This window comes from Haliotis cracherodii, unplaced genomic scaffold, assembly GCF_022045235.1.
Source record: "Haliotis cracherodii isolate W230 unplaced genomic scaffold, xgHalCrac1.p SCAF_13, whole genome shotgun sequence".
NCBI lineage: Eukaryota > Metazoa > Mollusca > Gastropoda > Lepetellida > Haliotidae > Haliotis > Haliotis cracherodii.
Genome location: NW_027266268.1, coordinates 28,674,369 through 28,736,098, shown reverse-complemented (window position 1 = coordinate 28,736,098; position 61,730 = coordinate 28,674,369). Strand labels below are relative to the sequence as shown.

The 61,730-nt window shown below is 39.5% G+C and overlaps 3 protein-coding genes across 3 annotated transcripts; 2 read left to right on the top strand and 1 right to left on the bottom strand.

Annotated features, from left to right (window-relative positions):
* The first annotated feature begins 4,511 nt into the window (after positions 1-4,511).
* On the top strand, positions 4,512-5,072 carry LOC139458596 (GTP-binding protein Di-Ras1-like). Its single transcript, XM_071240024.1, has one exon. It carries the CDS (start codon positions 4,512-4,514, stop codon positions 5,070-5,072), a length of 561 nt encoding a protein of 186 aa, XP_071096125.1.
* Positions 5,073-12,717: 7,645 nt separating this feature from the next.
* LOC139458595 (ras-related protein Ral-a-like) lies at positions 12,718-13,278 on the bottom strand. The gene has a single exon (XM_071240023.1). The coding sequence runs from the start codon at positions 13,276-13,278 to the stop codon at positions 12,718-12,720; it is 561 nt and encodes a 186-aa protein (XP_071096124.1).
* Positions 13,279-20,787: 7,509 nt separating this feature from the next.
* Positions 20,788-59,432, top strand: LOC139459145 (WD repeat-containing protein 38-like). The gene is made up of 8 exons (XM_071240597.1): positions 20,788-21,569; positions 46,742-46,862; positions 53,162-53,278; positions 54,248-54,345; positions 56,028-56,108; positions 56,531-56,842; positions 57,665-57,862; positions 58,731-59,432. Exons 1-8 carry the CDS (start codon positions 21,474-21,476, stop codon positions 58,899-58,901), a joined length of 1,194 nt encoding a protein of 397 aa, XP_071096698.1. The 5' UTR covers positions 20,788-21,473; the 3' UTR covers positions 58,902-59,432.
* Positions 59,433-61,730: the final 2,298 nt, after the last annotated feature.

Here is a 61,730-nt window from a genome sequence, read left to right as displayed (position 1 = left end):
GTTTACAGAAGGTTTAATAGTTGACATGTAGAGGACATTTCCAACGTTGGAGCATCAGTGACAAAAAATGATGTTGTATGCATTTTGTTCAGGTGAACAATTGACTTACCTTTGCATGTGTTTGTGAAGGGTCACCTTTTGGGCAGAATACCTGGCATCATCAATATTTGATATTGGTTCATAACCACCCGCTTATGATGGAGTCGGAATCGTATAATGGACTCTGCTTTTAGAAGATGCTTATTTATGATTATTGAAATGTCTTTTGTTGTTTTTATCAAGAAAATAAATGAATGCATTATTGCTTAACGCGACATGAGCAAGTCTGCAGCTATGTGCGGCCAAAACAAGGTAGTGAGGCAGAGGGGTACACAAAGTACGTGATCTAGACTACCAGTTGTCGGACTTTCATTTTGTGGAAACCTCTGTGGCTGAGTGGGTTAGATCGCTGACTTTGCTGGCGATTAGGTGCCTCACTCTTGAAAGTGTGGGTTCGAATCCCGGATTGGAGTCAACCCCCAAAGTACTAGAATTTGTACTTTATCAAGAAAGTATTATCCCAAATGTATAACATTTGTTACATTTGACTACTTTCTAAATGGCATTGTGTTCTCGCTTCCAAAATGTTAAAAAAAACCAGCTTTCATCTATTCAAATCAATACACAATTATATTACTACCCAAACAGTTTTTTACACCTCGATGGTAATTTGTTCACGCAGCCAACTACCACCATCTCGTCTTTTTTGTTGAATATCTCTGAATATATACATCACGCAATCCAAAAATCATTGATACGAACTCTAAAATAAACTCAGAAATCTAAAACATTTACACAATTGTGCTGGTATGAAATTATGGCATTTTCACACTGAAGGAACCTATTGTTCCAAATGGCATCAAAAGTAGACACTCTTTCTATTATTGACTGTCGTATATGAATACCATCACGATTCTGGTCCGAAAGCCTTTCGGTGCATGATATGTTAAGATTAGTTCAAAAATATTAAATAAAAGGGCTAAACACTGATATAAATCATGCTACATGTACTCTAGTGAAATTAAGCTTTTTACTGTCCAGCGAAAAAAAACGAAATTACTACTTACCAACTTCCGGTTTGGCTTGGACAGTGCTTACCCGCTATGGCTTATGACCTGCATAGGTTGCTGGAAGGACGACTTATAAGCCTGATTCTCCACAAAAAAATTGAATGACATTGATTAACACGATAGAATAGGCCTAAAATAAGTTAAGTCAAACATAACAAGAGATCCGTGAAGATTCCGGGGTAGAACAGGTCTTCAGCAACCCATACTTATGGTAAAAGGTGACTATGCTTGTCGTGAAAGGCGACTAACGGGATCGGGTGGTCAGGCTCGCTGACTTGGTTGATGCAAGTCATCGATCCCAATTGCGTGGATCGATGCTCATGATATTAATCACTGGATTGTCTGGTCCAAGCTCGATTATTTACAGACCGCCGTCATATAGCTGGAATATTGCTGAGTGCGGCGTTAAACAACAAACAAAAACAACAACATAATAAGATGATACATATTACAAATAAATACGGTACAAAATAATAATATTTATTTATATTGATATGTAATAATAAATAGATTTAGAACGGTGCACAGAGTGCTGGAATTCAGAAAATGACTTTATTCGGTATTTGGCACTATCACTAAATGAAATAAGTAATATAACTAGAGACGAGTGCAAAAGTCACCAACTTAAACATCACTCTACCGCTGAGACAATTTACAGATTGAAAGCAGCTGGCAGCTCACTTCTCACATTGCAGCATGAGGCACACCTAGTTGATAACAAACCTCTGTTGAGAGAAACTCTCACCCAAGTGTCTTTTGATATGAAACATATATATACAAGTTGATAAAAAACTTCAAGAGACTTCAAACCGATGATTTCACAATGGTCTGCAAAGCATTGTTTTGCTTGTTTTTGGATGATCAATAGACTTCTTGTCATTGTTGATGACACCCTCACTCTGGGTATTTTTATCCGTGCAGATGTTCCGCCTACACATAGAAGCTTATGATCTGTATACCTACCTGAAAATCGTTGACACGCCAATCCCAAAGCTAGCACCGTTTGACGTCATGGATGATGTTTTGGACACCCGCTCCTATGTGCGATAACGGTCGCCATGGCAACCGGAACACTGTAGTCCAGGCTATTAACCCGTTAAACAACACATATTTTAGCCGAAAAGACTCTACGCAGCATTGTGGAGATGTACAAATACTGTACCCATAAAGCATTGGCCGGAATTGAGATGTGTAATAACTGAGCAGATCGAGTAAAGGTGCAAACGAGAGTGAGTGAGTGAGTTAATATTTAAAGTCACAGCGGCAATATTTCAGCCATATAGTGACTAAATCAAGTTATATATTAATACATATAGACATTAAAATCTGTCGACAAAGGACATTAAAAACACTAGACTATCACAGATGTAGATTTAAAACTAGCATATCATAATGAAATTCATAACAATTCAGAACAGTACACAATAAAAATGGGCTATAGATCACCAATAACCAAAGGTAGGTCACCATACTAGGTACCGTGCAAACGAGAATCGTATAACCTACCAGTATTTCATATAACAACGGGGCCGCCTCCGTGATCTAGTGATAGAACGTCCGCTCGGAGAGCGGAAGGGCCGGGGGATTGGGTAAGACATTTAGGTATGAAGTAGGCATCGCCATGGGGCTCAAATGTGCCCCCGTCTTGCGGATCTGTTTCGTTATGTATAGGAATCAAAATTGCTGTTTGGATTGTCAAAACAAAGGTAATTTGGCCAAGAAGCTTTAAAGCTTCAGGTATATCGAGGATCTGATATCATTCAATAAATGTCAAATAGCCAATACATTTCCACTGATTTACCTACCTGAGCTAGAAATAAAAGAGACCCGCGAGACCTAATGTCTGTTTCATATTTAGATCTATGCATAACTATTCAGAGTGAGAAAACACTCTCCACAAGACTGTATGACAAGAGGGATGACTTCAACTTTCCAGTAGACAACTTTAGCAATATTCCAGTAGCTCCAGCCTTTGGTGTCTACATTTCACTACTTTTGGGTGCAATCGAGCGTATTGTTTCTACAATTATTTCCAAGAGCGGCATAAGACTCTCACACAAAGGTTGTTTGATGAGGGTTACAACATTCAAGGCCCCAGTAAAGCTTTCAAAACGTTTTATGGTAGATGTCAAGGACATTTCCAAATTTAACGTATCACTGACAAAACTGATGCAATTACCTATTTTGACTTGTTTCATATATTCCCATGTTTTTTTCAGATTAAGCAATGACTTGCCTTTGCACGTGTTTGTTGCCACCAATGGGGCAGGATAGTATCACCACTATTTAATAGTGATTCATAAAACCATGCTCATGATATAGGCTCTTAATCCTCTCGCGAGAGATGCTTGTATATTCTCCTTGGTGGTGGCAATTGAAGGTCTTCCTGGCCTTCGAGAATCTAAGAGGCTATCTTTTCTACTCCGCTGCCCAACTCGTAACAGTGTCAAAGGAAGGAACATCACCCCCTGAAGTTGACAGCATGATGGCTGTTGGAGTTAGCCCTTTCACATGGATATACTTGATGACAGCGCGGTAGCCAATGTAGCCATTTTCATTAACATAAAATACGTTGTCACTTTAACGTCTGCAGAAATATCCTGCCTGTTATTTGGTTCGAATGCAGCACGTTAGCATGTAATTGTACTTAATACATGTATGCAAACTGTTGAGGATATACTATCCTACGTAGTTAGGCTTAGAACCTTTCAGCCTAGTTTTCGAGTTTTCTCATAGTCTCCTCGAAAGCCCCTTGTACATGAAACCGTGGAAACAGCCCAATGCTACAATGAGCAGGACTTAAACTATGAACGATAACTCACTGGATGTGAAGACAATTCCTCAGCCAAAAAGCCTTGTATCATATTCCATGCCCAAACTAACAGAAACGCAACATCAAAAATATACAAGAAAACTAGAAATAGAAATTATCAGCAAATTAATTCGTTGTGTTTGTGTCCGTGGGTCTTTGATCTTATTGTAAAGGAAGGGTGCAAACGTCAGTTATTAACTTTTTATCAATCAAATTATCTCATCACGTTGTTCATCTAAGGCACCCTGCTTTGTGACAGAAATAGAAATATTTGCATGAGGTGTGTCATCTCAGAAGAGAAACTGACATCATCTGGAGTATGAGTCAACCTATGTGAGTCACCGATTGTATAAATACTCCCAGCTCGGCAGTCATTCAAGCAGACCTGAGACAACCATCAGTTGCAGCTGTTGAAGGAGACAAGACAATTGCAGTCGACAACGTTATAACTCTTCAGGGGAGAAGACAGGAACCTCGCCAGGACTGAACCGTTTCAAGAGGAGCTCAAAATATTCCATACAAAGCTACAACGCGAGACTAAAAGGCTTCTATATACTTCCTTCAACAAAAGGTGTCAGCAATTACTAGAGATGGCGACCAGATTCATCAATGTTATTCGCTCCTTCTCCATGTCTCTGACAGGGGTGAGGGAGCGTTCTGGTCCAGAGGGATGTCGTCTTCTAGCATGTGGACCAAGAGATATAACTCAGGCGCTCAAGCAGACCTTCGAGACACAAATCCAGAGAAAGTCGGCGTCTCTGGACACCCTCAGCATGAACAGACTTCAGGGCCTAGCAGCTGGTTTGAGCCGACTCACCGTCAGCATGAGTGACGCTTTCATCCTAGTCTTCTACATGGACGATGAAGAATGTTTCCAGACCATATCAGCGTTCAGAGAACGTATAATTGAGTTGAAGGGAGAGGACGTGCCATTGCTAGTTGTTGGCTACAACCGCGCTACATCTGCCCCGCGCATCATGGGCCCGGAGACCGCAGACTGCCTCGTCACTATCGAATGGGGAATGAACTACAAGGAGGCTTCCGATGGTCAACCTGGTGATCTAGAACAGGTGATTGAGGAGATGTTCAACATTGTCAGAGATAAGAAGTCATCGAAAACGGCAATTGACCGCAGAATGACAACGCTTTGATAACCTGAGAGATTAAGCTACTACAGAGACTTTTTCTCAATAATGTCAAGAGACAGGTTGTAATTTTAAACGAGTTGGTGACTTCTGTGGACCTATGGTGGAGGGAGGCGCAACTCATAGTGTACAGCTGCATCTTTTTGTTGTCAGGATCTGCATGTTGTTCATATGTACGGTGATCCATGTTCTGTAAGCTTCTGCTGTTTAAAGAGATGAACATCCAGGAACTCCGAGCACATTCTTTTCCAAAAAACACTTTGAGCTGGCACGCCATGTTATAACTGACATTCTCTGCAAAGCCGTGTTAATATCAACACGCTATCATATCACGATTCTATGGAAAGCAGGTAAAAAGCTGATTGCTATGTCAAGCTAAATTGGCTGGTCTGTTCTCAACTACTGAACCACCATGTACATAAACTATTTGTGGGCGAAAATGCTGGGATTGTTTTAACAACGTTTTAAATGTAAATAAAGCATGTACTGATACGTTTCTGTTTTTGATCTTTTACTGTACCAATGAAGGAGTTTCGCAGGTCTTAGTTTACTTACGAAACCTAGGAGTGTAGTCTCTGCAGATGGATGAAAGTGATGTAGGTTGGCAAGCTTCTTGTCAAAATCACACAACCTCCATGTACATAAACAGTAAAAGAATTGTGTTTAGAACTTAAAATGATTTAATATGATTTTTTTATCTCTGATTGTGTTCAGCAAGGGTAAAAGAACGTCAAAACTATGATAGGCTTATGTCGAGATGTGCGTGAAAATCGTGACCCATACGGATATCAGTAATACTATTGAATTGTGGAAAATGTTCATGTTGACAATCTAATGTAATTATTAGACAAAAAGAACAAGAGGTGAAAATGTCAATACCAATATATTTTTCACACGAAGCCTTTGTTCATAGGCCGGTTTATTCATTTGAAGTATAAAATGTTTTCGAAGAAGACGGTAATTTAAAATAGTGTCAGGTATAACCCTAGGTGAATCTTGAATAATCATTGGCCATCACGATTCATTATCCTTCTTTCAAGGTGTAAGTGACGTGGCGAATAAGAAAATGCACGGAAAGGGAACTGAATGTGAAATAGAGATTTCTTCGATCGTACACTTATAAAACAAAACATGTTGTTATATCCGCCTGCAGGAAAACTGACCTGTACGTTACCAATATAAACTAAGACATTCATGGCTGCCATCTGACGTCATGTATGAGGTGTTGGGCACCACTACCACATGCGATACATGTCGCAATGGCAATACACCTTGAACACTACAAGTACCCTCTATGCACCCATAATCATAAAACAGCACATACTGTCCTCCTGGTTATAATGCCACCTTTCGTCCAGTGGAAAATATGGCATTATAACCAGGGTGGCGTTAAAACTAGGGAGATCAAACTAGTCCTTACTGTTGTGATACGTGGAAGTTTCAAGAAGAACAGGTCCCTCCTCCAGTCCAAAGTTTGGTCTATTGCTGTAAGATTGGCCTGGACAACCACTAACTGTGACCTAACCGTGTAGGATATGGCTCCCCATACCATGACACTCCCTCCATCAAATCGGTCCACCTGTCGAACGCATTTCGGCGCAAAACCTTCATGTTAACGTCGTTATACACGTTGTCTTCCATCCCGTCGTTGAAGAATAAAACGTGACTCAAACGCGGCACCAGTTCCTGAGATCCCATGCACCACCGGACATGTCGTCGACGGTGTAGACATCGCAAGACAGGTCCAACTTTTGGTCGTCTTGCTCGAATTCCCACTTCCCTCAGACGATTTCTGATGGTTCGGAAATTCATCGCTTACCAGGCACTTGTCCTGCAGTGTCAGTTGCTGTAGCAAATCGATTCCGAAGGTGATGCAACCGGATGTACCGATCCTGAGCAGGGGTGGTCACTCTTGGTCTTCTACTTCTGGGATGATCTTGAGTCGAATAAGTGCGAGTATATCGACCCCATAGTCGAGATATGGTGCTTTGGTGAACGTTGAAGTGTCTTGCAACCGCAGATTGGGACTCCCCTGCTTGCAAACGTCCAATGGCGATATTTCGGTCAGGTTAATCTTGGCATTTTTCCATCTCCGTTGACGTAAAAAAATTCGTAATGAACTGATGAATTTTGTACGGTCTTTTATAGTCAGGGTCTTTTATAGTCAGTGTCTCTACTCTTGTTTCCAACACTTTGCACGTGCATTATGCTGAAAACTTTTTCTGAAAGCAATTTCCGTGCATCCTTTGCATTTTTGCTGATAAACGTTTGCCCCAAAAATATTTTTGAGATGTGTTTGCGCACAATGCACAACAAACATGACATGATTAAACATAAGAATTGTCTTTATGACGATTGCTGGGGAAAAAAAATCTATTTGGAATTCTCAAAACACCTATGTGTTTCTTTTTTTGAAGAGTGTAATTCAGTGTGGTTTGAGAACATCTTATTGAATGTATGCACCTGAAAAGTATTTAAGCACTACCAAAATCACATTGATTCATAACCATAAAGAAACAGATAGACAAGTACTGGAGCACTTCTTGTCTGAATGTCCTATCCACAGATTTAACATAGTTGATTTCTTGGTGTCTGGAAGTCTAGCATTTGCATATTTCAGATGACATTTTAAAAAGATCCTCCTGAATCTTTCAAAATAGAGATGTACGGGTACCTATATGTGTGGTCACCATGTTTGTTGATGCATTCGTCATGTTTTGCGTTACGTTTGTCATATGGGATAATGATGCACAAAGTTAAAAATCAATAATTTGGGCAGATACAGTATGAGTCATAATTATTGAGAAGTGAAAAATCTTTAAAATTGTAAATATGAAAATTTCATCCCAAAAAATAAAACATATTTTAAGTGATCACAAACATTCTTTAATCATATCACAGTAACATCAATATTTTATCAGACCACCATTTGCTTCCAAACACAGTTTTATACAATTGGGCATACTTCCTATGAGAGAGGTTAGAGTCTCGTGGGTGAGAGAGTCCCAATATCGCACCACCTCGCGCTTCATGTCATCAACTTTTGTCAATCCCTTTTGGTTCACCGACTCCTTCATGAGTCCCCACACATTTTCGATAGGATTTAAGTCCGGGCTGTAGCTAGGCCAAGTCCAAAACGGTCACATTGTTGTCTTCAAACCACTGCCGCGCATGTCTTGCGGTGTGTTTGGGGTCATTATCCTGTTGCAATATCCAAGTATTTCCATAAAAAAACATCTGCATTTGGGATCAGGTGAGCTTCCAAAATGTCTGTATACCTTTCACCGGTTAAATTACCCTCAAAAACACACTTGGGCGTCGTTCCAAATGAAGATATCCCTCCCCAAACATGAAACTTCGGACTGTACTTTGGTCTCTGGTACAATGGAACGGAATGACATTTTGTCCACATTTTAACATTGTTAGGATACACCCATACAGAGCTCTCATCTGTGAAAATAACACTGTTCCAGTCAAAGTTTTCATGCGCCAAACACCACTCTACACGTGTATCCTTGTGTTCTTGTTTCAAGAGCGGAGAGGCAATTCCTTTCTTTTTTTCCCATCCAAGTTCAATCAAATTTCTTCTTACTGTAGATTTGGATACATTTACTGTCCCTCTATTTACCATTTCATGTTTGATATTTGAAATACTCGCCCTTCTGTTTTTAGAAGCCAAAATACCCAGTCTCAAACGATCACCAAACACCAGTTTTCGAGGTCTCCCCGCTCCTTTTCTGTGCTCAATTCCTGAACCATTCTCAATATTCTTCTTAATTCTACACACTGTAGAAAGAGGAGTGTCTGTGCTCTTTGCTAATGTAGCAGCATCAGTGATGCCTTCAACATTGAGCTGTAGAATCAACCTTCTTTTCTCCTCTGCACTCATTTCTGACATATATCAGGAAAAGTCGTCTGCTCCATAATCAAGGGAGATAACTCTACTTTGCAACTTCTAAAATTGAAGAAGAGTTGCTTCCCTTTGACCAAACCTTAATTTTAAACACTTGTCAATATTGATATTTTATGTATGCTTCCTTGAATATGACATTTAAATTCCCAATAATTTTGAACCAGACTATATTTCACGGAATTGAACTTGCAGATGTCTGCCTTGTTTAACACATTGGGCTTATATGTGACATTATGTGATATGTCACCGATACAAAGTTGTTTAATTGAACGATTTATGTAGTGATGCTTATATAATGGTTATGTTTTTCGAGGCCTTCTCAGTTGACAGCCAGCGTTTGACATGTACGTATCACCTGGCCGCCACATTTGCACACTGTACACAGGTCTTGAAATAAATTAGCATTCAAGCGACTATGAACATATATGACAGAGGTGTGAAACAATGGCCTTCGTTATAATGTATTTTCTAGCGATAGTGCAGTAGTCGTTAATGCTGTGCACAAATGACACATATTGTAGTACCTTTGAAATCCCGTGTGACAATGTTGTGATTTATCCTATGTTCATATGTAAAAGACTCCTGAAGATCTGGTTTATAACAGGTCTTCATCAACCCATACTTGCCGTAAAAGGCGACAATGCTTGTCGTAAGAGGCGACTAACGGGATCGGATGGTCAGCCTCGCCGACTTGGTTGATTCATGACATCGATCCCAATTGCATGGATCGATGCTCCAGATGTCAATCACTGGATTGTCTGGTCCAGACTCGATTATTTACAGACCGCCGTCATATAGCTGGAATATTGCTGAGTGCGGCGTTTAACAACAAAGAAACAAAAAAATGATATGGAAGATTGCCATATAAGTATGTTTTGCAATGTCTCGGTAGTATGACTGCATTATATCGCTAGCGTGGGCTCCTTAGTGTGTGGAAACCACGTCAGTGGCGTCAGGAGGTAATTACTAACATATGCCGAGGAGATACACTTTGTTGTGCACTGACAGTTCCCACAGTCGAAATTTTCGCAATGCAAAATTCCCTGTTTTATGCCACCCTGGTGACAATGCCATGGTTATGTTTATCAGACCAACCCTTCAAATCCCCTGGTTACAATCATGCAAGTTCCAACACCATAAACTCCAGCTTAATCTTCTGATAGACCGTATTGACACTAAACTGCCCTCAATAAGGATGATGTAATAACCCTACCCCTACATGCAAACACTACATCACGGAGGTGATCAGGAGTTTTGAGGCACAGGCCAATCACCAAGGGAGGACTTTGGGGTAGGGCTTATACTTGATTGACGCACTGACATAATAATCAGCTGTCCCTAGACAATAAAAACTATTTCAAATTTGGTAGAATAAATTAACAACTGCAATTGCTAGTGGCTGCTAGGGTTGGGACGAGTCCAAATTTACTACACGGATACCTACCCCTTTTTACCCGACCCAGCCCGGGTACCCGCTGTAGGTCATAAGAGATAGGTCAGACATGTCCGATGGGGAATAGTTTGTAATCCTGTCCATATAAATTTAGATACACGTATAAACCGATACGATCATGCATGCACTGAAGTTGACTGCTGTTTTATCATTATGCAAAAATATAAAGTCAGAATGTGTGCAAAGTGACTCAGAAAGAAATGTGAACATTTATCACTTACAGTGTAACCATAGAGTTCTAGATCATTTTTGCCATTAAACAAATAATCACGTGACTAACAGCGGGTCCGGGTAGTCCTGTGGGTACCCGGGTCCTACTCAGTACCCACCTGACCCGGATACCCGAGTTACCCGTCCCAGCCCTAGTGGCTGTATCCTTGAAGGGGTTAAAGTACAGTAAAATTATTGTCCCCCAGAGAGGATACATAAGTTCCATTTCTTTCAAAGTAGATTTATAGCTATCACAATTTTAATCGCAGTATATTTGTTAGTTTTAACTGAAAGTTTATATTGACTACAATCGCCAGCGACTGAAGGGATGGTGTTAACCCTGCTGGGGAGCCGTGCAGATAGCAAAAGCTTCGTAAGTCCCCTCAGTCCCTAGTGTGGTGGCCTAACTTTGGTTGCTGGCGATCTATAACCCATTTTTTTATTTAGTTTTGTTGAATTGTAGTTTATTCTTTTATATACTCTCAAACTAGTTTAAACTAACATCTGTGATATTCTAGTTATCGTACTGTCCTTTGAGGACAGGTATTTTACAAATTGAAATTTCTTTGTAATCAAATGTTTGAGTTTATCTCGTTACGATATGGCTGTAATATTGCGATGTGACGTTAAATTTTAACTCACTCACTCACTGTCCCGAGACAAATTTATGTCAACGACTCTCTTAATAAAATTACAATTGTCTGCATTTGACCCCAGGGTTGGCAATATGTATGGATGCAGTCCTGTTTGAAAAAAGTAACTTGTATTGAAGGGATGTTTCTTGGATCTTCTTTAAACTTCCATATATCATGTCAGGAAAGTCTAGTTTTATCTCCCTAGTTTTAACGCCACCCTGGTTATAATGCCATGTTTTCCACTGGACGAAAGGTGGCATTATAACCAGGGAGGACAGTATGTGCTGTTTTATGATTATGGGTGCATAACGGGTACTTGTAGTGTTCAAGTTGTATTGCCATTGCGACATGTATCGCGTGTGGTAGTGGTGCCCAACACCTCATCCATGACGTCAGATGGCAGCTATGAACTTACACCTTGAGAGAACGATAACAAATGGTGATGGTTAAAGATTATTCAAGATTCACCTAGGGTTATACCTGACACTATTTTAAATTACCGTCTTCTTCGAAAACATTTTATACTGAATAAACCGTCCTATGAACAAAGGCTTCGTGTGAAAAATATATTGGTATTGACATTTTCACCTCTTGTTCTTTTTGTCATATAATTACATAAGATTGTCACGTGAACATTTTCCATTCAATAGAATTCCTTTTGTCCATATGGGTCACGATTTTCACGCATATCTCGACATAAGCCTATCATAGTTTTGACGTTCTTTTACCCTTGCTGAACACAATCAGAGATAAAAAAATCATATTAAATCATTTTAAGTTCTAAACACAATTCTTTTACTGTTTATGTACATGGAGGTTGTGTGATTTTGACAAGAAGCTTGCCAACCTACATCACTTTCATCCATCTGCAGAGACTACATTCCTAGGTTTCGTAAGTAAACTAAGACCTGCGAAACTCCTTCATTGGTACAGTAAAAGATCAAAAACACAAACGTATCAGTACATGCTTTATTTACATTTAAAACGTTGTTAAAACAATCCCAGCATTTTCGCCCACAAATAGTTTATGTACATGGTGGTTCAGTGGTTGAGAACAGACCAGCCAATTTAGCTTGACATAGCAGTCAGCTTTTTACCTGCTTTCCATAGAATCGTGATATGATAGCGTGTTGATGTTAACACGGCTTTGCAGAGAATGTCAGTTATAACATGGCGTGTCAGCTCAAAGTTTTTTTGGAAAAGAATGTGCTCGGAGTTCCTGGATGTTCATCTCTTTAAACAGCAGAAGCTTACAGAACATGGATCACAGTACATATGAACAACATGCAGATCCTGACAACAAAAAGATGCAGCTGTACACTATGAGTTGCGCCTCCCTCCACCATAGGTCCACAGAAGTCACCAACTCGTTTAAAATTACAACCTGTCTCTTGACATTATTGAGAAAAAGTCTCTGTAGTAGCTTAATCTCTCAGGTTATCAAAACGTTGTCATTCTGCGGTCAATTGCCGTTTTCGATGACTTCTTATCTCTGATAATGTTGAACATCTCCTCAATAACCTGTTCTAGATCTCCCGGTTGACCATCGGAAGCCTCCTTGTAGTTCATTCCCCATTCGATAGTGACGAGGCAGTCTGCGGTCTCCGGGCCCATGATGCGCGGAGCGGATGTGGCGCGGTTGTAGCCAACAACTAGCAATGGCACGTCCTCTCCCTTCAACTCAATTATACGTTCTCTGAACGCTGATATGGTCTGGAAACATTCTTCATCGTCCATGTAGAAGACTAGGATGAAAGCGTCACTCATGCTCACGGTGAATCGGCTAAAGCCAGCTGCTAGGCCCTGAAGTCTGTTCATGCTGAGGGTGTCCAGAGACGCCGACTTTCTCTGGATTTGTGTCTCGAAGGTCTGCTTGAGCGCCTGAGTTATATCTCTTGGTCCACATGCTAGAAGACGACAGCCCTGTGGACCAGAACGCTCCCTCCCCCCTGTCAGAGACATGGAGAAGGAGCGAAAAACGTTGATGAATCTGGTCGCCATCTCTAGTAATTGCTGACACCTTTTGTTGAAGGAAGTATATAGAAGCCTTTCAGTCTCGTGTTGTAGCTTTGTATGGAATATTTTGAGCTCCTCTTGAAACGGTTCAGTCCTGGCGAGGTACCTGTCTTCTTCCCTGAAGAGTTATAACGTTGTCGACTGCAATTGTCTTGTCTCCTTCAACAGCTGCAACTGATGGTTGTCTCAGGTCTGCTTGAATGACTGCCGATCTGGGAGTATTTATACAATCGGTGACTCACATAGGTTGACTCATACTCCAGATGATGACAGTTTCTCTTCTGAGATGACACGCCTCATGCAAATATTTCTATTTCTGTCACAAAGCAGGGTGCCTTAGATGAACTTCGAGATGAGATCAATTTGAGTGATAAACAGTTAATAATTAATAGTTGAGCCCTTCCTTTACAATACCAACAGACCAACGGACACAAACACAACGGTTTCGTTTACTAATAACCCTTTCCACGACGTTCTAGTTTACTTGTATATTTTTGATGTTGCGTTTCTGTTAGTTTGGGCATGGATGACGTCAACGGCTTTTGGGCTGAGGAATTGTCTTCACATCCAGTGAGTTCGTTATCATTCATCGTTTATGTCATTGCTCATTGTAGCATTGGGCTGTTGACTCCAACGGTTTCATATACAGGGGGCTTTCGAGGAGACTATGAGAAAACTTGAAAACTTGGCTGAAAAGTTCTGATAATGTCAACGAAAATGATCACAACTGCAGATAAATATATTTTAGCCTCTGTAGAAAAGAATTGGTAAATACGCTTTCAGACTGAACAAATTGATCATACACATTTCCAAAACCACTATCGAATAACACTTTTTTCACATTAGTTAACCCAATTAGTCTTTCCATTCGTATCGTTTATTATTATCATATTGTAACATTTCTTAGGGTATCTCGATGAATTCAAATTAAGGAGTTTCAGCCAGTACTTTATGAGTTTCAGCTGTGAATATACAAGTAGATGGAATCTACCACATTCTCCATAAACCTTTGTGCTAGATGTGTTGGGTTTTACACCAAGAAATGTTTTACAAGCAAATTTCAGCACCGTAATGTAAAAATGGGTTAATTGCATCATCAAAGATGTTAAAGAATGACTTGTAACTTATATCACCAAGGATATGTATATTGTTTGATGTACCAAATACAATCTTTTTGGCCTGAACTGATGCTTCTCTTACATGAATAGACCAATTTGGACTGTAACTGAAATAAACACCCACCCTGTGTATAGAATCAAATGCTTTTTAGATGTCAACAAATAATCCATGAAACTTTCCCCCTTTTTGCTGATATAGCGAGAGACATTCTCAACTGTTGAATATCCTTCCCTAAATCCAGCCTGCAATTTTATCCATGGCATTTGCCCAAGACACAAGTCTCTTGTAAATAATTAAAGTAAATATTTTACTGAAGATACACAAGAGAGTTATCCCTCTGTAGCTGTTGACATCATTAGAAGCAGCTCCTGTATGAAGCGGAATTAAAATACCAATAGAACATGTTTCAGGGAAGTATCCCTCGTCAAGCATCACATTAAATAACAATTCTAGTTATGGGACAAGTAGATAAGCCGAGTGTATAAATAATTAAAAAATGGTGTCATCTATTCCTGGAGATTTGTTACATTTTAAATGATGGATGCTGTTTAATATTTCGTCTTTTGTTATAGGCATATTGAGAATATCCTCTGCAATATCTTTAGTGACATCATCATTGGCACAGTCATCTTGTAAGATTCGCGGGAAGTCGTCAGGCACAGTTGATGTTTGCTCCCCAGCAAACATATCTCTAAAATGTGCAAAAAGTGAGCAATCGTAATACTATTTTGAACATAATTCTTACAATTCACTTTTTAATCACAGAACAGAAATTCTTTAAGTTCTTAATGTTATTCTCCATATATTGCATTTTCCTGCCTCTGATTCAATGTCAAGTCCTCATTGACACAGCTTGCATTTTGTCGTACCATTGCAGCATCTTCACGATAAGAGGTCGAGTTTTATTTGGGTTCTTCGTCCAAATACGATGTGCACGTTCTACATATATGCCATGGAATTGAGTGGGGGACATTTCTTCTCTACCTCTCTAGCACTATTCAGTACTTCCAGTACTTTCTCCATACACGCCACATACGATTCATGTTGTGATTCAGGCACTCCATATAATATTACATTATTTCTCCTGTTTCTGCGTTCTTTGCTTTCTATCTTGAATTCTAAATCATAAAAATAATTTTCCGTCAGCTCGCTTTTCTCAAACAGTGAATCAATGTCTAACGTGAGTATGCCATCACTGATATCTCTTTTCATGGATCTGATCTCATCCTTAATTGAACGTATATCTTTAGATAACCTGTCCTCTGATTCCTTGATTTGATAAATTATAGCGATCTTTAGGTCACCTAGTTCAGTGCCAGAGGGTCCAGGGTTTAGTTCAATGTCGCCGGAGCAACGTGGGTACAAACGGGTGAATCCGAGTCATGATTGGAGTGTCCTGTTTTCGACATGTAAACATTGTTTCTCGTCGATAATATAAGTCACAGATCTCACCTGATCGAAACAGCGTTGGTGGTGGAATTAATGATGGACGCAGATCTTGGATCCAAATTACTGTACGAGATCCTGTAATCACCACAAACGGAAGCACAGCACTGCATAGAATTAGCCTGTATCCTGTCGCCATCCCCGGCGTCCAATCACTCGTGTAGCTGTAGGGTTGAATCTTGTCCATTTGGGGTGCACAAAACACCCTATTCTCTCCATCCAAACTGCAGTTACCTCTGACCGTTCCTGCTCCTCGAGTTGCTTCAATATGTTGGTTATTTATGGACTTTTTTTTGTCAGAGTTGATGTGTGAACACCTCCACTGACCAAGGGAGCTAAGTTTAAAGGGGCACTGATCTAACGCAATTCCCCGGGACTGGTTGTTGCCTTTGTTATTGTTTTTTCCCAGTGAGTACCCGGATGTAGAGCAGAAATCTAGACTAGCTCGCGACCTCTGTTGCGCCATTCGTAAGCGCATTAGTCACTTTTATGGATACCGGTAGTAATAAGGGCATATGGTCACATTGATCAACAAAATGAAATACAGTTTTCGAGATAATAAGGAAATGTAGGTATCTTTGTGGGTAGCATCGGTAATGGTGACGAAGTTTTGATAAGTCACTTGCTTGGTAATTTTGCGATTTTCGTTTACACTATTTTGACTTGCAACACAAAGTAAATACTTCATCTGAGCATTGCTTTTTTTATAGTGTGTATATTTTTTTACTGTCAAAATGTGTAACATATTTATTAAACGCCTAAATATTCAGTTATTTTACAAAGTGACTGAAAAACATTTCCATCTGTATTATTATGATAACGAATTCCAAACATTTTGATGTTTAATGTCATCACCAAGAGACTGAAAATGTTACGTTGAAAAGTACATTTCTATATTGTTTGGCTTCTAATCCTACATAATAATCTGTTGTGATGTTTGTAGGCCCTTTTGATCTTCTTAATCAATCTGGACAGATTTTTTAGTCACAATGACTGAAATATTTACACATGTTATAAATTGCCTGAGAGAATCACATTTTACAAATTGACGGTAATCTATACACGCTTACAAAGGAAATGACCTGTGAAAACAACGTCTATCGCGCATTGAAGAATTTCCCAACCAAGACGTAGAGAAACAAGAACGAATCGGTTCAAATGAAGGAAAACCAAATGTAAATACCATAATTATAACTTACCAAATTTATGTGTATAAATAGGCAGCTTCCTTGTTCGAGGAATGTATCCGTGAATATCCACACAAAGGAATAATATCCCACTCATCTGCAGCTATACAAATATAACTTATTCGATGTCACGTGTCTCTGTAACTATCAAATATTCCAAAAGATATATATCGTTTCGGGATATTATAACCAGTGTTCGTTTCTCAACTGATCACTTGGATTGTTTCAGGTGTTTCACATTGGTGTCAAGTCTCAAGGGTTGGCTGAGAAAGGCCACGTGACAACTATTTTCATTACGTCCACGGTTCCTAAAAAATCCATTGAGTTTGATAACAATGAGCAACCAATCAACGTATTATCAGTTAACCCTTTGAACAAAGTATGTTGTTTTTACATCGGCACTTCACGCCATGATATGAGTGTATTCCCTTTGTTTTAGTAACCTAGACATGTAAACACTCACTTTTGACATATCCACTTTGCAAGATAACAGTGATTAATCAATCAACGTATTTTCTGTTAATCCTTTGATGACTAGGAACGATCCGTTGATTTACCAAAAAAAAGTAAATCAACTGATCATTCATCTCTTGCTGGGCTGCCACGTGCATATTACATAACGCACATTTCACCTCACTTCAAACCTGGATTTAGATTGAATAATTACCCGAGACACAATAAATGCCAAATGAGAACCTTTGTCAGGTAATCTAAGTGGTGCTACCACTAATTGTACCTGTAATAAATTCATTAACTGAGCATCAAGTGAATGACGACAAATACACAAGTGTAGGGTTATACCAGAAAACGTGGATGACAACAAGGGAGTAGTAATCGTATTATCGACGCAATCCGAAATCCGAAAATGCTTTCACTGCATGGATACTTTTTTTTTTATTAAACTATAACCATCTGGGGTATTTCCAAATGACGACTTCCGATGAGCTCCGCCGTTCTTTTGTCTGTTTGTTTAGGCTGAAGAAATTAATTAACATGCGCCCTTTGTCCAATCTTTGTAGATCACATTTAACCAATCAGTGTTTATTCAAAAATGCGTAAAACAAATATTGCCTCCAGCCTCCAAGTTTATTTAGCTGTCCTTGCAGACGGTAGCCCAGTCTCTGGTCACGCTCAGTTGCGTTGCGTATCATCCGGGTACTCACGGGGGAAAAAACAATAACAAAGGCAACAACCAGTCCGGGGAATGGCGTTAGGTCAGTGCCCCTTTAAGTACATGTAATCCCTCTTGTCATAAATTCATGTGGATAGATTTTGAACACTTTGAATCCTAACTGACTGATTGGCCCTCTGTAGCGCAGGTGGGTAAATATGGTGGCCAAAAGGCGACATTGCTTTCTCGCCTTCAATTACGGCCACGAGAAACACGAGACGAGAAAGCGATAACACGAGAAGATTTAAGCGATAGCTTTCCCGTCTCGTGTTATGGCTTTCTCGCTATATATTTCAACCTGATTTATTTAGAGCGAATTGCCATGACCCGCCACGCGCTGACGGCGTGAGATTGTGTTAAAATCTCATACGTCTGTACAGCTAAATTATGTTTAAGTACATAGTCAGAAAACCAGTGAAGATCCGGGGTAGAATAGGTCGTCAACAGCCCATGCTTGTCGTAAAAAGCGACTATGCTTGTCGTAAGAGGCTCCTAACGGGATCGGTTGGCCAGGCACGCTGACATGGTTGATACATGTCATTGTATCCCAATTGTGTGGATCGATGCTCAGGATGTCATCCACTGGATTGTCTGGTCCAGACTCGATTGTTTACAGACCTTCATCATATAGCTGGAATATTGCTGAGTGCGGCTCTAAACAACGAACAAAACAAACAAACAAAACATACTGAGTACATTTCAACATAACCTACATAGGCACAATTTAAAATGTGACTGGAAAAATCTCAGCTCTCCTTCATGAAAAAATCCCACCTCGAGCCTCCCCAAAATGAAGAAAACTACGGCATAAATAGTTGTGTGGATCAACATGTAAGAAAACGTCAATCCTCATATTCAACTGAATACTATTACAACCCTATAGGTTTCATTCCACGACTTTTCTTGAGTTTCTACAGAAATACATTGGATGGCGAGCTTTTATATTTCTACCAACATGAACAAACCTGACACTCACACAAAGTGTTCTTTCAATATATCCTTCTAGATCACAATTGAAAATGCAGTTGTCTGTACTGCTTCACTTACAATTAAGGGTCGTATTTAAAGAATGCCTGTGAATGTATTTAGTCCAGTTGACAATGGCATACGCGTCTTTGAAGCTACGGTTCAAGCAGTTTTATCATTTTGTAATACAAGACTGTGTGTTCAAATAATTTGACCTGAGCCTTATTCCCTCTATGTTACTTGTACCACATGTTCCTATGTTTGTTTCAGTAGAACAACTGACTTTGCATGTGCTTGTGACGGGTGCCACTTCACACACACACACTCACTCACTCACTCCATTTCCCCGAAAACAACATGCGAAGGGCATGAAGATTTTATTCCACATGTATTTCATGATGATTTCGAAAAATCCGTTTTAAATGTCAGTAAATTCCAAACGGTGCTTTTGGGCGATAAAATCCAACTATAAAGTAACATTTACGAAATAAGTAATTTTAACAAACATATTAGGCGAAATATGCAGAATGTTGCGTTTGTTTTGGAGGAGGATATATATTCCACACTTTTCATGAACATGTCTGCTGTTGAAATAAATAGATAAATAAATAAATAAATAAATATAACTTGATGTGGTCATAGTTCAGGGGACATGAAATGGACAAAGGAACCAAGATACCACAGTGGACGATTTTGTTGTGCCACATTTTGATAACCATGCACTTGCAACGCGCAGGCTCTTCACGGACGACAATGCCGACCTGCACGAGCTGTGACCGACAATCTCCAGATCAACATCATTGAGACTCTGCTTTGGCCTTCTCGAAGCCCATACCTGAATCTAATCGAGCATCTGTGAGATCATTTGTGACGTAGGGTGAGTGCCAGGGACCTTTCAGTACAGAATCTCCAAGAATTGACCCGACCCGTGAAGATTCCGGGGTAGAATAGGTCTGATTGTACCAAAGCACTCATACAATTCCAAACTCCTCACAGCGATAGCTCATTCGCGGAGCTCTCTATGCCATCGCGATGTTACTGAGAGTGTAACGAAGGTGTCACGCGCTAGGAATTTGCAGATTGATACGATATGAATCGAAATATATTTACATTTTTGACCGAACGGAGGACTGTTTCGTTGTCACGATAGAGTTTGGAGCCTCAAAATATACTAGACATTTCAACGACGCATACGTTTTGTTCATGGTTATATCCAACCTGTGTTTTATGTCCATAATTATATCTAAATATCATTGAATGAAATCGACAACATCTAAATTTTGACCAATCAGATGCTTCGTTTATATAATTACGAAAAGGAGAGATTGGTACGAGAAAAAAACTAAATGTAAAAATACATTTTATTTTTTTATATTAAGAGTTGTTGGCTCTATTATTGTTGTAATTTTGTAACAAGACGGGTTCAAAACGCAATCCTTAATGAGACTCTTTACATTAAGAGTGTGTTTTTTTTACATAAAAGGTGGTAATAGCGCTTGTTCATGCAAAGCAGTACGATATTAACCTCAATATCGCTTTAAGTTGATTTCTATTTTGACTGTAACCCAAACCGGAAGTGTTATTTGTATACGTTAGCAACACGTACGAGCGAACAAACCTACAGGTTCAGAGATATGGGATCTTTCTTACATGCATTAAGTGTTCACATGTGTGTCAGTAGTAGCAATAGGATCACGGGAAAAGCAATGTGAACAGGTGCCTGTCAAAAATAAAACTACGACTTTAGTTTTCCACAATGAAGTGCTTCTGTACTGTAGAACGCGACGGTGATAAAAAGGTGGTGGAGATTGTGTCGTCTCTGTTGTCGATATCACGTAGAATATAGTTAAAGTTTCACATTTGCGGCGTTTTAATTACTTGTCACAAAACATCAGGGCCCAAACATCAGCCGAGACACACTCATGAGTCACAGCTCGGATAAGGATATAGTGTACTTGCCCCGATTATGGCAGGAAAGCTTATATCGATCAAGCCAAGTCCGTTTTATTGTGTCGTGTGTTTTGGGTACACATTTGATTGAGAGGAATCTAGCCTGTAATGTTTTATGAGGTAATCAAATGTGGTGCTCAAGACGTTGGAGAGGCTTTTAAATATAGGAACATTAATAATTTATTCAGTTTAACAGAAAGTCTGCATACCCATGTGTATTGAATACGATTACAGCCTGATCAGACTTGTGGCTGTAGACAGGGAAGTGTCTGCTGTAAATTATGTATTGACTGCAGTAAGGATACTGATTGAACTTTAACGTCCTAATCATTTGGGTCACAATGCCTGTTAGACAGCAGAACAGAGCGGACATGTTTAAGGGACCGCAAGAACTACATAAACTGGATCTCAGGCAGTTTGGAGGTCACAAGGATGAGGTAAATATTGTTACTTTAAATAATTATGTTCACAGATATTAATATGTTTATAGATATAACAACATCCTATGTATTACAATATGTTGTTAGATATATAATATATTGATGCAGGTTACAACTGATTGATGGCTATTGCAATATGTTGGTATATATATATGTGTGTGTGTGTGTGTGTGTGGGGGGGGGGGGGGGTGGAAGGGGGGGGGGGGGGGTTGTTAGTGTGGGTGTGTGTATAACACACAACATGCATTGCTACAGTTTGTTGATTGATATGAGTTATGTGAAATGATATTACAATTAGATGATAAAGATACTGTGTTTTCAATGTAGCGCTAGGTAACCTGTAGATTTAACCATGCTAAATTGAATTTGGAACTGAACGCGCAGCTAAATTTAACATTTGAAACCTCACTCTATGTGTACGTTCCAAATTCAATTTAGAACAGTTAAAATCTACAGGTAACCTAGCTCTACATTGAAAACACAGTATGTTTATCTCCATTCTACTGTGAATAAATAAAGCGCAAACTCTTTGGTGTTAGCAATTAAATTGAGTGAAGTGGCATGGGTTGAGTCTAGTGGCTTGTCGATCTGAATTACAGAATCACCGACAACAGCCTGTAAACATAATTTGGCGCTGTATATGCTAAAGCAGTGTGTTTACACCATAATACTACACTAGAACATATGACAGGCATTGAAAGTATACCGTATTTCCTCTATTAGACGCCCGGGCTTCTATTTATTTCGGACAAGCCTTTGACCCGGCATCAATTAGAGGCCTGGCGTCTATTGGAGGTCGGCTTCTATTTTTTGCACTGAACAATTGACACCGCTTCTATTAGAGGCCGGCGTCTAGTGAAATACGGTATATATAAGCATGGCAACTTGGTAAGCTAACATGATGAGTTGTGCACTCCTAAAGAAAACTAAGCAAGCTTTGCATGGCCTTGGCTCTACACTGACCATTATGATGTCATATCGCTCATTGTGACGCAAAAGATATGACATCATGGTTGAATATAGGAAAGTGCCAAATTCCAACCTCTCTGTTGTCTCCAAAACTGAAATACATTCTGTTTGTAGATTTCTATTGTGTTTTTTGCATGAAACTTATTGACACACATTATAATTCAAATATGCCTACAGACATAGTTTCAATATTCCGTGTTATCCAAACACTAATTACAGAGACAACAAGAAGCGCGTCTGACTTCACATGTTTATTCTCAGAGGCCATGATCTTAAAAGCCCGGATGTACAGGGATCAGTTATTGTACTGGACAGTGATATGATAGGGAGCAGTCATTACTTGATATTGCTTGATAATGACTGAAAAAAGTCCTGTTCTATGAATATTAGCTTCCGTGATGATGCCGCCGTCAAACCAGCTGTTTCAATCAGAGGAGGTTTATTGTGATTTAATAGCCTCTGATTGACCAATCAGAATTTCCAAATTCATGGTAGAATATGTTGATAAATACAACATTAAGTTGACAGATGTTACATGATAATATATGTACTACAGAATATTGACAAGCATCTACAATTATCCAGTGTACCAAACCTTGATCCATTCATTTATGATGTAGACTATGGACCCATTCACATGATATTACGGACTTGGTCAAAACGTCCGTGTTAATGTACATTGTGATTTCTGAGCATGGTTGCTTGGTTTAATGATCCACCACCAACCCTAAATCTCCGAAATGTGGAGAAAAAATATAATTGTAATTATTACATGTATGATCACAGTCGTTTATTATTCCCACTAATATATTTTGTTTAGGAGATAAACATACAGTGTTTTCGTTGTAAAGCTATGTTACCTGTAAATTTAACCGTGCAGCATGAGGTTTCACATGTTAAATTTAGCCCAGTTAATCTACAGGTAACCTAGCTCTACATTGAGAACACTGTATGTTTATATCCATTCTGCCATAACTAGATATAATGCGAACTCTTTGGTGTCAGCAAATATATTGAGTAAAGAGGCATGGGTTGAGTTTGGACAGTGTTTTGAGTGGGTTGTCAATCTGAATAACGGAATCACCAACTACAGCCTTAAACAAAAGCAGTTTGTTTACACTGTGATACTTCACTCGAACATATGACAGGCATTGACAGCGTATCAGCACAGCAACTTGGTAAGCTAACATGAGGTGGGCATCCCTAAAGAAAACTAAGCAAGCTTTGCAAAGGTTTCTTTCTATACCACATGTCACCATTATGACGTCATATCGCTCATTGTGATTCAAAAGATATGATGTCACATCAGTATATAGAAAAGCACCAATTTCCAAGCGCTTTGTAGTCCCCAAAACTTAAAATACATCCTCTTAGCAGATTTCTATTGTGTTTTCTTCACAAAATGTACTGCAACACATCCTTTGAATATCGAAGTATTTTCAACTTTGCATTTTGTAACCTATACTTGTAAATAAATATTTATTTAAATATGCCTACCGACAATGATTGAAAAAAGTACACTTCTATGAATATAAGCTTCTGAAAAACTGTCAGTAGATGCGGTCGTCAAATCGTATGAGGAGTTCTATTGTGATTTGACAACCTCTGAATGACCAATCAGAATCAAGTTTTTTCAAGTTGGCATAATGGTGAATATGTCTCTGATAATTGTTGCTGTGGCCGTGGCCCCTAAGTTGTATTGCTTTTATAGGAGATAAGCTGGAACCTTTGAGGATTCCAGGAGAGAATAGAGGTCCCCAATAATCTTAGTTTGTCGTAAGAGGTGACTAAGTGGATTGTGCGGTCGGACTTGGTGACATTGTTGATCGCATGTCATTGTTACCCGATTGCGTGGGTCGATGCTCATGATGTCTACCACTGGGTTGTGTGGTTCAGACTGACAATACTATTTAGTAACCTCTTAATTATTGTTTTGCCGATACCATTTAGTGACCATTAAAATAGATATTGTTTGTTCATGTATTGATGTGTATTAGAATGATGAAGTTTTTCATGCCCTAATACATGTAGCATTTCTGATGACCTTCCTCCTCCCTATAATAAATGACAAGTCCCTAAATTATATTCCAGTTTATGCAGTTTATGATAAAGAGTATTTGAAAGTACTCGGGTACTCTGGTCGGGTAGGTACTGAGTAGGACCCATGGACCCATGGATAAACATGGATTTGTTTAATGACAAAAATCATCTTTGTTTGAATAAAGATAAAACTTCAGTAAACTCAAGTGTATGCTTGAGTGACCTGATCGTTTTATACTTGTATGTAAATGTTTTTTGTCAGGGCTCCGATTAAACATTCCCAATCGGACATGATGTATTCTCTTAAGGCCTACAGTGGGTACTTGGCTAGGATCAGGTAATAGCGGGGTGGGTACTTGGGCATCTTCCTGAGGCAAGAGAGTTAACTGACTTTAAAAGTCCAGTTTCTGCCCTTGCCGAACTAGGCTGGAATTCCTGGCCTCGATCGTAGCGCCACCAGTGGCTATTACGAGTTATGTCCTTTCTATGCCTCTCCTATTGACCAATCAGATTCATCCTCTCGTATCACTTGCATTTGCTTTAAACAAAACGGTGGCGCCCAGTCAACACGATCGGATTGATAATCAAGATGTAAAGTGTGATTAAACGAGTCTTACATCGCGAAGTGCATCAAATCACGTGAGCACCTTGATTAAAAGCATGAAAAGATTGAGAAAATATCTGTTGACAACGAGTTAGGGGTGCACATGCTTTGCAAATCCTGCAGTCTACTGAAATCTGCATGACACTTTACGAATGGATTTCGATTTCGGTTCACGATTTGGATTGGACTATGCATAGACTCGTTAGTCCAGGCAAAATGTAACTCCATAATACCAGCCTAGTTCGGCCAGGGTGGAAACTGGACTTTTATTGTCAGTTAACTCACTCTCCTTGGGAAGATTGGCCCTGGGTGGTAAATTAGGCCTTGTCCCAGCCCTAAACTCTGTCATTGTTTCATGATTGCGTGATTCACTGTGTTTGGTTCCGTAGAAATGTGCTGGGTTCTTATCGTTACGATGCAAACTTTATGGAGGCTGTGTTTTGTTTGTCATTTGTGTGGCTATTTCTACTTAAAGTGTTTACATATTCCATAGTTTGGTTGCTCATTGATGGCTTTTGTTTGTAGGCCTGGGTGAGGTATTTGAAATTTTGTCCATTAAGCATGTTGATAATATTGTTTTCTATGCAATTGTCAAGTTTACTTATGTAAAAGTACGTTTATTACCTACACGGGCAAACATATTGGGGTTCATAAAAATCATATGTACCCTAGGGTCATATCCCGTCACGAGACAACAGTGTATTGTTTCCATCATCCGGACGTCATTGTTGACGTTATTCGAAACTTATTGTGACGTGACGTCGGAAAGCGTCACACTAGAAAAAACGTCATAGGTGAAGATTGTTGACGTCATTAGACAAATTGTTGTGCCACTGCTGTTACGACTTTCTCTTCAATTTCTCTCTGTATGAACACATCTTCTTCGGTAATAAATAAAACATTATATTCAAGTTCATGTCATACTATGTTTACGAAACGCGTGCACAAATTCTCACTCGGGAAATACCGGAATTTAAACACTCATGTCTTGAACATAGTATGACATGAATACGAATATAATATCCTCTATTTATCACTGGCTTTATATGCACTTCCTGCAATGATTTTAACATACAAGGAATTTCATACCCTGTACACCAGCATCTGTCTACACCTGTTAGCACGTGATATTTTTAGATGTATTGGATAGATTCTGAAGCCCATGTGACTTCTCTGTAATTAATGTTTTATCAAGATGTAGTGTGAATGAGTGAGTTTGATGTAACACTGTATTCCAGATGTATGTCAGCTTAATGTGGGAGGAAAGCCCGAAGTGATGCACGTCTCCGACGTTTTCCACTTTGGTGAAACCCATGGGTATGGTGTAGGGTTGTGACGGGTACTCGAGTACCCGATAACAGGTCGGGTAGCTTAGGACTCGAGTCCAATTTTCAGGACTCGAGTACCCGTTCAGGGGAGATAACTCTAATCGCCTTTCGTAACTCGTAAGTCACTTCAAAATGGACGACAAAGCGGACAAACGTTCAAATGTTTTAGGTAAGCCATGCAGGCATTTAATAAAAAACATAATACCTTAGAATAGATCAATAGCTGTTTGATGACTTTCATTCGCAAAAGCATTACAAACAAGTGGGACAACATTGAACTACGGGTACTCGAGTCCGGTTCGGGTATTGTCTGCCGGGTACTCGAGTTCAGTTTTCGTACCCGGTTGCAACCCTAGTATGGTGCTGACAAACCTAGACACATAACCATGGCAAGCTGGGATTCAAACCCATGAACATAGGTTTCTGTCGTGCCCAAGGGACACAACTCTGCACAGGAAATTGCAGCACTTTAACGACGGAAAATGTGATGTTGAAACCACCTATGAATAATATTTCAGCATTTTCCGCAAGTCATTAATACCTATTTAGAGATTAATAATTCAAACAAGTGAACAACCACCACTAAATGTTTGATATTTGACAGCACTGTGTCATCTCATATGGCTGAGATTTGATAAAGTATTTGTTACGAGATTTGGGCTAAATATTCACACATAATCCTTAATTCAATTTTATTGCAGGTTCAAATATTTTTCAAATAAAGCAATTTGGGTAAAATTTGACACATGGTGCCATTGTTTTTCGTCCGTTACATGATTAAGTGCGGGATTTAATGTTTATAAATGCATTGAGAATGTGCTTCCAACATGCCTGAAAGCCTCATGCATTTGGCGTGAGATGACTCATTTTCATGACAGACATCATTCGTTTTCTTCCTTTCCTGTACTTTGCAAGAAATTCTATGTGGACGTATGTTATGTATATGATAGTATAAATAACACTGAATTTCTGTTTTAGTCGTTGTATTTCACATCACTAGGCAGTATTTATAGCTGGGAAAAACAACTTCTGTCTCCATGGCAATATTTTGTAAATAACATTTATATGATTAGATCCACAGCAAGGGATTTTATAAGTTATCATCGTGTAACATTTATACAAAATTTTATATAATTATAGAGCGGCGAGTAGTACATATACTGAACAACCAAAGTTCCTGTGACATTGAATAAGATTTAATGCAAAGTTATGTTTTTTACCAAATCTGAAACAATTTCGGTTTGCAACCAATAAAAGACTCCTGTAAGTGTTCAGAAGATGGCCTTCGCTCTACACTGACCATTATGATGTCATATCGCTCATTGTGACGCAAAAGATATGACATCACGGTTGAATATGGGAAAGTGCCAAATTCCAAGCTCTCTGTTGTCTCCAAAACTGAAATACATTCTGTTTGTAGATTTCTATTGTGTTTTTTGCATGAAACTTATTGACACACATTATAATTCAAATATGCCTACAGACATAGTTTCAATATTCCGTGTTATCCAAACACTCATTACAGAGACAACAAGAAGCACGTCTGACTTTACACGTTTACTCTCAGAGGCCATGATCTTAAAAGCCCGGATGTACGGGGATCAGTTATTGTACTGGACAGTGATATGATAGGGAGCAGTCATTACTTGATATTGCAACAACAATGACTGAAAAAAGTCCTATTCTATGAATATTAGCTTCCGTGATGATGCAGCCGTCAAACCAGCTGTTTCAATCAGAGGAGGTTTATTGTGATTTAATAGCCTCTGATTGACCAATCAGAATTTCCAAATTCATGGTAGAATATGTTGATAAATACAACATTAAGTTGACAGATGTTACATGTTAATATATGTACTACAGAATATTGACAAGCATCTACAATTATACAGTGTACCAAACCTTGATCCATTCATTTATGATGTAGACTATGGACCCATTCACATGATATTACGGACGTGGTCAAAACGGCCGTGTTAATGTACATTGTGATTTCTGAGCATGGTTGCTTGGTTTAATGATCCACCACCAACCCTAAATCTCCGAAATGTGGAGAAAAAATATAATTGTAATTATTACATGTATGATCACAGTCGTTTATTATTCCCACTAATATATTTTGTTTAGGAGATAAACATACAGTGTTTTCGTTGTAAAGCTATGTTACCTGTAGATTTAACCGTGCGGCATGAGGTTTCACATGTTAAATTTAGCACGGTTAATCTACAGGTAACCTAGCTCTACATTGAGAACACTGTATGTTTATATCCATTCTGCCATAACTAGATATAATGCAAACTCTTTGGTGTCAGCAAATATATTGAGTAAAGAGGCATGGGTTGAGTCTGGACAGTGTTTTGAGTGGGTTGTCAATCTGAATAACGGAATCACCAACTACAGCCTTAAACAAAATATGTCACGATTTATGCTCAAGCAGTTTGTTTACACTGTGATACTTCACTCGAACATATGACAGGCATTGACAGCGTATCAGCAAGGCAACTTGGTAAGCTAACATGAGGTGGGCACTCCTAAAGAAAACTAAGCAAGCTTTGCAAAGGTTTCTTTCTATACCACATGTCTCCATTATGACGTCATATCGCTCATTGTGATGCAGTATATAGAAAAGCACCAATTTCCAAGCGCTTTGTAGTCCCCAAAACTTAAAATACATCCTCTTAGCAGATTTCTATTGTATTTTCTTCACAAAATGTACTGCCTCACATCCTTTGAATATTGAAGTTTTTTCAACTTTGCATTTTGTAACCTATACTTGTAGATATATATTTATTTAAATATGCATACCGACAATGATTGAAAAAAGTACGCTTCTATGATTATAAGCTTCCGGAAAACCGTCAATAGATATGCTCGTCAAATCGTCTGAGGACTCCTGTTGTGATTTGACAACCTCTGAATGACCAATTAGAATCCAGTATTTTCCAAATTCATGGTAGAATTAACAATAATGATAGTTTTGCAGGAATAAGCCTCATTTTCAAGGCCTGTTATATAATTGGCATAATGGTGAATATGTCTCTGATAATTGTTGCTGTGGCTGTGGCCCCTAAGTTGTTTTGCTTTTATAGTAGATAAGCTGGAACCTTTGAGGATTCCAGGAGAGAATAGAGGTCCCCAATAATCTTAGTTTGTCGTAAGAGGTGACTAAGTGGATTGTGCGGTCAGATTGTTTCCCGATTGCGTGGGTCGATGCTCATGATGTCTACCACTGGGTTGTGTGGTTCAGACTGAACTTACTATTTAGTAACCACTTAATTATTGTTTTGCCGCTTTGCCGATATCATTTAGTGACCATTAAAATAGATATTGTTTGTTCATGTATTGATGTGTATTAGGATGATGACAACCCCCCCCCCCCCCCCCCACCCCCCCCCACCCTCCCTCCATTTTATGTAAGTTTTTCATGCCCTAATAAATGTAGCATTTCTTATGAACTTCTCCCTCCCTATAATAAATGACAGGTCCCTAAATAATATTCCAGTTTATGCAGTTTATGATAAAAAGTATTTGAAAATATAGATCTGTGTTAGGCCTGGGTCACAGGACTCGGGTACTCTGGTCGGGTAGGTACTGAGTAGGACCCATGGATAATCACATGATATATTGTTTAATGACAAAAATCATTTAGAACTCTATATGGTTACACTACAAGTCACTAATGTTCGCATTTCTTTCTGACTGTGCACCCATTCCTTCTGACTTTAATATGTTTGAATAAAGATAAAACTTCAGTAAACTCAAGTGTATGCTTGAGTGACCTGATCGTTTTATACTTGTATGTAAATGGTTTTTGTCAGGGCTCCAGTCAAACTATTCCCTATCGGACATGATGTATTCTCTTAAGGCCTACAGCGGGTACTTGGGTAGGATCAGGTAATAGCGGGGTGGGTACCTGGGCATCTTCCTGAGGCAAGAGAGTTAACTGACTTTAAAAGTCCAGTTTCCACCCTTGCCGAACTAGGCTGGAATTCCTGGGCTCGATTGTAGCGCCACCAGTGGCTATTACGAGTTATGTCCTTTCTATGCATCACCTATTGACCAATCAGATTCATCCTCTCGTATCACTTGCATTTGCTTCAAACAAAACGGTGGCGCCCAGTCAGCACGATCGGATTGATAATCAAGATCTAAAGTGTGATAAAACGAGTCTTACATCGCGAAGTGCATCAAATCACGTGAGCACCTTGATTAAAAGCATGAAAAGATTGAGAAAATATCTGTTGACAACGAGTTAGGGGTGCACATGCTTTGCAAATCCTGCAGTCGACCGAAATCTGCATGACACTTTACGAACGGATTTCGATTTCAGTTTGCGATTTGGATTGGACTATGCATAGACTCGTTAGTCCAGGCAAAATGTAACTCCATAATACCAGCCTAGTTCGGCAAGGGTGGAAACTGGACTTTTATAGTCGGTTAAATTGCTCTCCTCGGGAAGATGGTACCTGGGTGGTAAATTTGGCGTCGTCCCAGCCCTATACTCTGTCATTGTTTCATGATTGCGTGATTCACTGTGTTTGGTTCCGTAGAAATGTGCTGGGTTCTTATCGTTACGATGCAAACTTTATGGAGGCTGTGTTTTGTTTGTCATTTGTGTGGCTATTTCTACTTAAAGTGTTTACATATTCCATAGTTTGGTTGCTCATTGATGGCTTTTGTTTGTAGGCCTGAGTGAGGTATTTGAAATTTTGTCCATTAAGCATGTTGATAATATTGTTTTCTATGCAATTGTCAAGTTTACTTATGTAAAAGTACGTTTATTACCTACACGGGCAAACATATTGGGGTTCATAAAAATCATATGTACCCTAGGGTCATATCCCGTCACGAGACAACAGTGTATTGTTTCCATCATCCGGACATCATTGTTGACGTTATTCGAAACTGGTTTCACTCATGTCTTGAACATAGTATGACATGAAGACGAATATAATATCCTCTATATATCACTGGTTATATATAATAAACTTCATGCGATGATTTTAAAATACAAGGAATTTCAAACCCTGTACACCAGCATCTGTCTCAGACTACACCTGTTAGCACGTGATATTTTTAGATGTATTGGATAGATTCTGAAGCCCATGTGACTTCTCTGTAATTAATGTTTTATCAAGATGTATTGTGAATGAGTGAGTTTGATGTAACACTGTATTCCAGATGTATGTCAGCTTAATGTGGGAGGAAAGCCCGAAGTGATGCACGTCTCAGATGTTTTCCACTTTGGTGAAACCCATGGGTATGGTGTAGGGTTGTGACGGGTACTCGAGTACCCGATAACAGGTCGGGTAGCTTAGGACTCCAGTCCAACTTTCAGGACTCGAGTACCCGTTCAGGGGAGATAACTCTAATCGCCTTTCGTAACTCGTAAGTCACTTCAAAATGGACGACAAAGCGGACAAACGTTCAAATGTTTTAGGTAAGCCATGCAGGCATTTAATAAAAAACATAATACCTTAGAATAGATCAATAGCTGTTTGATGACTTTTATTTGCAAAAGCATTACAAACAAGTGGGACAACATTGAACTACGGGTACTCAAGTCCGGTTCGGGTATTGTCTGCCGGGTACTCGAGTTCAGTTTTCGTACCCGGTCGCAACCCTAGTATGGTGCTGACAAACCTAGACACATAACCATGGCAAGCTGGGATTCAAACCCATGAACATAGGTTTCTGTCGTGCCCAAGGGACACAACTCTGTACAGGAAATTGCAGCACTTTAACGACGGAAAATGTGATGTTGAAACCACCTATGAATAATATTTCAGCATTTTCCGCAAGTCATTAATACCTATTTAGAGATTAATAATTCAAACAAGTGAACAACCACCACTAAATGTTTGATATTTGACAGCACTGTGTCATCTCATATGGCTGAGATTTGATAAAGTATTTGTTATGAGATTTGGGCTAAATATTCACACATAATCCTTAATTCAATTTTATTGCAGGTTCAAATATTTTTCAAATAAAGCAATTTGGGTAAAATTTGACACATTGTGCCATTGTTTTTCGTCCGTTACATGATTAAGTGCGGGATTGAATGTTTATAAATGCATTGAGAATGTGCTTCCAACATGCCTGAAAGCCTCATGCATTTGGCGTGAGATGACTCATTTTCATGACAGACATCATTCGTTTTCTTCCTTTCCTGTACTTTGCAAGAAATTCTATGTGGACGTATGTTATGTATATGATAGTATAAATAACACTGTATTTCTGTTTTAGTCGTTGTATTTCACATCACTAGGCAGTATTTATAGTTGGGAAAAACAACTTCTGTCTCCATGGCAATATTTTGTAAATAACATTTATATGATTAGATCCACAGCAAGGGATTTTATAAGTTACACTACTGCCTAAAAGTTCATTCCCCTAACACGCGTTGAGAACGCGTGTAACACGCATGTGACACGGGTGCTCAACGGGTTGCACACGGGGTGAGCACCCGTTGCACACGGGTGTGCAACGGGTGTGCATCGCGTGTGCAACCCGTTGCACACGTGTGTGCCACGCGTGTAACACGGGACCGGGTTCCAGTTGAAGTTGACAAAATTATCAAATGAATAGTGAGATAAAACAAAACAGTGAGATTTGAAATTTGAGTTAATGAGCGGCCATTGAGCTGTGTTCACCAGACCGTAAATACAAGGTCGGCCCGTCTTAATTAGTGTTCGGTTGTTAGACTTTTATGGCATGAACCATTCCACTAGGGTCCCGTCATTGTGGCTAGCCGACAGTAGAACAGTAGTGAATTTAGATGCGAGTTTATTGCTAGGGGAACCACCGTGTTGACACGATTGTCGCGGGTTGGTAAATGTTTGCCATTACTAAAATGATTGTTTGTGGATTACGAACATATTCATTTGCCCACACGAGTCATTCCATTTGATTGCAAATATAACGTTTTTCGTTCGCCAAATTTATGCTTTAGACAGTATAATTATGATATAGCCGTCACCACTACTAATGTCTCATTATTTCACGTAGGAATATGTCCCATTTCCCCACACCCCACTTTCTGTTTTGTATTTTGAAAGAATAAATAAAAGAAGGTTTTGTGTGGGAAACTTTTATACTAATTATAAGAGGATGTTGTAAATGAATATGAACAGCCATGCTGTCTGACTGTTGATAGAATTTGAGATCTTCACAATCACCGGGTGTGACCATGTAGACAGAATCTCGTTAGGGTTTGTGATTTTTACATTTGCCCAATGTCAAAACTGACCTCCCTGAATATGTTTTTTAGGTTTGACAGCAACTATGCTTGTGGATTTCAGAGATAGACATGATTTGTTAGCTAGATGTTATTACAATAGGCGAAAATGTCTTAAAAGTCCACAGTTTGCTTAATAGTACAAAAAGTGTGTTATAGATCTATCAACGTTTTCTTTTATTGAACATAATATTTGCACTATATTGCTGTTAGCTGTAAATAATCTAGCCTCCCCATGTACGTAACTTACATATATTTATGTCTTGACCAGAACAACAAATAAAGTTCTGGTAGATAAGTACCTCGGAGATTTAACGTGCGCTTTCCGACTTAAGCCTATCTCGCACACGGGGAAGCACTTATACTATTAGGGTAAAAAAACGTAATGATTAAATGCACCCCCCCCCCCCCCCCCAAAAAAAATAAATATAAGTTTGCAGCCTATTCCATTAAAGTTAAGGGGGTTGGGGTTTGGCTGGGTGGGAGTGGGTGATAAAAGAATATATCGGCTGGCGAGCATGTGTGGCTAGAAGTCTAACGGCGGTATCCTTCTAGTAGTCTGTCTCTTGGTCAGCTTCTCATCCTGGGGGTTGGGATTCTGGTAGAGACTCTTGGCAAGGAGGGCGGCGGTATTGGCGACGAAGTGGTTTGAGGTCGGTACGCCACTACTCTGGAAGAAGTGGTTCAAGTCTGTGTAGTTTGTGATGTCGTACTCGATGTCCTGTCCCCCCTTCTTGTGCACCATGACGAGAGGGACTCCTTGTTTGACGTAGAGATGTTCCTTTGGGGTGTTGATCTGGTCAACCTTGAGATCCGGCCGGGCCTTGTAGTGGTTGATCGGAATGTCTGACTTTTCCACTAGTAATTAAAGTTCTTTGGTATGACCTCTTTTATCCCTGCTGACGTTATCCTAATGTTCAATTTCAGTCTGCCTCACCAAGCGTAAGCATTGAACATGTTCTGATAAACCACACTGATGCAATTAAGCAAATGAATATTTGCTGTGGGCAAATATCTATTTTCTATATATATATTTGTGGATATGAAGCATTCTAGTTAATTGTGGATACACTGGGCAGACAGAATTGTGTTTATTTCCAGGCCATCCTGATCGTCGTTTACTACTATAAGGTGTATGTTTTGAGGCAAGATCAAAGGCGCCGCACAGCATTTGTTAGATAACAGACGGGGTCGTCCGTTTCGCTTTAAACAACCACCCCACCCTGTCTGTAGGAGTTATATAGTCGGTGCGCAAATAACTGTGTCAAGTCCACTGCCGGGCTGATGCGGTGTCAGTGTCAGCGATGAACATGAATGCTCAAATTATAGACCTGTAGCACTCACAAGTTGCTCAGCCAAAATATTTGAAAAGTGTATATTCAATTCTCTGATAACAGCAAATATAACCTTAGAAATAGATTCAACATACCAACAATCAAATGAAGAAACACAGACCTATGCTTAATAATAATTTCTTCTGGATATGATCAACCTGCGGAACCCTCTATCCGATGAAGTAACTAATGCTCGCTCATTAAAAGAAATCAAATCATTAATTAATCGTTCTGATGCAATTACTAATAAAAATTTTGACTTCAAATATTTTCATAGATCATGCCAAACTGTCCACTGTCGCCTTAGGCTCGGATGCAGTGACTTAAACGCTGATAAGTTTAGATGACATGCATCAGACATACCAGACTGCACTCGTGGATATCACCTTGAAGATGCAATTCACTTTTTCTATAACTGTCAAAAAATACGATAATATCAGAAACACTGTGTATTTCTACACACATGGGTATGGTCTAAAAATGATATTACGTGGCAGTAGTTAATCAGTTCTACAAACATGTTTCTTCTTAAATCAGTTCACGACATCATTGTCAAAAGCAAAAGGTTTGAGTAGCTTAATTTTATGCATATAGTAAAGGAAAACTGCATTACCTTATTTCACAGACACCACTTGCTTCAGTGTATTGGCTTCGTGTATTTCATTTGTGCATTTTGTATGTTTATGTTCATCACTCTCTTATATATATCCAGCTGTTGTTAAGTTGTTACCTGGAGAGGTATTACATAAGCAAGTTTTGCTTGTTTACCGATCCAGATTTCTTTTGAAATAAAAATATGTTTAAGGCAACACGGCTAACCCTAAAACACATGATTGTAAACTATTCAAAAAGGGGCACTAATCTCTGGCTTCTTCTCGGGTGTCGGACTCAAACTCAAACTCATTTATTCTTAGAATAACATGACATACAATTATCTACAATTTTTATTATGTACAATTTAACAAAAATAATAAAAATAGGATACGTGGATACTAATACAATTTACCAATTGTATTGTACCCATTGTTAAGGAATTTAGATAGGCCTTTTAGATTTCTTATACTGTTAGTGGTCATAATTTTCTTAAATGTTTGGAAACTTAAGATATTGCTTATTTAAGATGTTCATATCGCCATTGGTGAAAAGCTTCACATTGAAATAAATAATGCAATTCATCTCCCACAGCGATAGATTCACAGAGTGGACACTGGCTGTCTTCCCTGGGAATGTTCAGGCACCGACCTGTTTCAACTGGTAATCCTTGGTTAGAAAGTTATGACTTTAATTTTGAGAGCAGTAGATATTTCGATTCTTCGGGTAATACGACCTTTGGATTTCCGCTTGGGCTTTCTAGCTGCCGTGAGTCAATTTGCTCGTCAACGCAACCGAGCGTGACAAGAGACTGGGCTACCAGTCTGCAAGGACAGCTAAATAAGCTTAAGCATTTTGGAAAACTGATTGTTTACCCATGATCTATGAAGATTTCAACAAAGGGCGCATGGTAATTAATTTCTTCAGCCTAAACAAACAGACAAATAACGGCGAAAGCTCATCGGGTGTCGTTATTTTGAAATACCCTTGATGGTTACAGTTTAATAATAAAAAAGTATCCATGAGTGAAAGCATTTGCGGATTTCGGATTGCGTGGATGATGCAATTACTACTCCCTTGTTGTCATCCACATTTTCTGGTATAACCCTACACTTGTGTATTTGTCGTAATTCACTTGCTGCTCAGTTAATGAATTTATAACATGTATACTTAGTTGTAGCACCACTCAGATTATAAAGGTTCAAATTTGGTCTTTCTTGTACCTTGGGTAATTATTCAATCTAAATCAAGGTTTGAAGTGAGGTGGAATGTGAGTTATGTGACATGCACGCGGCAGCCCAGCAAGAGATGTATGGTCAGTTGCTTTACTTTTTTTGTAAATCAACTGATCATTCCCAGACATCAAAGGATCAACAGGAAATACGTTGATTGATTAATTACTGTTATCTTGCAGAGTGGATATGTCAAAAGTAAGTGTTTACATGTGAAGGTAGGTTTACTAAACCTAGGCAATACACTCATATCATGGCGTGAAGTACAGATGTAAAAACAACATACTTTGTTCAAAGGGTAACCGATAATACACTGACTGGTTGTTCATTGTTATCTAACTCAATGTATGTTTTAAAGAACCGTGGACATTATAAAAATAGTTGTCACGTGGGCTTTCTCAGCTAACTTGGCACCTCTGTGAAACAATTGAAACAAACTAGGTGATCAGTTAAGAAACAAACACGGGTTATAATATTCGATACATTTAAATAACGTTTAAAAACGATATATTTAAATATTTTAATATACTTCATATATATTCCAAATATTGTTTCCAAATAATTATTATTAAAGTATTTGATTCTCACATAGACATTTGACATCGAATAAGTATTTTTGTACAGCTGCAGACGCAATGGATATTGTTCCTTTATGTTGATATTCCCGGATACATTATAACTTTGTTAGGTTGTAATAATGATATTTGCATTTTGTTTTCATTCATTCGCTGCAGCTTTGAACAGAATCATTCTTGTTCCTTTCCGTCTGGTTGGGAAGTTTTTCGATGCGCGATAGACGTTGTTTTCGCAAGTGTTTTCTTTTGTAAGCGTGTATATGTTACAGTCAATGTGTAAAATATGATTTCTCAGGCAATTTATTAAATATCTAAATATTTCAGTCATTTTACAAATTGACTGAATAGTCCATTCATTTATTTAACCGACTGACTAAAAATGATAAAGACGAGCAAAAAGAGCTTATACATATCACAATAATTATGCTAAGAAAAGAAGCCAAACAATACAGAACTGTACTTGGTGATGATATTAAACATAAACAAATATTTGGAATTCGTTATCATATTAATAAAGATGGACATATTTTTCAGTTAATTTGAACTGAATATTTAGGCGTTTAATAAATTTCCTTAGTGAAATCTGTTTACATTTTGAATGTAAACATATACACACGGTAAAATAAGCAATGTTCAGATGAAATATTTACTTTGTGTTGCAAGTCAAAATAGTGTACACAAAGATCGCACAATTACCATGCAAGTGACTTACAAAAACTGCATCACCATTACCGATGCTCCCCACAAATATACCTACATTTCCAAAACTGTATTTCATTTTTGTTGATCAATGTGACCATACGTCCTTCTACTTTCAATAAAAATGCGCTTACGAATGGCGAGCACAGGTCGCGAACAAGTCTAGATTTCTGCTCTATCATCCGGGTGCTCACTGGGAAAATACAGTAATGCACAGGTAACAACTACTCCCGCCGAATTGCTTTAGAACAGTGCTCTTTTGTACGTTGAAATACTATATATTGTGAATGCCAAAATGATGTATCAAGGATCAAGTAGAAGATACATTGACCGCAGCGCTGGGAGTTTATTCAACAGACCTGTGAAAATAACACTGCTGTATCTTATTATTTATTTTAGATGACGCAGTCAAAGCTCACTTCTCCTGGCGGCCATTATCGAACGGCCAGCTAAAACACAACCCTGCGCTTACGTCTACAGGTCTCTTCCTGTAGTACGGTAATTAGTATTCTCTCCCTCAAGTGTATCCTCAATTATATAACCCACCCTCATTAATTACCTGCTTCTCTTTTCCAGCCTCACGGCTATGGAGCTGAGATAAAGAGTCCAAGTTATCATAAAGTAATTAGGGTCCAATAAAAACAATGCGCCGCCAAACCTCATACATATTATCACTGAAAGTCGTACTACAGACGGTTAATGTCAAATCACAATAAAATCATTTCAATTGCAATAACATGTTCCAGGACCATGTATTCTCTTAACACAATCGGATTTAGAAGCAATGGTCGTATAAAACAAGACAGATCTATTTAAACACAACAGTATTCATGTTATTCCCACAAAATCACATAAAGAAAGGAGACATTAGCAACTTCATGTGTATTATCATTTTTCGTCAGGAGAACAAATTTTTCTCTCCTTGTTACCACCTCCAGGTTCAGCTTAAGACGGGTCCTCCTTTGGTCAAAAGTTTGTTCCCCCTCTAATGAGTGTGTCACGCGTTGCACACGAGTGGCGGACGGGGTGCACACCCGTGTGCAACGCGTTGCACACAGGTATCACACGCGTGACCAACCCGATGCACACTGGTTGCGTAACGCGTTGCCCATGCGTGTAAGGGGAATGAACTTCTAGGCAGTAGTGTATCATCGTGTAACATTTATACAAAATTTTATATAATTATAGAGCGGCGAGTAGTACATATACTGAACAACAAAAGTTCCTGTGACATTGAATAAGATTTAATGCAAAGTTATGTTTTTTACCAAATCTGAAACAATTTCGGTTTGCAACCGATAAAAGACTCCTGTAAGTGTTCAGAAGATGGCCTTCGCTCTACACTGACCATTATGATGTCATATCGCTCATTGTGACGCAAAAGATATGACATCACGGTTGAATATGGGAAAGTGCCAAATTCCAAGCTCTCTGTTGTCTCCAAAACTGAAATACATTCTGTTTGTAGATTTCTATTGTGTTTTTTGCATGAAACTTATTGCCACACATTATAATTCAAATATGCCTACAGACAATTGTTTCAATATTCCATGTTATCCAAACACTAATTACAGAGACAACAAGAAGCACGTCTGACTTTACACGTTTACTCTCAGAGGCCATGATCTTAAAAGCACGGATGTACGGGGATCAGTTATTGTACTGGACAGTGATATGATAGGGAGCAGTCATTACTTGATATCAGAATTTCCAAATTCATGGTAGAATATGTTGATAAATACAACATTAAGTTGACAGATGTTACATGTTAATATATGTACTACAGAATATTGACAAGCATCTACAATTATCCAGTGTACCAAACCTTGATCCATTCATTTATGATGTAGACTATGGACCCATTCACATGATATTACGGACTTGGTCAAAACGTCCGTGTTAATGAACATTGTGATTCTGAGCATGGTTGCTTGGTTTAATGATCCACCACCAACCCTAAATCTCCGAAATGTGGAGAAAAAATATAATTGTAATTACATGTATGATCACAGTCGTTTATTATTCCCACTAATATATTTTGTTTAGGAGATAAACATACAGTGTTTTCATTGTAAAGCTATGTTGCCTGTAGATTTAACCGTGCAGCATGAGGTTTCACATGTTAAATTTTGCACAGTTAATCTACAGGTAACCTAGCTCTACATTGAGAACACTGTATGTTTATATCCATTCTGCCATAACTAGATATAATGCAAACTCTTTGGTGTCAGCAAATATATTGAGTAAAGAGGCATGGGTTGAGTCTGGACAGTGATTTGAGTGGGTTGTCAATCTGAATAACGGAATCACCAACTACAGCCTTAAACAAAATATGTCACGATTTATGCTCAAGCAGTTTGTTTACACTGTGATACTTCACTCGAACATATGACAGGCATTGACAGCGTATCAGCACGGCAACTTGGTAAGCTAACATGAGGTGGGCACTCCTAAAGAAAACTAAGCAAGCTTTGCAAAGGTTTCTTTCTATACCACATGTCACCATTATGACGTCATATCGCTCATTGTGATGCAGTATAGAAAAGCACCAATTTCAAAGCGATCTGTAGTCCCCAAAACTTAAAATACATCCTCTTAGCAGATTTCTATTGTGTTTTCTTCACAAAATGTACTGCCACACATCCTTTGAATATTGAAGTATTTTCAACTTTGCATTTTGTAACCTATACTTGTAGATATATATTTATTTAAATATGCATACCGACAATGATTGAAAAAAGTACGCTTCTATGATTATAAGCTTCCGGAAAACCGTCAATAGATGTGCTCGTCAAATCGTCTGAGGAGTTCTATTGTGATTTGACAACCTCTGAATGACCAATCAGAATCAAGTTTTTTCCAAATTCATGGTAGAATTAACAATAATGATAGTTTTGCAGGAATAAGCCTCATTTTCAAGGCCTGTTATATAATTGGCATAATGGTGAATATGTCTCTGATAATTGTTGCTGTGGCTGTGGCCCCTAAGTTGTTTTACTTTTATAGTAGATAAGCTGGAACCTTTGAGGATTCCAGGAGAGAATAGAGGTCCCCAATAATCTTAGTTTGTCGTAAGAGGTGACTAAGTGGATTGTGCGGTCAGATTGTTTCCCGATTGCGTGGGTCGATGCTCATGATGTCTACCACTGGGTTGTGTGGTTCAGACTAAACTTACTATTTAGTAACCACTTAATTATTGTTTTGCCGCTTTGCCGATACCTTTTAGTGACCATTAAAATAGATATTGTTTGTTCATGTATTGATGTGTATTAGGATGATGACACCCCCCCCCCCCCCCTCCCTCCATTTTATGTAAGTTTTTCATGCCCTAATACATGTAGCATTTCTGAAGAACTTCCCCCTCCCTATAATAAATGACAAGTCCCTAAATTATATTCCAGTTTATGCAGTTTATGATAAAAAGTATTTGAAAATATAGATCTGTGTTAGGCCTGGGTCACAGGACTCGGGCACTCTGGTCGGGTAGGTACTGAGTAGGACCCATGGATAATCACGTGATATATTGTTTAATGACAAAAATCATCTAGAACTCTATATGGTTACACTACAAGTCACTAATGTTCGCATTTCTTTCTGACTATGCACCCATTCCTTCTGACTTTAATATGTTTGAATAAAGATAAAACTTCAGTAAACTCAAGTGTATGCTTGAGTGACCTGATCGTTTTATACTTGTATGTAAATGGTTTTTGTCAGGGCTCCAGTCAAACTATTCCCAATTGGACATGATGTATTCTCTTAAGGCCTACAGCGGGTACTTGGGTAGGATCAGGTAATAGCGGGGTGGGTACCTGGGCATCTTCCTGAGGCAAGAGAGTTAACTGACTTTAAAAGTCCAGTTTCCACCCTTGCCGAACTAGGCTGGAATTCCTGGGCTCGATCGTAGCGCCACCAGTGTCTATTACGAGTTATGTCCTTTCTATGCCTCTCCTATTGACCAATCAGATTCATCCTCTCGTATCACTTGCATTTGCTTCAAACAAAACGGTGGCACCCATGCAGTCAAGACGATCGGATTGATAATCAAGATGTAAAGTGTGATAAAACGAGTCTTACATCGCGAAGTGCATCAAATCACGTGAGCACCTTGATTAAAAGCATGAAAAGATTGAGAAAATATCTGTTGACAACAAGTTAGCAGTGCACATGCTTTGCAAATCCTGCAGTCGACCGAAATCTGCATGACACTTTACGAATGGATTTCGATTTCGGTTCGCGATTTGGATTGGACTATGCATAGACTCGTCAGTCCAGCCAAAATGTAACTCCATAATACCAGCCTAGTTCAGCCAGGGTGGAAACTGGACTTTTATTGTCAGTTAACTCACTCTCCTCGGGAAGATGGTACCTGGGTGGTAAATTTGGCATCGTCCCAGCCCTAAACTCTGTCATTGTTTCATGATTGCGTGATTCACTGTGTTTGGTTCCGTAGAAATGTGCTGGGTTCTTATCGTTACGATGCAAACTTTATGGAGGCTGTGTTTTGTTTGTCATTTGTGTGGCTATTTCTACTTAAAGTGTTTACATATTCAATAGTTTGGTTGCTCATTGATGGCTTTTGTTTGTAGGCCTGGGTGAGGTATATGAAATTTTGTCCATTAAGCATGTTGATAATATTATTTTCTATGCAATTGTCAAGTTTACTTATGTAAAAGTACGTTTATTACCTACACGGGCAAACATATGGGGGTTCATAAAAATCATATGTACCCTAGGGTCATATCCCGTCACGAGACAACAGTGTATTGTTTCCATCATCCGGACGTCATTGTTGACGTTATTCGAAACTTATTGTGACGTGACGTCGGAAAGCGTCACACTAGAAAAAACGTCATAGGTGAAGATTGTTGACGTCATTAGACAAATTGTTGTGCCACTGCTGTTGCGACTTTCTCTTCAATTTCTCTCTGTATGAACACATCTTCTTCGGTAATAAATAGAACATTATATTCGAGTTCATGTCATACTATGTTTACGAAACTCGTGCATAAATTTTCACTCGGGAAATACCGGAATTTAAACACTCATGTCTTGAACATAGTATGACATGAATACGAATATAATATCCTCTATTTATCACTGGCTTTATATGCACTTCCTGCAATGATTTTAACATACAAGGAATTTCATACCCTGTACACCAGCATCTGTCTACAGCTGTTAGCACGTGATATTTTTAGATGTATTGGATAGATTCTGAAGCCCATGTGACTTCTCTGTAATCAATGTTTTATCAAGATGTAGTGTGAATGAGTGAGTTTGATGTAACACTGTATTCCAGATGTATGTCAGTTTAATGTGGGAGGAAAGCCCGAAGTGATGCGAATCTCCGACGTTTTCCACTTTGGTGAAACCCATGGGTATGGTGTAGGGTTGTGACGGGTACTCGAGTACCCGATAACAGGTCGGGTAGCTTAGGACCCGAGTCCAATTTTCAGGACTCGAGTACCCGTTCAGGGGAGATAACTCTAATCGCCTTTCGTAACTCGTAAGTCACTTCAAAATGGACGACAAAGCGGACAAACGTTCAAATGTTTTAGGTAAGGCATGCAGGCACTTAATAAAAAACATAATACCTTAGAATAGATCAATAGCTGTTTGATGACTTTTATTCGCAAAAGCATTACAAACAAGTGGGACAACATTGAACTATGGGTACTCAAGTCCGGTTCGGGTATTGTCTGCCGGGTACTCGAGTTCAGTTTTCGTACCCGGTCGCAACCCTAGTATGGTGCTGACAAACCTAGACACATTACCATGGCAAGCTGGGATTCAAACCCATGAACATAGGTTTCTGTCGTGCCCAAGGGACACAACTCTGCACAGGAAATTGCAGCACTTTAACGACGGAAAATGTGATGTTGAAACCACCTATGAATAATATTTCAGCATTTTCCGCAAGTCATTAATACCCATTTAGAGATTAATACTTCAAACAAGTGAACAACCACCACTAAATGTTTGATATTTGACAGCACTGTATCATCTCATATGGCTGAGATTTGATAAAGTATTTGTTGTGAGATTTGGGCTAAATATTCACACATAATCCTTAATTCAATTTTATTGCAGGTTCAAATATTTTTCAAATAAAGCAATTTGGGTAAAATTTGACACATGGTGCCATTGTTTTTCGTCCGTTACATGATTAAGTGCGGGACTGAATGTTTATAAATGCACGGAGAATGTGCTACAACCATGCCTGAAATGAAAGCCTCATGCATTTGGCGTGAGATGACTCATTTTCATCACGATCATGACAGACGTCATTCGTTTTCTTCCTGTCCTGTACTTTGCAAGAAATTCTATGTGGACGTATGTTATGTATATGATAGTATAAATAACACTGTATTTCTGTTTTAGTCGTTGTATTTCACATCACTAGGCAGTATTTAAAGCTGGGAAAAACAACTTCTGTCTCCATGGCAATATTTTGTAAATAACATTTATATTAAGTTTTCATAATATGACTAGATCCACAGCAAGGGATTTTATAAGTTATCATCGTGTAACATTTATACAAAATTTTATATAATTATAGAGCAGCGTGTAGTACATATACTGAACAACAAAAGTTCCTGTGACATTGAATAAGATTTAATGCAAAGTTATGTTTTTTACCAATTCTGAAACAATTTCGGTTTGCAACCGATAAAAGACTCCTGTAAGTGTTCAGAAGATGCGTGATTTCATAAAAAACACGAACATGCCAAAATGTCAATTGACAAATCAATAGCGTGTGTGTCCACCTCTGGTTGCAATGCAAGCAACACATCTTCATCTCATGGAATGGACCAGTTGTCACACAAAGTCCTGTGGGATATCTGTCCATATCTGCTGGAGCATGTTTCGAAGTTCCTGGAGTGTCTGTGGAACACGTGGTTGACATCGAGGGCGCCGATCCATCTCATCCCACATGTGCTCAGTTGGTGAGAGATCAGGGGAGCGTGCCGGCCAGGGGATGACATGCACGTTGTTTTGTTGAAGACAATCCTGAACAAGTCGAGCAATATGAGGCCAGGCGTTATCATGTTGAAAGGTAATGCCTGGGCCATGATGACGCAAAGACTGTAGAACAACATGGCCGATGATCTCGAGGCGGTAGCGCTGTCCACCGAGATTTCCCTCAACCACTATCAAACGGGTCCTCTGTCTTGCTGTCTTGCTGTAATCCCACCCCTCATATTTAACTTTGACTCTGATATAGCCTACTCCTCAGCAATGAACATGATAAAATGGACAAAACTGAGTATAAAGTAATTTCTTAGTTTTAATTTTTAGAGCTGCCAAAGTACTTTAATGTCGAAAAATAATCAAAGCTCAATACATATTTCAGTTCTATTGCTGATCATTTTTTAGCTTTTGGCCATTATGAGGTGCAGAAAGAACTACTATCACCATTTTTCAGAGTGAAGAGGGATGGTCGGGTAGCCTAGAGGTTAAAGTGTTCGCTCGTCACGCCGAAGACCCGGGTTGATTCCCCACATTGGTACTATGTGTGAAGCCTATTTCTGGTGTCCCCTGCCGTGATATTGCTGGAATATTGCTAAAAGCGGCGTAAAACCTCACTCAGTCCCTCAGAGTAAAGAAGACAAGAGCCATCAACCGGTATCCTCCCATGATAATATAGGGCATGGCTGAAGGCACTGACTGGTCTACCCTATGTTACCTAAATATTAGAATGGAGTGACCCAAGAAAAGTAGAAAAGTAAACTTGTACTTTATTTATACACACAATGTCAAGGTAAATATAAGGGGATAGTTGACAGTTCCGCGTCTGACATACAGGATATAGACTTGATCCCAGAGTGCAGGACAGGAAGTGAATGTTCCATCATGTCCATCCATGTAGGAGGGTCCTGATGGGTGGGTTTCATAAGCAGTAAGCAGTAAAATTTAGGATACTTTTTCATTAAACAGTAATTTTTCTTCTTTTCCAATAAAATCGTCGCGAAAAATTCCTAAATAAGCCATGGCAGGACATGGGACTTTTAATTCTGCTTTCGTTTCATCCTGACAATTCATATTTTTAATACCGGGTAAAATCTCAAATCGCGAAACATTCTAGACTGATGAAGCATTTGGGTCTTGAAGACAGACTGTTTTTGACTATTTTAATCATTTTACAATAAGCAGTCAATTATTTACTTACGTTAAGCAGTTATTTTTTGGTATTTTACGATAAGCATTTACGATAAAAAAAAAGATGAATTTTACGTTTACGATAGTGTTGGAAGTATGTTTTACCTTAAGCATTAAAACCCATCAGGACCCTCATGTAGATGGTCTCTGCTGACTGGGTGTTCACAGCAAATCTACAATTGTGTACAATCAACCTGGAAAGGGCCTCCCTACATAAATGTATTCCTTGTTGAGTAAGATAGTGGAAAATAGTATCTGACTACAGTTGCAATTTTGTGTTTTATTTTAAAATGGAAAGAAAAATGGAATATGTGGCAAACTTTATGATGATGTGAGCAGTGCCTGAGAACCAAGAATATTATTTTTTTAGCCTAACACCCGTGTTATGTTTCAGGTAAACTGCGTGGCTTTTTCCAATGATTTCCAGATCCTGATAACCGGATCTGATGACGAGAGAATTCGAATCTTCAACGCCAGAACTGGAGAGTTTGTTTGTAAAGTCAAAGGTCATTCAGGTAAAAACCAGAAAGCGAGCAGTAAGACTTAGAGTATCAGTCAATATGCAGGCAATTTGGTTTGTTTTCTTTCTTTCTAAATCTTCAAATAGTACCCATGTTTGTGACATGAGCATATATATGCTGTTATGATGGGTGGACATATTGGCACATAAAAATTGTATTGCAGTATACCGCAATATGGAGAGCTGTATTGCAATGTGTATTGGGGTCCAGATTATATATTTTTCACTGTTCTAATGGTACTTCTTCATTCAATAAGCAGACTTCAGATTTCGAGATGGTAGTATGGATATCTTCAATGCCAGAACTGGAGAGTTTGTTTGTAAAGTCAAAGGTCATTCAGGTAAAAAACAGAAAACGAGCAGCAAGACCTAGGGTATGTCAATATAGTCAGCCAGATAATCTTCTCCCGTCTACCTACTCGTGGCCTCTGAGGTTGCTCTCATCTTGTCATCGACTGCCCAACCGGGTCGAAGCCTGCGAGTCAGCATTACCTCCCCAAGAGCCATGGTCTCCACATGGTAACCAGAACCATTGCATGGGAAGCCAGTTGTCCAGCCAACCTACTGCATGGATCAAATGTGCACCTTGTCGCTTAAGCACAGCACATCGTCACGGTCGCCATACGGTACCCATATGGACCTGGCAGGAGCCAAGCCACTGTTCATTAACAGGTCTTCAGGGTCACCGCACGGATCCCACTGGTGTCTCAGAAGGTCTCAGAAGGTCTCAGAAGCGCTCAGAAGCGCTCAGAAGCACTCAAGTGCTCAGAAGCACTCCAAAGCAATCAAGAGCACTCAGAATTCAGCTACCAGGATAAGGACCATAGAGTGTGAGTGAGTGAGTGAGTGAGTATGGTTTTACGCCACTTTTAGCAATATTCCAGCAATATCACGGCGGGGGACACCAGAATTGGGCCTCACACATTGTACCCATATCGGGAATCGGACACGGGTCTTTGGCATGACGAGCGAACGCTTTAACCACTAGGCTACCCGACCGCCCCAGGATTATAGAGAAGGCAATCATAACCAAGCCGACCATCCAGGAACCGTTCCATATAGATTGGAGTCTCGCACTCAATGGGCTTGATCATTCCTGAGTCGCGGTCACCCTCGGACGAAGACACGCATGATGACCACATGGATCTTTTGGTTGATCCGGCTGCCATACGCTAGACTTTGTCATCCCCCAGGATTATCTCTGACCCTTGGGACTCAGAAGGAGTTGAAGAAACTCGTGATGGATCTGACTATTTTCCGTTGAGAGATTTTCACCCTCATTTCTCTTCTAAATAATCCCCATGAAACAACTCATCTCCCTACCTCAGCAGAAAGAGCTGCTGTATCCTTTAATGCCGAAGTTGGAGGAATTCGAATTTCCACAGATGCCATTATACGCTTGATCTCAGGGCCTAGTTCCATTTCTTAGTGTACATCATACTCTTCTGTGGCCAAGCTATGCTCACAAGATCACTGCTCTTATGTCAGAGAACAGGACATGAAATGACAGTGTTGCCCAAATTAATGCATGTTAGGAAATAAACATGTCATCGGAGTCCCATATGACCAATATTTGAAATGTACATATCATTTGGCTGCCATATTTACATTTATTATCTAAATATTTTATTTATATTTCCATAACATACAAATAATCCTCGCCCCAACATTCTGCAGCCGCATAATATTAAATATTCCATTCCTAAGTAATTTCAGGGTTATGAGTTTTAATTCATACACCATTTGCTGGAATTGAATCTGTCGCCATGATGTACACGCCAGTCTTCGTATTCAGTTGAATACTAGAAAAAGCCTGTCGTTTTCAGTCTGTGAGTTTTCTCGAGTTTTTACAAAATAACAGCTTTTTTTATTTTTTTGAAAACATGTACAAACCTGAAACCCATATGTGTATGGTTCTATTCGTAGGAACTACTTGTATTCTGAAAAGAGGGCTATGTCCTTATAAGTGAGTGAGTGAGTTGGGTTTAATGCCGCTTTTAACAGTATTCCAGTTATATTGCGGAGTGTCAAGCCTTGAAGTGATGCAGGTCTCAGACGTTTACCACATCGGTGAAACCCACGGGTATGGTGCTGACAAACCTAGAAACATAATCAGGGCGAACCGGGATTCAAACCCACAATCACAGGTTTCTGGCGTTCCCAAGGGATGCAACTCTGCAACTCTGCTCTGCAAATTGCAGCACCTTAGATGACTTGGCCACCTGTGTCCCCCCTTAGAAGTGAATTTGTAACATAGTGCTGTTTCAATCTATTCCTCTAGGTCACAATTACCAGCATGCAATTGTCTTTCCTGATTTTCCTTCCAACTGCTCTGTACAACTAAGGATCCTATGAACTGAATGTTGGCGAATGTATTAAGTTTTCTGTAGCACATCAGTGTTTCCTTTTAAACATTTCTTTTATGATTCAAGTTCATGTCCCATGTAGTTTGTCATTCGTTTTGATTCTTGCTTCTCTCATCACAAAACGTTTTTCTCTTATCCTCCAATGCATGTATATATTGTGGAATAACGATGATTATTTTTCAATGTCGCAGATTTGTCTGCTGAAGATACTTACACAGTAACCCTACACTGGATTGTCTGGTCCAGACTTGATTACTTTTACACACATCGACGCCATAATAGCTTGAATTTTGCTGAGTGGGCGTTAAACAACAAACGAACAAACAAATCATTATGGGACTGACATTTTAATTGATGTTGTGTCATTATGGGACTGACCCTTTAATTGATGTTGTGTCATTATTGGACTGACCCTTTAATGGATGTTGTGCCATTATGGGACTGACCCTTTGAGAGATGTAGTGTCATTATGGGACTGACACTGTGATGGATGTTGTGTCATTATTGGACTGACCCTTTAATTGATGTTTTGTCATTATGGGACTGACCCTTTAATTGATGTTGTGTCATTATGGGACTGACACTGTGATGGATGTTTTGTCATTATGGGACTGACCCTTTAATGGATGTTGTGTCATTATGGGACTGACCCTTTGAGGGATGTTGTGTCATTATGGGACTGACACTGTGATGGATGTTGTGTCATTATGTGCCTGACCCTTTAATTGATGTTGTGTCATTATGGGACTGACCCTTTGAGGGATGGTGTGTCATTATGGGACTGACCCTTTAATTGATGTTGTATCATTATGGGACTGACACAGTGATGGATGTTGTGTCATTATGGGACTGACACAGTGATGGATGTTGTGTCAATATGGGACTGACACAGTGATGGATGTTTTGTCATTATGGGACTGACCCTTTGAGGGACGTTGTGTCATTATGGGACTGACACTGTGATGGATGTTGTGTCATTATGGTACTGACCCTTTAATTGATGTTGTGTCATTATGGGACTGACACTGTGATGGATGTTGTGTCATTATGGGACTGGCCCTTTAATTGATGTTGTGTCATTATGGGACTGACACTGTGATGGATGTTGTGTCATTATGGGACTGACCCTTTATTGAATGTTGTGTCATTATGGGACTGACACTTTGATGGATGTTGTGTCATTATGGGACTGACCCTTTAATTGATGTTGTGTCATTATGGGAATGACCCTTTAATTGATGTTTTGTCATTATGGGACTGACCCTCTAATTGATGTTGTATCATTATGGGACTGACACAGTGATGGATGTTGTGTCATTATGGGACTGACCCTTTGAGGGATGCTGTGTCATTATTGGACTGACAATGTGATAGATGTTGTGTCATTATGGGACTGGCCCTTTAATTGATGTTGTGTCATTATGGGACTGACACTGTGATGGATGTTGTGTCATTATGGGACTGACCCTTTATTGAATGTTGTGTCATTATGGGACTGACACTTTGATGGATGTTGTGTCATTATGGGACTGACCCTTTAATTGATGTTGTGTCATTATGGGAATGACCCTTTAATTGATGTTTTGTCATTATGGGACTGACCCTCTAATTGATGTTGTATCATTATGGGACTGACACAGTGATGGATGTTGTGTCATTATGGGACTGACACAGTGATGGATGTTGTGTCATTATGGGACTGACCCTTTGAGGGACGTTGTGTCATTATGGGACTGACACTGTGATGGATGTTGTGTCATTATGGTACTGACCCTTTAATTGATGTCGTGTCATTATGGGACTGACACTGTGATGGATGTTGTGTCATTATGGGACTGACCCTTTGAGGGACGTTGTGTCATTATTGGACTGACACTGTGATAGATGTTGTGTCATTATGGGACTGGCCCTTTAATTGATGTTGTGTCATTATGGGACTGACACTGTGATGGATGTTGCATCATTATGGAACTGACCCTTTAATGGATGTTGTGTCATTATGGGACTGACCCTTTGAGGGATGCTCTGTCATTATGGGACTGAAACTGTGATGGATGTTGTGTCATTATGGGACTGACCCTTTGAGGGATGTTGTGTCATTATGGGACTGACACTGTGATGGATGTTGTGTCATTATGGGACTGACCCTTTAATTGATGTTGTGTCATTATGGGACTGACCCTTTGATGGATGTTGTGTCATTATGGGACTGACCCTTTAATTGATGTAGTGTCATTATGGGACTGACCCTTTAATGGATGTTGTGTCATTATGGGACTGACCCTTTGATGGATGTTGTGTCATTATGGGACTGGCCCTTTAATTGATGTTGTGTCATTATGGGACTGACACTGTGATGGATGTTGTGTCATTATGGGACTGACCCTTTATTGAATGTTGTGTCATTATGGGACTGACACTTTGATGGATGTTGTGTCATTATGGGACTGACCCTTTAATTGATGTTTTGTCATTATGGGAATGACCCTTTAATTGATGTTTTGTCATTATGGGACTGACCCTCTAATTGATGTTGTATCATTATGGGACTGACACAGTGATGGATGTTGTGTCATTATGGGACTGACACAGTGATGGATGTTGTGTCATTATGGGACTGACCCTTTGAGGGACGTTGTGTCATTATGGGACTGACACTGTGATGGATGTTGCATCATTATGGTACTGACCCTTTAATTGATGTCGTGTCATTATGGGACTGACACTGTGATGGATGTTGTGTCATTATGGGACTGACCCTTTGAGGGACGTTGTGTCATTATTGGACTGACACTGTGATAAATGTTGTGTCATTATGGGACTGGCCCTTTAATTGATGTTGTGTCATTATGGGACTGACACTGTGATGGATGTTGCATCATTATGGGACTGACCCTTTAATGGATGTTGTGTCATTATGGGACTGACCCTTTGAGGGATGCTCTGTCATAATGGGACTGAAACTGTGATGGATGTTGTGTCATTATGGGACTGACCCTTTGAGGGATGTTGTGTCATTATGGGACTGACACTGTGATGGATGTTGTGTCATTATGGGACTGACCCTTTAATTGATGTTGTGTCATTATGGGACTGACCCTTTGATGGATGTTGTGTCATTATGGGACTGACCCTTTAATTGATGTAGTGTCATTATGGGACTGACACAGTGATGGATGTTGTGTTATTATGGGACTGGCCCTTTAATTGATGTTGTGTCATTATGGGACTGACCCTTTAATGGACGTTGTGTCATTATGGGACTAACGCTGTGATGGATGTTGTGTCATTATGGGACTGACCCTTTGAGGGATGTTGTGTCATTATGGAACAGACCCTTTAATTAATGTTGTGTCATTATGAGACTGACACTGTGATGGATGTTGTGTCATTATGGGACTGACCGTTTAATGGATGTTGTGTCATTATGGGACTGACCATTTAATGGATGTTGTGTCATTGTGAGACTGACACTTTGATGGATGTTTTGTCATTATGGGACCGACCCTTTAATTGATGTTGTGTCATTATGAGACTGACACTGTGATGTATGCCATGTCATTATGGGACTGAACCTTGGATGGAGGTCCTGCTATAGTTTGTTCCAGAAAAAGAAAAAGAAACCTAATTGCTTTCTGGACATGTTGTTCATAATATTCTTGTTTTGTTAATGTTATATTGTAACCTTTGCCTTCTTGTTTTGGTAATGTTATATTGTAACCTTTACCTTCTTGTTTTGTTAATGTTATATTGTAACCTTTGCCTTCTTGTTTTGGTAATGTTATATTGTAACCTTTGCCTTCTTGTTTTGGTAATGTTATATTGTAACCTTTGCCCTATCTTTAAAGCATGTTTCCAGAAACAGAAATTTATTTTGAGGCTCCTTGTAAATATTGCCCAAAGTAATTGCTTTTATATTTTCTTTCAGGGGCAATAAAGAGTGTGGCCATTACTGCTGATTGTCGCCACTTTGCGAGTGGATCGTATGACAAGACTGCACGGGTGTGGAGGATGCGAGATGCCTCACTGCTACATCTCCTAAAAGGCATGTGCAGCAGGAGCAGCTTCAGATGACTTATCCTGAACTGGAAGTCAACACACCTACTCATCCCAAAAATATCATTTCATAAATGTCATTATAAGTCTCTAATTATTGTTATCGTGAGTAGAATTTCAGCTACAGTTCTCACTTCAGATACATTGTCTAGTGGTTGAAGCGTTCGCTCGTCACGCCGAAGACCTGGGTTTGATTCCCTACATGGGTACAATGTGTGCAGCCCATTACTGGTGTCACCCGCTTTGATATTGCTGGAATATTGCTTAAAGCGGCGTAAAACCATACTCACTCACTCACTCCCTCAGATACATTGTCTAGTGGTTGAAGCGTTCGCTCGTCACACTGAAGACCTGGGTTTGATTCCCTACATGGGTACAATGTGTGCAGCCCATTACTGGTGTCACCCGCTTTGATATTGCTGGAATATTGCTTAAAGCGGCGTAAAACCATACTCACTCACTCGGGTACATTGTATTACTTCATGCAGTATGTCAGCAACAGCTGTAACAATTAACTAAAACATTTTAGTTTCTTTGAAGTTTGAGGGGGCATGGATGGCCCAGTCGTCTAAGGCGCTGCAATTTGCAGAGCAGAGTTGCGTCCCTTTGGCACGCCAGAAACCTATGATTGTGGGTTCGGATCCAGGTTCGCCTGACTATGTTTCTAGGTTTGTTAGCACCATCGTGGGTTTCACCGAAGTGGTAAACATCTGACCTGCATCACTTTGGGCTTTCCTCCCACATTAAGCTGACACTCCGTGATATAACTGGAATACTGTTAAAAGTGGTGTTAAACCCAACTCACTCACTCACTCTTTGAAGTTTTACTAAGTTATTTCACTACCTCCACTATCACTTCATTATATATAACTTCAGTTACAGTAGATCAGTATTGGAATGCCTGTATAGATATCATCTACAGTAGCTGACCTATGAATGTAAACATGTCTGTTGCCAGGTCACACCAAAAGTGTGGAGGTGGTTGTCTTCTCACCAGATGGCGCTCTGCTGTGCTCGGGATCATGGGATAGGTCTGCCATCTTGTGGGATGTTGAGGTAACTGATAGCCTGCTTGCTTCAGTTACTCATATCAAAATCATATACAAACAGTAACCCTACAAATGCATTGAATGTTAACCACATTTGACAATACCAGCAGTCTGTCACAGTCTGTGTACATGAATAAATGATGGGTAAAGAAACTAAAACAAGAGAATTGTTGATGAAACTTCATCCTGACAATTGGGACCCATGAAAATCCGGGGTAGAAAAGGTCTTCAGCAACCCATGCTTGCTGTAAAAGGCGACTATGCTTGTCTTAAGAGGCTATATATCGCTGCAATATTGCTGAGCGTGGCGTTAAACAACAAACCTAACCAAAATACAAAACCTTACATTTTGACCCATTAATACCATTTCTATCACCTGGGCCCTCTTGCACAAAGTGATCTTAGCGCTAAGACTATTGTAAGCCTATGTTAAAGTATGGGAGTTATGATTATTGTAGCGCTAAGATTGCTTTGTGCAAATGGGTCCAGGGCCCACTTGCACAAAGCGATCTTAGCGCTAAGATGATCGTAACTACCATACTTTAACATAGGCTTACAATAGTCTTAGCGCTAAGATCGCTTTGTGCAAGTGGGCCCTGGACTTAAAAAAACCACAACTTTCACAAATAGCGAAAGCATAAGGATTTTGACTCCACTAAAAACAAAGTATGAATATTTCCCTTAGACATTTTGTACTGGCTTTTTTCTGAAGACAATGTCAATTAAATGTATTTCCACTTGGGCCATAACAAAAAAATCTATTTTTTATATATCTTTTCATGCCAAATTTGCCTCTTGTTTCACATTAATATTCCAGTATATTTCTTTTATTTTTGGTTCTTTCTGTAAATTACACTTTCATGAAACCAATATCCTGCCAATCAGCAATGCTATTCATGATCAGGAAAGGTTGTGATGGCTTGGATATGTGTCCCTACACAATTGTGAATTTCGGTTGGAGCAGGTGAAGATCGAAATTAAAAAAAAGAAAAACATTTGACTGTCGCCCAATTACATTTTTTTGAAAAAGTGGCTCTTACTGAAATTTAATGAAATATAAAGTATAAACTGATGTAAGGTCTTATAAACATGTCATTTATTCAACAGAAATCTCTTCCAACTCTATCATAAGCATGTGTTTATGAATCATTATCAAATAGTGATGATACCAGGTGTTCGCGAATGAATAGAGTATGTGAAGCTCTGCAACCAGAAAATAACTTCTGGGACCCACAAAGCTATCGTTGCGCTACGACAGTCGTAAGTCTATGGGAGTTACGATCGTCTTAGCGCTATGATCGCTTTGTGGAACCCGCCCCTGGGTGCAGTTGTACAAAACAACCTTAGCGCTACGATTGTCAAAAGTCCATGTTCCATGTTAACTTATGTTCCATAAGTTCCATGTTAAGGTATAGAAGTTATGATCACCTTAGCGCTAAGATCACTTTGTACAACAACACCCTGGCCTTCAACAAGGATCTTTGGATTATCTGTCACAAGTAAGATAATTGGGCAAGTCATGAGCTGTATTGTACATGTCAGGGTCTGAAGTCAAATATTTGCGATACTGGACTTACTGACATCATAGGCAGCTTTGTGTCACTCAGCAAATCAGTACAAAGAAAATATAATATTTCTTAGTGACAAATCAGTTACCCTTTGAGCATTGTAAAGATGTTGTTTTTGCAGTCTGGTGGTGGTGTGAGGATATTCACGGGGCACGAGAACCTGGTGCAGTCCATCGCTTTCTCCCCCAATGGGAAATGGATCGTAAGTTAAAATGGAGAAGCATGATTGTCGAGGGCACTACTATGTGAGGGTACTGATTTGGGGAGGGGTGGGGATGAGTGATGGGGTCACAGTGCGAATGTGGATTGTCAGTCTGCAGGGAACCATGCTTGGGACAGTTGATTCTGCATCGCTTCAGTTGTGTGGATCGATGCTCATGATGTCAGTGTGTTTAAAGTGATTGCAAGAGATTTGGGTTTTATGCTTTTTGGGGGGCATATTGAGGAAGGGGGTATGGGTTGGGGAATACATAAGAACACTATATTGGTACTGACATTTCACTCTGTGACAAGCCGTGTTAACTGATGTACTGTACTGAACACATCAATGAACATTTGTCTGCTATTTTATTCCTGTCTCCTTTTTGTTCCATCAGTATACATGAAATTCACTTTTATGTCCAGGCAACTGGTTCCTGGGATTTTACTATTAGAGTATGGGATCTGCCCAAACCAACTGCATCAATGACATCCACAGCTACAACATCAACTCAAGCATCATCATCTAGTTCCTCATCCATGTCAGCATCAACATCAGCATCAACATCAGCAGATGGAGCATTAACACAGGCATCAACATCATCACATACCCCTGCTCCCTCCACTACACCAAGCCCCACCCCTACCCCCAGCCCAGGGGCGAGGGAGGGGGTGAAGGTGTTGTCTGGGCACAAGGGGAACATCCACGCTGTGGCCTTCTCCAAGGACGGGATGCTGGTCAGTGCAGATGATGTTCTACTGCATTGTGAAATGAATGCTTGTTTGTTCTTCAATTTGATTGGTTGAAAAATGTTGTTGAATGGGATTGGATACCAGAATTGTTTTGAACTTTTCAATGCGCAGGAATACTTCCTTAATAATTTCTGTATCCTCTTTTTTTTCTGTCCTGGAATTGAAAAAGATGTGCCATCTAACTTGGCAAAACGGATACAACATTAATTTTAGCTCAGATTTGATTAATATTTATCTGAACAACTTCCATTATGTTTTTTTTTTTTTCACATTTTGTCAACCAGGAGTCATTGAAGCAGACGTCATCCCTTCAACAGTGGCGATACATTATGTGTTTTTGGTCAAATGGTTGATTTTGGTGGTTTTCAGGAAGCTTTTTCTGATATCTGAAGAAGGGATGGTGGGGTAGCCTAGAGATTAAGGTGTTCGCTCATCATGCCAAAAACCTGGGTTCGAATCTGATTATCTCTTGGTTTGTCAACACCCTACACATGCTCATGGGTTTCACCAAAGTTGCAAAACATCTGAGACCTGCATCACTTAGGTCTTTCCTCCCACATCAAGCTGAGATGCTGTCATGTGACTGTAAAACTGTTCAAAAGAGTTAAACCCGGCTCACTCGCTCGCTGATAGGAACCTGAAAGATATCTGAATATGACATGATATATTATTTACGAAATGATCAGTTTTAATGCGTGCAGTGACTTTCAGCACATTTTACAGTATGAGCTGAGAGTTTAGGATCACCTGCTGGATGTGTAGGATCCCCTGCTGGATGTGCGTAGTTGAAGTTGTTGGGTGTTGCAGGCTTCAGGATCGTGGGACAAGACGGTGAGGATGTGGAACCCACGGACCGGGCGTGTCCTCCATGTGTGTGAGGGCCACGAGGGATGGGTCCAAGCTCTGGCCTTCTCCCCTGACGGAACCTATCTGGCTAGTGCTAGTGATGACGACAGCGTGCGTGTGTGGGATGTCATCAATGGAAAGTGTGTCAAAGTGTTGGAGGTAAGGCGAAGGCATGAAGGTGCTGACTCTCTGTTAGTGTTGAGGGGGCATGGGTGGCCCTGTCATTTAAGGCCCCGCGATTCGCTGTGCAGAGTCGCGTCCCTTGGGCACTCCAGAAACCTATGATTGTGGGTTGGAATCCCGGTTCGCCCCAATAATGTTTCTAGGTTTGTCAGCACCATACCTGTGCTCGTGGTAAACGTCTGAGACCTGCATCACTTCGGGCTTTCCTCCCACATTAAGCTGACACGCCGCGATATAACTGGAATACTGTTAAAAGTGTGTTAAACCCAACTCACTCACTCTTTGAAGTTAGTTCACTACCTCCACTGTCACTTCATTATATATAACTTCAGTTACAGTAGATCAATATTGGAATGCATGTATAGATGATCTTCTATGCTAACAGTGTCGGTTTGTTTAGGTGGCACATTGGTCTGAGGTGCTGTGAATGGATGTCCCAGAACTGTTTCAGGATCTACTTCTTGTCATGGGTTTCAGTCTCGGATTCTCTTTGACATATCATGATCCTTAATTTGCCAGCACCATACCCATAGGTTCAGCAAGTGGCTAGTGTTTACCATCTGCATGACTTACATGTTTACCCAACTCACCCATGCGGATGGCCCACTTGTCTAAGGTGCCAATTCACTGTGCAGATTTTCATCCCTTGGGCATGCCAGAAATCTGTGATTGTGTGTTTGAATCCTGGTTTGCCTAGATACTGTTTCTAGGTTTGCCACCATGTATAGCACCTGCATCATTTGGGGTTTTCCTCCCTCATTATGCTGACAAACCCTGATATAACTAGGATACTGTTCAAAGCAGCATTAAACCCAACTCACTCACTCATTCACTCTACTTCTAGGGGGAGACGGACCAGGCCCATCACTGTGCTTTCACTGCTGGAGGTGCCCTCGTGGCGTGTGGTGCAGCGGTCACCACATTGGCCATACATGAGATGTCCTCATCTCAGACAGCAGAGAAGATGATCGGCTTGCCGAGATCGTGCACCCCTGCGAGCGATGAGGACTCGTGACTCTTTGACAAAGCATCACATTGTGCTACAGTCTATATTTATATGGAATAATGTTTAAAGGTGTGCTAATGTAAACCAAACACTGCTTTCCCATGAACTAGTCATTCTGTCTTGTTACTGGAACTACACTATTCACGATGTTAGAGCGGACGTTGGTGTGAGTGAGGCACTTCACCAGGCAGTGCAGCAGAAAAAGGAATCTAAGGCGACACTTTGCTGTTTTCAAGGTTTGCAATTTGAACTAAGACACGTGGAAATAAATAATCAACTCTGAATGTTTTTTTTTCATGTAACATCGTGTGGGTTTGTCAGTTTTGTGTCAAAAAATATAAAATAACATGAATATTTGGCTTTGTTCGTCTCATCATGTGACATGACAAAATTTATATTTTCATGAGCGGTGCATGTTATTTTAGAAGAAAAGCTAATATGACTGAAAGTTGTTCTGGCAAAAAGAGGTATTTCATTTGAGTTAAATATGAATTATATATTTGGTGATAAATATAGTATTTCATCTCTAAATATTAAGGGGAGGTCGGCAGCCTAGTGGTTAAAGCATTCGCTCATCACGCTGAAGACCAGGGTCATTTCCCGACATGGGTATAATGTGTGAAGCCCATTTCTGGTGTTTCCTGGTGATATTGCTGGAATATTGATAAAAGCAGGATAAAATCAAACTCACTCACTCTAAATATATAACATATATTGTTAGGTGTCTATTCCCCAATTGAAACCATATGTTAATCTAGAAATATGTACATAAGAACTTAGTGTGAAACCAACATACAAACAACAGGTCGTATACGATCAACAAATGTATCACACACTTCACTTAAGGATTGCCTGTGTATTTTTTTTGGTTCATTGAGTTATGAATCGAAAAACCGATGTGGAAACTGATTCATACGAAAGTTTGCACATTGGTTTTTTGATTCATGCCTCAATAAAACAAAAAAACTACACAGTCAATGCTTGTAATTAAATTCAACAACGTAAAACATGTTTTATCTACAATAGTTTAACCAAAAACAGTTGTAAATATCGAAACAGACAAAAATGACGAGATTGATAAACTTTCCAGGTGTAGGAATACATACTGTGGCGAGACATGAATCAGGTGATTTATGCACATAACTTGACACGCCTACACAGTCAGTAGCCAATCAACGGAGAGTGGGATCAAAACAATGTTCATTGGACCTGTCAATTAAGGCAAGAGGCGAAAAGAACTGCAACAGTCAGTCTGTAACGAACCGGAAGAAATATGTCAGGGAGAATGCGGCTGTTTCAAATAACATGGTCAGTTACCGCAAGATTCAAACATTACTTCCCTGATTACGGTAAAACACAGTAGGAAAAATGCTAGTCAGAAATGAAACCCTTAGACATGAAAGTTGAACCGAGGCGAGCGGGAAAAAAAAGGGTAGTTTGGACAATGAATATGCATGAAAGTCGCTAAATGTGCATGACAATACACGTGAGCCGAAAGGGAACTCCCCCGACTCTGAATTTGGGATTCCCCGACATTCCGCAGTAATAAAAGTAGTGCGCCTCGGTGTGCATGGCGTAATTTATTACATTCATTGGGAAATGAATGCAATAACACGTGACCAATTCAGCTAATCTGAATGCAGGAATTTCAATGAACTCAACTAAAGTGTTTCAGTTGTATCACAATCCTGCTTCAGGGGCCTGTGCACAGCAAGTATAATGGCAGTAGACAATGGAGTGGTTGTACAAAATTCAGTGGCCATAAATACTATGATGGCAGTGGTCAGTGTCAAATACAAACATACACTGGTGATAGCAAAAGTCAGGGATAATATATATTCACCCAGCAGCAACAGTGGTAAGTTTCTGACCACGAGGTGGGCTAAGCAGGGAATCAGGAAGGATGACTGATCCTCACATGAAAACTGGTACTAAAGTGATGAACATGCGTGAGATGAAATGTGTGAGAGGACAAATGTGTGAGAGATATGCAAACATGCAACCGTCCCCTTATATTGGTCCAACTCTCTTCCAGAACACCACAGAACATTCCATACCAGTCAACGGTATGCCGGAAGTTTACACACTACACTGGTACCTAAATATAGTAACTTCCTTCACGACTGCTGAGATCACATTCCTGACGACTAATCATTGCCCCAAATCAATACAATAAATGTCAACTGAACAGAAACAGTGTAACACAGTTACAATCATTGTTACATTGTAAGATACATGAAATAATATCTAAATACTAAACCTCTTTCAACTGGATTAGAGCGGTCGGGTAGCCTAGAGGTTAAAGACTCCGAAGACTCGATTTGATTCCCGACATGGGTACAATACCTGAAGCGCATTTCTGGTGTTCTCTGCCGTGATATTGCTGGAATATTGCTGAAAGCGGCATTAAACCAGACTCACTCACTCACTCAACTGGATTATGTCTTCTGTCATCACAGTGGATGGTACACATTGTATTCAGGATGAGTTTGTTGCTTTCTCTTGCAGCCACAGTCTTTATGATTGTTGCTTTATAGTTATTTATGAAATTAAGAAATTGTTCAAACTGGTATGTTACCAAATAAACAACTGTGTACAATAAACGTGGGAAAGGGCCTCCCTACATAAATGTATTCCTTGAGTAAAATACTGGAATAAAGTATTTTACTCCCGTTGGACTTAAAGGATTAAAAAAACATATTTTAATTGAAAATTAAAACGAAACATGCTGCGAAATGTTGATGATGCAGGCGATGCCTGAGAACCAAGACTATTAATCGTTTCAGCCTTAGTTATTAATTTATGAAATTAACAATGTATCGTTGAATTCTGAATTTG

Coding starts and splice junctions, on each gene's coding strand:
- LOC139458596 (XM_071240024.1), top strand. CDS start 4,512: ATGGCGACCAGATTCATCAATGTTATTCGCTCCTTCTCCATGTCTCTG.
- LOC139458595 (XM_071240023.1), bottom strand. CDS start 13,278: ATGGCGACCAGATTCATCAACGTTTTTCGCTCCTTCTCCATGTCTCTG.
- LOC139459145 (XM_071240597.1), top strand. CDS start 21,474: ATGCCTGTTAGACAGCAGAACAGAGCGGACATGTTTAAGGGACCGCAA. Junction 53,279..54,247: donor ACTGCTACATCTCCTAAAAG/GCATGTGCAGCA, acceptor GTCTGTTGCCAG/GTCACACCAAAAGTGTGGAG. Junction 56,843..57,664: donor TCTCCAAGGACGGGATGCTG/GTCAGTGCAGAT, acceptor TGGGTGTTGCAG/GCTTCAGGATCGTGGGACAA.